The 51,109-nt window shown below is 34.2% G+C and overlaps 7 protein-coding genes across 10 annotated transcripts; 4 read left to right on the top strand and 3 right to left on the bottom strand.

Annotated features, from left to right (window-relative positions):
- Nucleotides 1-1,148: 1,148 nt before the first annotated feature.
- Nucleotides 1,149-2,992, top strand: LOC109161578 (anthocyanidin 3-O-glucosyltransferase 2-like). The gene has a single exon (XM_019310031.1). The coding sequence runs from the start codon at nt 1,291-1,293 to the stop codon at nt 2,824-2,826; it is 1,536 nt and encodes a 511-aa protein (XP_019165576.1). The 5' UTR covers nt 1,149-1,290; the 3' UTR covers nt 2,827-2,992.
- A 15,976-nt stretch (nt 2,993-18,968) lies between these two features.
- LOC109162051 (two-component response regulator ARR8-like) lies at nt 18,969-20,946 on the top strand. Its single transcript, XM_019310697.1, has 5 exons — nt 18,969-19,430; nt 19,548-19,651; nt 19,769-19,846; nt 20,240-20,310; nt 20,420-20,946. Exons 1-5 carry the CDS (start codon nt 19,325-19,327, stop codon nt 20,847-20,849), a joined length of 789 nt encoding a protein of 262 aa, XP_019166242.1. The 5' UTR covers nt 18,969-19,324; the 3' UTR covers nt 20,850-20,946.
- Nucleotides 20,947-25,172: 4,226 nt separating this feature from the next.
- Nucleotides 25,173-29,627, top strand: LOC109162050. Of its 2 annotated transcripts, none has more exons than XM_019310695.1 (9): nt 25,173-25,484; nt 25,839-25,881; nt 25,917-25,988; nt 26,210-26,315; nt 26,532-26,714; nt 27,926-28,417; nt 28,868-28,954; nt 29,029-29,106; nt 29,270-29,627. In XM_019310695.1, the coding sequence occupies exons 3-8, from the start codon at nt 25,941-25,943 to the stop codon at nt 29,088-29,090; spliced, it is 978 nt and encodes a 325-aa protein (XP_019166240.1). In that variant the 5' UTR covers nt 25,173-25,484; nt 25,839-25,881; nt 25,917-25,940; the 3' UTR covers nt 29,091-29,106; nt 29,270-29,627. The 2 variants fall into 2 exon arrangements, with proteins under 2 accessions (XP_019166240.1, XP_019166241.1); XM_019310696.1 differs by having other exon boundaries at nt 25,173-25,486; nt 25,844-25,879; nt 25,915-25,988.
- Nucleotides 29,628-29,635: 8 nt separating this feature from the next.
- Nucleotides 29,636-32,666, bottom strand: LOC109162049 (putative disease resistance protein RGA3). The gene is made up of 2 exons (XM_019310694.1): nt 32,437-32,666; nt 29,636-32,305 (listed from the first exon to the last, which is right to left on the bottom strand). Exons 1-2 carry the CDS (start codon nt 32,501-32,503, stop codon nt 29,880-29,882), a joined length of 2,493 nt encoding a protein of 830 aa, XP_019166239.1. The 5' UTR covers nt 32,504-32,666; the 3' UTR covers nt 29,636-29,879.
- Nucleotides 32,667-33,304: 638 nt separating this feature from the next.
- Nucleotides 33,305-37,131, top strand: LOC109162119 (pyrroline-5-carboxylate reductase). Of its 3 annotated transcripts, none has more exons than XM_019310816.1 (8): nt 33,305-33,467; nt 33,545-33,815; nt 34,104-34,152; nt 34,676-34,767; nt 35,569-35,641; nt 36,233-36,353; nt 36,530-36,635; nt 36,806-37,131. In XM_019310816.1, the coding sequence occupies exons 2-8, from the start codon at nt 33,615-33,617 to the stop codon at nt 36,992-36,994; spliced, it is 831 nt and encodes a 276-aa protein (XP_019166361.1). In that variant the 5' UTR covers nt 33,305-33,467; nt 33,545-33,614; the 3' UTR covers nt 36,995-37,131. The 3 variants fall into 3 exon arrangements, with proteins under 3 accessions (XP_019166361.1, XP_019166360.1, XP_019166359.1); XM_019310815.1 differs by having other exon boundaries at nt 33,539-33,815; XM_019310814.1 differs by lacking the exon at nt 33,305-33,467 and having other exon boundaries at nt 33,474-33,815.
- A 49-nt stretch (nt 37,132-37,180) lies between these two features.
- LOC109162118 (lycopene beta cyclase, chloroplastic/chromoplastic) lies at nt 37,181-39,161 on the bottom strand. Its single transcript, XM_019310813.1, has one exon. The coding sequence runs from the start codon at nt 38,796-38,798 to the stop codon at nt 37,293-37,295; it is 1,506 nt and encodes a 501-aa protein (XP_019166358.1). The 5' UTR covers nt 38,799-39,161; the 3' UTR covers nt 37,181-37,292.
- A 5,537-nt stretch (nt 39,162-44,698) lies between these two features.
- On the bottom strand, nt 44,699-47,355 carry LOC109161686 (regulatory protein NPR5-like). The gene is made up of 4 exons (XM_019310177.1): nt 47,064-47,355; nt 46,545-47,033; nt 45,254-45,974; nt 44,699-44,970 (listed from the first exon to the last, which is right to left on the bottom strand). Exons 2-4 carry the CDS (start codon nt 47,028-47,030, stop codon nt 44,699-44,701), a joined length of 1,479 nt encoding a protein of 492 aa, XP_019165722.1. The 5' UTR covers nt 47,031-47,033; nt 47,064-47,355.
- Nucleotides 47,356-51,109: the final 3,754 nt, after the last annotated feature.

The following is a 51,109-nucleotide window of genomic DNA, read 5'->3' as shown; positions in this document are numbered from 1 at the left end:
CGGAGAATGAGAATACCTTGACGGTAGTCGGGAATGACGTACACCTTGATATCTTATTTAAATGTTTAGGTTTCCAATTGTCCGGTGGTTAGACAAATTTGACGAAGCCCATGTGATGGTGGATTGCTAATTTGCTTTTCTCTTTTGAGCTTTCTAGACACTTTTTTTTTGTAAAAGCTTTCTAAACTTTTATTGACTCCATTTATAGTGTGGAGAAGCTCTGGGTGGTTGTTGGCTACCGGGGCTGATGCACGGCTCTTGGGTTTCTGGTTGGGCAATGTGGGTGGCATGTGAGACTCCAATTGTATTCTCAACTCTTCGTCTCCGATTTCAGAAAACCAAAAACGGATAACTCAATTTTTTAATATATAAATAAATATAATAATTAAAATATATGTATCTTTTGGGTAATTGGGCCCTTTCTATAGATGGCCGATGGGGGCTTTGGGCAGGTGCCCAACTGATCTTTGCACAAGAGCCTGGTTTGGGGGCAAATTATATCGTGCATCAGGACGCACGGATCAAAATGACGGCATTTTCATTTTCTGCCGTTAACTTTTTAAAAAAAAAAAAACAAAAATTATGTTTTAAATGTATAAAATTGTATAGTAGAATACACATACACTCCTAACATAATATATAATACACATAAACTTTTAACATAATACATATAAACTCTTAATATAATACACAAGAACTCTTAATAGAATACAGGAACTCTTAACAGTATAAACATAAATGTAAGTGTTTAAAAAAAAAACTATAACGGAATTGGACGGACGGAATGGTGACACGACCGTCGTGTCAACTCCCCACACAACTTATAAAAATGACGTCGTTTTGGGCCAGGATACACAATGCATTGTGCGCCTTGGTGCACGATATAACGATTGGGGGTTGGGTAAGAAGGTAACCATTTAAAAAATAAATAAACAGAATAATCTCCTTAATGCTTTATATTTTTTATCCAAAATTTAGATTGTGGAGAAAAAAATTAAAAATATAGACCAAGTTCAAGAACTCAAGGAAACAAAGAAGCACCCGTCTTTTAGGACATTATTATGTTAACAAAAATTGAAAACCTAAGACCAAATCATCTAAACATAATCACTACAGAATTGATAATATAATGGACATATATGCATGTTTCACTATTCTGCTCCGCCATTCACATTATGCCCTTCTAATATAATACGTACTTTAATATATTAACAGTATATTTTACATTACAAAAGATTATTTTATATATTATATATGTGATATGTGATTTGTTGCACGTGGAGATTAATCATGAATGGTTTGCCCTCTATCTCAGATCTGATCTCTACACCTGATAGTATGGCAAGAGCGACGGCGGAGCTGATCCTAATCCCTTCTCCGGCGATGGGCCATGTTGCCGGGATGCTGGAGTTCGCTAAGCTCCTCATAAAACGATCTGAAAACCTCTATATAACCGTCGTTATCATCAAGCTCCCTGATTATATCGATTCCGTCAGCGGCACTTTCGTCGACGCCGTCATCGGTTCCGCCCAAGAAAGTCGCCTCCGGTTTTTCCACCTCCCACCCACTGATCCAGCTAGCGAGTGGAGCTCCAAAACTCGAGGCCACTTCGTCTATAGGCTTGTACAGAGCCAGAGAAATCACCTTAGAGATTTCTTCCAGCAGCGCCGCCGCCGCTGCGGCTTTGACTCCGACTCTCCGGGGATCGTCGGGGTGGTGGTTGATATGTTAGCTACGCCGTTAATGGAGGTGGCGGAGGATTTTGGGATTCCCAGCTACGTGTTCTTCACCTCGGGAGTTGCGTTTCTAGGGCTCATGCTTCACTTCCAGGTTCTTCAGGACGAGAAGGGGGAAGACGTCTCTGAGTTAGTGAACTCGTTGACTGAGTTGTCCTTTCCGAGTTATGATAACTCAGTTCCAGCTTCAGTGTTGCCGATGGTACTTGTCGACAAGGAGACCTGGCTGGGCAGATTTGTCTGCTTCGCACGTGACTACAGAAAAGCAAAGGGCATTATAGTCAATACCTTCGCCAGCTTGGAATCCCACGCCATAACGGCCTACAAGAGCACCACCGAACAACAACCCCCGCTTCCTCCGCTCCACACTGTGGGACCCATCGTGAACCAGACACGCACAATCTCCGGCGAGTCGGCATCCGTGTCAAACTGGGATTGGCTGATGAGCTGGCTGGACGAGCAGCCTCCGGAATCCGTCGTGTTCGTATGCTTCGGGAGCCAGGGGAGCCTACCGGAGAATCAAGTGAGAGAGATCGCCGCCGGGCTCGAACGCAGCGGCTGTCGCTTCCTCTGGTCCCTCCGGCGGCCACCGCAACGCGATAGCGACAACAACAAGGCGCAGTTTCCGGGAGAATACGCGGATTACAACGACATCCTACCGGACGGATTTCTCCACCGGACCGCGGGAACAGGGAAGGTGGTAGGGTGGGTGCCGCAGCTGGAAATACTGTCACACAGAGCCGTCGGCGGCTTCGTATCACACTGCGGATGGAACTCGATTCTAGAAAGCATATGGTGCGGAGTGCCGATCGCAACTTGGCCGGTGCACTCGGAGCAGCAGGTGAACGCTTTCCAGCTGGTGAGAGAGTTGGGGATGGCCGTGGAAATAAGCTTGGACTACTGCGAGAGAAGCGTTAATGGCGGAGGCGGCGAAATGGTGACGGCGGCGAAGATAGAGAGAGGGATAAAGGGAGTGATGGAGAAGGAGAGTGAGGTGAGGAAGAAGGTGAAGATGATGCAAGAAGAAAGCCGGAGGGCCTGGGAAGATGGATCTTCCATCTCCACACTCATAGCTCAATTCACCAACTAACACACTTCACAATGGCTGAAACCCTGATTGATGATCACCACTTCAGTTCCATTCTTTCTCAACATATGGAAAATGCTTCTTTTTTCCTATAATTTAATTTACACTATCAATTGCTCCATATAAGTTTTATATTTGACCATATACATGCACACCATATTGTATAAAAGTATTTGCCAACTAGTAGTTGCAATTCATAGCTCAAATTAAAATGATGCGTGGCCTTGGCCAAAAATGTGATTTGAGAACTTGTTCTCCAAAGCTAACGGGATAAGCAACCTCAAAAGGTTAGTGTACTTAACTTTATAGCAACAGTTATATATACCATGGACCCGATCCACCTTGCAAGGTAGATTTGGAATCAAATACACAATTTATCTATTGAATGTTCATAATTTGAATTGTGAACATTTAATATATAAATTGCGAACATTCAGTATGTAAATTGTTTATTTTAGATCAAAACAAGGTAGATCCGGATCTACGGAATAATTTGACTTTTATAATTACATTAACGGTTTACTTATCAATTATTGAATTTTTTTGGAGTGCTCCAGACGAAATTAAACCTCAACCGGAGCTTCAGTAAGAAACTATTTGCATGGCGACTCCGAACTTGTCAACTCGAAGAAGATTTGTGAGTTCACCCCGTGGAGATTTCATAAAAGAAGTATTATCCCAATCACCCGATTTGGTCAAATCTTAATTATGCAAAATTTTTGTTTGACACATTATTAAGTTTTTTTAGTTTATGTTAGATTAATCCTAAACCTTTAGAGCATTGCCCAAGAGTTAGTGAAAGGGATAAATCTCTAAGTCGCTCAAACAATCTCTCAGTCAGTCTCTATTGTTGACTCTAATTATACAGATTTTTTACTGCGAAACGAGAGATTGAAAGCCATGGTTTAAGGAGTAAAAAGATCCGGAGCGGGGATTTCGCGGTATTAGAACACCGAAGCCCATATTGGGCTTTGGGGCAATTTATATCCTACACCACGGCGCGCGTTGCACTATGCGCCCAGATGCAAAACGACGTCGTTTTAATTTTTTTTTTTTTTTGCAATTTCCCGCCCCAGTGAATGGCAGTAGTTTTTTCTTTTAAAAAAAAAACCCGCTATTCAAGAATGTACATAATGTTATACTAGAATACACATAATGTTATACATGAATGTACATAATTATATAACAAAATATACATACTCTTTTTAAAAGATAATACACATAATCTAACATAATACATAATAAACATAAACTTTTAACATAATACACATCAGCTCTTAACATAATACACACAAATTTTCTGATTCGGATGTACATAGTTGTATAAAAAGAATGTACATAATTGTATAAAAAACACACATAACTGTATGAACCAATACACATAACGTTGTGAACAAATACACATAACGTTGTGAACAAATACACATAATCTCAGCAACTTCCTACCGCGCCTCCCAACACTACCCAAAACGACGTCGTTTTGGGAGGCGCGCGGCGCACAGTGCTATGTGCGCCGTGGTGTAGGATATAACGATTGGGGCTTTGGACAGATGCGTGATATAATATTGGGCCTGTTGAAATAATAGCCCCTCAAGGTGATCAAATGATAAGAAAATACTATAAGCAGAAGATCCAAGGACATTTTATGATGACCACCCTCATTTACTAAGCATTTGGATCTTTAGCGATATATTATGCGGATTGTCAAGATGAAACTCAACTCTAAAAATATGCTTAATAATGGAGTTTTCATTGTGATTTTTGAACAATTTTTGTAAGTGCGATTAGAAAATAGAAGTTGGGAGGGAAGAGGAAAAAAAAACAATAAAAGCTGATTAAAAAAAAAGTGGACCCCGCATTTCTGCAACACGAGAGAGAGAGAGAGAGAGAGAGAGAGAGAGAGAGAGAGAGAGAGAGAAGCGGAGACATTACTGGCAAAGTGAACCCCACATTTCCGCAAAAATCTCATATTTGCAGGAGACATTTTATCTTCTCTCTTTCATGTTGGCAAAAATTTTCTCAAAAATCGTAAGAAACCTTCTCATGGGGGAATGACCTAAGAAGGGAAACCTTACCAAAAATAGGGGACTTGACACGTGGCACTTGGCCGAGAACTGACATTAGAATCCTCTAACACTATCTAGTCCCCCACGTCCATATGCAACAAGTACAGTTATTGTGGCAATATCACTTTTTATCTCTCTATTAAAAATATCGTCCATGATCAATAAGAGTTAATTTCACCAGAGGTCCCTTGTCTTTAATGACATCCAAATTTAGTCACATACTATCATTTTTACTAGGGATGGCAATTCGACCCGCCCTCGACGGGGAAAACCGATCCCCGCCTCGACGGAGGCGGGTTCGGGGATTTATTTCGGGGAACGGGGGCGGGGATGGGGGGAATTTCCCAATCCCCGCCGGGGACGGGGACGGGGACGGGGAGGGCATTCCCCGCCCCGTCCCCGTCCCCGATCCCCGAATCCCCGTTTAATTATATAATATATAATATGTATAATATTACTAATAAAATTTTAAAAGTAAAATACTATTATATTTAGCATGTTGTTACTAGTATTCTACATCATATTTGGTTGTTTTTCCCACTATTTAAACTGCCCTATTTTTTTACTGTTAAAACTATCCAACTTAAACAGTGAACTACCCCATTTTTTTTCCATTGCAATATGTCTAACTGTTATTATATTTTGCATGCTGTTAATATCATATTGTAACATAATAATATGTTGATAAAATTATATAATGTGATTTGTTGATTAATTTTATATTTGATTAAGTAAATTATTTTGGATTTGGACATTATTTAAGGATTCGCTTAAAAATATGAATTTTTGTTAAAATATTAGTCTATTTTTTTCATAGGTATAAATCAAAAAACGGGACGGGGATTCCCCGTCCCCAAAAATTCCCCGCGGGGACGGGGATGGGAAATAATTCACCATCCCCGCCGGGGAACGGGACGGGGATGGGAATGGGGATATATTTCGGGGACGAGGACGGGGACCCCATTCCCCGCCCCCGCCCCGCCCCGTTTCCATCCCTAATTTTTACCATTTAATATCCCAGACTATTATATTTTAGATACTTTTAGTCATTCTCATGACTTTTCCTATTTTTAGTAGGGGCATTTTTGTCTCTTCATATTTTTCTTTTGTTATTTTTTCAGTTTCAATCAGTTTAATTGGTTTAAGACTTTACTAAAAATTGGTTGAAAATATTGTTACTAAAAATCAGAGGTTACCTATAAAGTTCTAAACGGATTAAACCGGTTGAAACCGAAAAAAATAACAAAAGAAAAATATAAAAAGACTAAAATGCCCTTACTAAAGTTGTAATAGGCAAGAAAAGGACTAAAAGTGTATATTAAAAAATAATTTGAAATGTTAAATGACAAAAACAATAATCTGGAAGTAAATTTGGAATTGTCAAAAAAGACAATGGAGCTCCAGTGAAATTAACTCAAAAAATAATTTGCAATTTCCTTATCGAACATGATTTGTCCATATCTAATGTGCAAGAATATATGAAGTGGTTTTAGCTGGTTAAATTAAAGTTCCAAGTATTAAAGTGCATAGCCTCAAAGAGTCATTTTGTGTGGTAGCAAATTCCAATTTATTAATAAGTGTTCTCATATAAAACAACAATATAATGGATAATGCCAACATGAACATGCTATGCAACATGTCTCATAGTTTTTATTAAGTGTTTTTTAGTCAATTTATTGTTGGGATTGAACTTAATTGGATGTTCTGACTTAACTTTAGGCTTTGGATTTTAGAGATAAGTGTTGTGATTTGGAACAGTTCATCCCATGTGTTTAGTCGGTTCATTATAGATTATCTTATTCATAATATATTCAATTAAATCTTCATAACAAATTTTAACTGAATAGAATATTAATTAATTAATATTATTCACGCCAAGTAAGATTTCTAGGATGACAAAACATTTTTTCATGAATTTTTTTAAGGTAACAAGGAAAACTTGAAGCCACTAATACTCAATAGCGTGCACTAGATAAATTCCGTTTTTGTATAATAGCCCACAAACCATACAAGAAAGACATTGTTTGACGGGTTCCAGGCCCGGCCCTGGGCAAGGGCAGGCTGGGCCCTTGCCCAGGGCCCATGCTTGGAAGGGGCCCACCAGACTGTACATACACATACCGTTTTATATATACTATAGATATAGTATAATAATTTTGTATGGCTTCATGTTAATAACATTGAAGTTAGTTTAGCCGGTAGGATATGTGGTTTTTTTGGTATAGATCTAGGGATCGAATCCTCTCCTATTATATTACGTGTATATATACTGTTACACGCATCTCTATTTCCATACATTAATGTAATAAAAATAAATAGTTCTATACATTAAACTTTTCCTCTCTTACTCTTTAGGATATTATTATATAGTATTAAAATTACTCTTTAGGATATTATTATATAGTATTAAAATTGTAACTTAAGAAATTTCTTTATATTTTTAATTTATATTATTTAAAATTTAATTTGTAATTTTTTTTTACCTTTTTATAATTATAGTGAGATTTATAATATAGATTGATTTGTGATTCGTATCAAATTTTGAATCTATTTCTATTTGAGTAATTTACTACTTATATTTAAAATATGTGCTATTTTGTGAATTTTATAATGAGTTATGTATCTATAATATATTTTGTGATTTAGTTATGAAAAATATTTTAAAAAATAGTTTAATTTTATTACTATTATTATTATTATTATTAATTATCTAGGCAATGTAGTTTAGAAGTCCTATTGTGCATCATCGTATTCAAATTAATTTAGAAAAACTTGAAATTGATTTAACTAAAAGGAAAAATATTTATAAATATGATAGCAATATAGAAGATGTGTTATTTATTATGTGTTTTTTATTTGAACTATTTTATCCAATTAATTATGTATTATATTTTATTATGAATATCTTTTATCACGTTTAGCCTATTTTGATTTATTTATTGCTTCCAATAATTAAGATTTTATGCTATGCTCTTATTGTTAAGTTTTTTTTTTTATATAATTTTTTATTAAAAATTACTTATTATTTATAATAATAATAATAATAATAATAATGTGATTCTCTATAAGCTCATTTTATTTTAAATTATTTATTCATTTTTATAAAGTGAGTATGACCAACACTTAGGACGAAATTTACAATTATCCTAAAATTTAGGGACGAAAAGTACAAATTTTTCAATTCTTTATATATGAAAGCACTAATGCGGTTAATGCTTATTTCGAATTTAGGAATGCATCTAGAATTGTTTTCATGTGTATTTATAATTGTTAAAAACTTGTAAATCTTCAAGTTATTATTATTATTTTCCCTTACTTAATTTAAATTTTAATTATAAAAATATATATTAATTTAATACAGGGCCCATTTTTGTTGCTACGCCCTGGGCCTATAAAATGATAGGACCGGGCCTGATGGGTTCAAATGAGATAATGTTGAAAATAATCAAACTTGTGATTTTCAAGTACGAGAATTATGATTCACTCATTCGAACACCATTTTAAGGTTGTTATCAATTTTTTTTTTTTTTATATAGTTATACGATGTGACATTGTACTTGTAAAGTAGGAGAATGGATTTAGCATGAATTGTCCATGATGTTAATATTAAACCTACTGCTAATTAAGGTTAGCAACGGAAGCAACATTATTATAAAGAGTTAATGCATTTATTAATTGTGGACATCAAAGCAGATCTAAAAAAGTACAACCGTATCTCTTAAAACTAATGCCCATATCGGATGGTTCAATGTATCAGATTTTAATAATTAATGAAATACGATGTAGCAGTTTACTTTAATAAATTTTGTTTTGCTTTTGCATCATTTTGAATTCTCAAGTTTTGTTTTTTCTTTCTTTTATTTTTCTCATAAATATTTTATCTGTGCATGTGCAATTTTATTTTATTTTTTAATTCACAATTTCATGTATCAAGATTTTGAGTTGCTTGTGATCTGTATAAAATATTTTTTATTTATTTTTAGTTTTAATGGAGTAATCAATTATATGGCATCGTGTATTGACCTATCATGAATTTTTTTTTTTTTTAAAGATAAGTAGGAATTTGACTTTGTTATGTATAGTGGTGTGCACATATTTTAAAAATTCTATATTATTATTTCCAAAATGTTGAATTCACAACCCTAAGAACCCCATGGTCCGCCCTGACAAAGCATCTAAAATATTCTATAGAAATTTTATATCAAGTAATATACATATTACAATTTAAATTATCTATTAATTAGTCTTCAAGGCAAAATTAAAGTTGTAACTACCCTCAAATTTGTGTATTGTGAAGAGGTATGACCACCATCTATGAACTAATTAATGGCATCTTTATTGAAACATAAGAATATTAGGCACCTCAATTATGTCAATTCATTGACATTGACCTTAAAGTTAGGTCAAATTAAAGAGTAATATTTTATAAGAAAGATATTGTTACTTTGATCAAAGTTTTAACATCAAATCTTTTACTACAAGTATTTTAGATATTTTAAATTGTAAAATTAGGTTTCCCAACAATAAATTTAGTGCACCAGGACTATGTGGTCTAATGGTACCCGGGTTGGACTTTTATTTAGAAAATTGTGAGTTCGAGCCTCAGTGGAGGCATTATTGGTTCTTTGTGTTTCAGTAGGTTGAGAAAGTATATGAACAGATATTCCAATGTAATAGAGCCACTAGTTTTTAAAAAAAAAAAAAACAATAAATTTAGTGCGAAAAATGATACAGTCTTAAGCAATTTATATATTATGAATTAGTTTTAAAAAATTATATAAATAATTAACTAAAAAGAAATTTAAATATGGGCATAAACTAGTTGCGAACTTGTGAGTTGTGAGGAATGGTCTGACAAAATATCTTAACATTTGAATAAAGGCTGACTTTTTTCTCTTTCAATTTTCCATCATTTTTTAGGGGGGAAGGGGTGATTTTTTTGCATATTGCATTCATACTTGAATTTGAAAATTAGTTAAATGTTGCTTAATTAGTTTTAACAAATGACTAACGAAATTATAACGAAATAATGTCAATTTTATTACGCTAAAATATAATGTACAATATTTAAAATTTGATGTATAACTCTATTAGTACTCCATACTATTTAAGGCCTTATTTGAGTTACAATAACAATTATGAAGATAGTCAAAATCTTTTTGTGATGAATTTAAAACCTTAAAATAGGAGTAACTTTAGCCCGTCAAAATTTGTTGTTAAAGTTTTTTTTTTTTTCTTTACATGATTGGCCATAAAAAATTAAAAAAAAGTTAACCCCCACAATAATAAATCTAATAGGTATCTTTATTAACCATTTAAAATTTAAATAGATGGGACGCAGTGATAATTATATAATAAGAAAAATTCACAAAACATAACATTAAATTTGAAAGCTAGAGTGAAATTTAATTTGTTTGGTCCCCATGTTGATAATCTTGAACAAACATGGCAAGAGGCAATCTAGAGGGGACCATATTCATATAAGCAATGGCCTGCCCACCAATATTATCATTGCCAAACCACATTATAATTAGATTCCTTACCCCTCTCCACCTGCTTCACGTTTCATCATTTTTACTCCATTCCCCTTTTGAAGTTAAACGCCTAATTACGCAACTAATCATTGCATAACCCAAAACACCAATTAATTAAAATATTTAACGTAACCAACATTTCACACACCTATCTAGCATGTCAAAAAATTTTCACCCGGCTAATATTGAAAAGGTTAGTTCCAACCCGAGGGCCTCTAGTTTCCTGTCTTAAGACTGACTAATCCTAAAGAAGTAAATCATGGAATTTGCGGTAACAGAGTATGATCCAAATGTTAGTTGCACGTAACTGTTGCTTACAAATGAGCCTACTATTATCCTGAGGTTCGAACTCTTTCTCCCTGCCCTGGAAGTTAATTAGGCATTACTTATATTCATTCTTTCAACTACTAGCCTATATTATCCCGGGATATAGGAGATGATGGAGAGAAGGGGGGGGAGATTTGGGAGGTCCATGAAAGATGAGAATGTCGAGCTTAGATTGGAACAATGGTAGGGTCAAAGTGATGATGAAAATGTGAAAAGGAAACATGTAAAGTTCCTCTAAGGGAAGACAGCAATAATCCGCAGGAATCTAAAGCTGTGAATAATTGATACTTGTCCTAAAGGTGAAGGGTATGGTCGCCCTTAGAAGATCTATGGTCCATCCCCGCCCTCAGCTCGATGGACGACATACATTATACCAAACCGTGACCTTCGCTTGTCTCATCTCTCCTCAAACAACATCAGATCACTCTCCTTATCTTTCTTTGCTAAACTCATCAGATTTAACCAATAAATAGTAAATAAGATATATAAACTGAGACAAAGAGAGTATTACATATCATCATATATAGTCTATACAAACTAATTAATTCAGTTATTATTGACAACTTCAACCAATTAAAGCGGTTCAATACTTGAAAGCTCATTAATTTAAGCAACACACATCTTCTAACAATTTAAATGTGAACAGCTAGTAGTTATTCTGTTTATACCGGAACCACCATTCGCTTTTCTAATCTATTTTTTGAATTAATAAATGTTGGTGTTACGTTGCTTGCACAATAAATTTGATTATCTGTAGGAAAGAAATTGAATGAAATATAGGTAAGATCTCAATTCGTAGTCTGGTTAAAAATTAAGGAAAAGATTTGAGGCAACTCATCACCAACCAATTCAACGACTAACGGCTAGGTAAATGACCGTGCGATACATTTGTTTACAATTTCATTAGTAAGTATAACTTAACTTTCTAGAAATAGTAGGTCTCTAAGACAATATCTTATAGGTAAATTAATAGATAGGATATTTGATTGACTTGAAATCAAATATTTATCTTGTGAGAATGAAGCAATTTGGTAGACGCAAGTTGCAGGTTTGGATTGATAATTGGTCCACAAAATGGAAAAATATATGCCTCGACCCTACCTAATCTCCTTGATCACAGGCTGATCCATGAGATAAATGGGACCTCTTATTATAAGAAGAAGAAAACAGGTCCGAACTCTGTCGGGTCGGATGTAGGGGCCTTAGAAATGAGAGAAGAAAACGGGTTTGAAAGCTGGAATTGTCATAAAATATGATTCTTGTACTGTGATTATTGTTAATATTAATTGAGTTTATTGTTTATAAAATTGATCTATTGTAATTTATGGACTATTATATAAAATAGAATTTACTTATGTAAATCTTTAGACAATGATAAAAAAAAAAAAAAAAAAATGGTGGTTCTATTCAAATTTCTTCCCTGTCCCACCACTATATACTAGCTAGTGAGTCAGTGACACCACATTTTGTATCCAAAATTATTTTAATTTTAAGTATTTAATTCCGACTCTTATTTCAATAGTTAAGTCAAACGTTTACTAAAAATTGAGCAAATACGGTAAAGGTCTCGTGGTCGAGCAGTATAATTGTGACCTCTCAAATGAGAGGTTTCAGGTTTGAATTTCAGTGTGATAGAGTCAATAGTGTTCAAAGTAAAAATGAGCAAATACCAATCTTGGTTTCACGAGTATTAACAAAATGACAGTTTTAGTCCACATGTTTAATTTACTAATTTTCATCCAACATATTATTTTAGTACCATTTTTCTTCCACGGACTAGACTATTGTTTTAGTGTCAAATTTCATGCACCGGTTACTCCTCCGTTTAAGCCATGCCGAAATCTAAACTTTGTAAGGGTATTTTCGTCATTTTGAACTTAAAATCCCAATTTGAGCATGAATAAAAAGATTTAAGTCCTAAGATTGATCCCAATTTGCAATTCTCCTCCTCATCCTACCTTAATTTAAGGAGTAGAACTGCGAATTTAGATCGATCTTAGGGCTTAATTCCATTTATTCATGCTCAAATTATGATCTTAATTTGAAAAAGACAAAAATACACTTCATAATTTCATATTTCGACATGTCTTAAATGAAGGGGTGACCAGCGTAATGAATTTTAGCTCTAAAACAATTGTCGTGAATGAAAATTGGTAGTAAAACAATATTCGTGGATGAAAATTGATAAGAATTAAACATGTGGATTACAACTGCCATTTTACTAATATTCGTAGGACCAAAATTGGTATTTACTCTTTAAAATTAATCAAACGAAATCTAATTAGATATGATAATACTATGCATCAAATTTAATATAAGTAACATTGTTTTTATAATTTCACATAAGGTTCAAACTCTTAATATTATTTATTTTAAGTTTTAGTACTATATTTTCATAATTACCAATTCACTATATAATATATATATTTTTAAAAATAATACAAATATATACATGATGGGTTGAATTCACATGAGGTTCGGACCACAATATATAGAGGACTGTGCGGATTGATTACGGGCACACAACAAATTAAATTAGTGTCATGCACACAATTTAATACATGTAAACATCAGGATTCGAACCCAGGCTCTATTAATTAATTAATAAATCTATGCACACAACATACAAACTGTGACGCACAACTACATTAGGGCAGACACACAACATACAGACTAATGACACACGACTACACTAGTCCGCACAATCATCTATAATATAGTGGTCCTCATTTGAACTCAACTCTATACATGATACGCAATTACTATCATAGAATTAATTACAAGACAATATTACGTTCACTCTTTACGTTTATATCATGACGTGCGTTTTCTGTATACAACATTCGTTATATATTCTCACTATTGTGAGGCAAGCTGTCCAGTATATATTCTCACCATTGTGAGATGAGTTTGGCCCAAGTCACACACGAGCAGAATGTGAAAAAAAATATATATAACACATAATTCTTTAACATGATGTATATTCTTACAAGAGCCAGTCCTCCAATACTGCAATTACATTAGCAATCCGTTCATCAATTGTCCCAAATGGTAGGGCTTGAAGACACAAACAAGAAGGTCTGGTAGTCCGTTACTAAAACCCCATATTGGCCCCTACATAATACATACAGTGTACAGTATTGGCGTAGAGGGAGGGCAGGAGAACTGTTTAGTAGTGAGGATAAAGTGTAACAAGTTGTACCATATATTATGGTCTGTCTGGGAATCTTTTTTGGCTAAGAACCCAACAAATTAAAACCAGGAACAACACCCCGCTCCAACCGCCGCACTCCCTTCTGCCTTATCCTAGCCTAGGCAAACGTGATGACCTACATAGTACATGCAACTTGCCCGCCCAATACTTCCTACTTCCATCTCACATTAATTCTATGATGGAATTATTGGTTATTGCTGTCATAATTTCAATGCATTTGGTTTCATTTTTCACAATTTCCAATCTATTCTTATTCATGAAATTATGATTTGTAGAGACTTAATTAAATGTAATAAATCAAGCTAAAAATGAATGCAATGCAAGAATTTCAAGCAAACGGAGTACGCTTCTCCCTTCAAGTCAATAGATATATTGGAATAAGATACAAATTATGGATACAAGACTCCTATTTATAGGTTAGTTCAATTATAACAAAATTTATAAAGGAAAATAATTTATACCCATACAATTACTATTCCTAATTAGCTACTTCAATTTTTTTTTTAATTTATTTTCATGAATTATTGGAGAATTGGCTTATTTTATCCAGAGTTAATAAAGAATCTAAGTTTTTCACCCAGGGCGCCGGATCCCGTGGCTGCTGCGGCGAGTGGCAGGGGCACACCGAGGTGCTACATTGATGCCGACTACAGACCAGACACCGGAGAAGCTACGTATGGGGTGGTGCTCCTCTCCCATCACGGCACCTTCGTGGCTGCGACAAGTGTAAAATTATCGGGTGCTTTCTCGGTCGTTATGGCGGAGGCGCTTGCTTGCAAAGAGGCGTTGTCCTGGCTTAAGGATCGGGATATCATGGAGGTGGATATTCTAACAGATTGCTTGGAGTTACAGAATGCTTTACATTCAAGCCCAACAGCTAACTTCTCCTATATTGGGATCATTGTGGACCAATGTAGGACAACCATATCGTTATTTACACATTGTTTTTAAGTTATATTTCTAGAACTCTTAATTTTCATGCTCATACTTTAGCTTCGTTAGCTTTCGATCAGGAACAACCTATGTACTAGGACTCTGTCTCTCTTGACTCTATTGTTCAGTTTATCCATTAATATATCACTATTATACCTTTCAAAAAAAAAGTATTTAATAAAAATATGACACGTTCAGAAGTAGCTAATAGGAAGTGGCAATTGTAATGGTTTATAGCATGATTCTTTTTAAAAAAAAAATGTAAGTAGTTGGCTTAGATTCTAACTAAAGTTTGAAGGTTTCTCATTTTATCTCTTTCCTTATTTCCTATTTGGATAATACATTTTCTCGATCGGCTAGACAACTCCTTTTTCATGGACCTCTTCCATCCTAAGCTAAGCCCAGTGGCAGAGCTATGTATATATGAATGGTGTCAATTGACACCACTCAAATTTTTTTACTTGTCAAGTATGATTAGGTGTACATATACATATATATATATATATATATATATATATATATATATATTAAAAAGAATTTAAATTGACACCACTAAAATTAACATACTAAAAATTTATAATTTCTAAATATAATTATTAAAAAATCAATATCCAAAATAAAAAGCTTCTAATTTTTACATAATTTTTTCTCCCTCTTGCGTGATTGCAATGAAAATAAATCACCAATTAAACATTTTCCCTCCAAGTAATCCTATTTTGTTGATAATCTCCACAACTTTATAGATGCCTAATTGCCTAAAATTACTTATTCTTAATGAATTGCAAGTTTTAAATATTTTATAGTTTTTTTTTTTTTTTCTGATTTTCATTTTCAAGTTGAATTTGTATTAAGTGAAGAAAAAAACGTATTTTTTGAATTATAATAGGATTACAAGCCACAAAGCTATGTACGAATCAACATTTGGAATTGAAAATTTTAAAATCTTGAATCTATTTTTTGAAAAGGCATGAATATACGTATATCTTATTTGTAAATTCTTATGAGTTGTATAATTAGTTGATATGCATCACTTTTTATTTTAAAGATACACTATTTTTACAAAGCATTATTTAATTTTATCAAATCTTGGATTGCATATATAAGAAAATTAAGAGTAAAAGAAAATATTACATTAATATAATATTGACACCATTGAATTTAGCAGATGGCTCCGCTGTTACCTATTAACTTATTATTGTTCGTAAAATTTTCATATTTTGTTATCATCCTACCTACAGTTTGAATCTGAGACTTATATTCTAACACTTATAATTATTATAAATGAAATATATCTGAGGACAAATGGTCCAACAATTGTTATTTAATCACTATTTTAGATACGATGATCAAAATATAAACAGCACAAGTTTTTGAAATTGTACCGCTAAGTGTAGTAGGAAAATAGCGCATAAGAAAAATTAGGTAAATTTGAAAGAAGATTCGCAGTAGAAAGGGCGAAGAGAGAAGTCAAAACAAAATCTAGAGGGGAGAAAAGTAAGAGATTTTCCTTCAAAACCAAATGAAAAAAGGTGGAAAAGGTCTAAGGTCAAGGTCGTGTGGTCTACGTTTATGATCTTTCTTAGAGTTTGCAATCGTTGATTTAAGGATGCTTAATCTGGGCAGCAAAGGTGGTTGTGTAATTGAAGGAGGGGTGGGGGGAGAATCTTTGGTGGGGCCAGAGGGTTTATGTTTTTCTTTGGTGAAATCTTTTGGTGTGAGACATCTTTTGTATGAATGGGTCAACAACTTTGTCCTCTGCCTCCCTCTCTTTAATTTGCTGTCATATTAATACAAGTTGGAAGTCGAACGCAAATGTGAAAATGAAGCTTAGTATTCAGTATTCACCACCCAATCTTAATTATGTTCATATGGACTTATTACAAGATTATGGTTCTAGAAACACCAAATCCTCCCTCACTACTTCATTTCTTTTGTTTAAGTCAAAGATTTTTTGTTGTATGATGTGTACGGGACAAGTATTATACTCTTTACATATAAACTCTTTGTATTATATAACGGTGCTAAGTTCATGATTGGAAATTATGAAATTTTCGACCATCTGAAAATGATTTTAAATCAAGTCAAAAGTAAAAAGTGGCCGGAAATAGCAACAAAGTTTTTTTCGGATATCAAAAGTGGTCGGAACAAGGCTTTCAACTTGATTTAAGATCAATTTCAGGTGATCAGAAATTTCATAATTTCCAGTAGTGATTACACGTCGATGATTGGATAGATAAATTGATTTATGTAAGTTTATTATTTACTTCTTATTTTATGTATTTACAATATAAGATGATTGAAATATATGTTCTATCTCAACTAAAGAGTTTATAATATGTATGGAATGAAATAATTAATTGATGGTTTAATTAGTGATGTAATGATATGCGTAAAATGAAATAAACAATTAGTGATTTAATTAGTGGAAAGTCTGAAATGAAAAAATCAATTAGGGTGCTAATTAGAGAAAAATTGATTACAGGAGGAAATTATGTATATTATAATAAATTATTACTTGGTCTAGTTAGTATATACTCCGTATAAATTTAGTAGCTTAATAATTATTATAAGTGTTAATAATTTAGTATAAATAGCTTTCAAAAAAAGTATATAAGTATTGCCAATTAGGCAAAAGTATTATTCTTGTTTATGTTCATTATTTGTTATCCTTATTTTTCTTGGAGCTCTCACATGCTTGAAGTGTGAAATTAGGACTTTGTCGTGACTTGAAAGGTTTCATATCCATTGTGGTCGTATCTAGGGTCATAACAATGTATCCAATCAAAACATCTATAGATGTACTTTTAAAACTTTAAAAGAATCTATAAAATTTTGTTGGTAATCTTGGTATTCGATATCATGAACATTTATAAACTTTATCAAATTATGATCTATGTAATTTTTCTTTTTCTCTAATATAAATACGTACTAAAATCCAATCTCCAACCTTAAACTTATAAACTTTCTCTATAGATTTTTTCTCCTAGTTTGAACTAGACAAACTGATATGAAATATACCCACGGTGTATAATTGTATATACATGCTCGGTATGTACTAACTGGGGCGCAAGGAACGATTCATAGCCTGGTCTGACCCCAATATGTGATCCATACCGATCTGAGTCGGAAGCAATATGTCTTTTAGCTCGGTCCCGACCTCGAAGCTCATATTATGAACTAAACGACCCGTCAATCATCATCTTAACTTAAAAGGCAAAATCGCTAACTAAAGTCTATATATTACATATTCAATGGGTCACAGCTATTTTGGTGAATATGTTACTTTAAAAAAAATGTTTACATAGATATCACATGTATTATTATTTTTTTTTTTTTGAAATTACCCCGCGATTAGACGATTGTGCTTATTTTCAATCTTGGGCAACTATGGTTGTCAACAAAGCCAATGAAAACAACCATGAATATCACTTTAAAACAAGATTTGAAATTGGTTGCCTTCATCCAATATTGAAAATAGTCGCCACAAGTTGAGAGTCTAGTCAATTGCTATTTGTAAAAAAAGGATGTGCACATAAAACTTCACGTGGCAACTCATTATAAATGTGTACTATTTTTTAAAAGTTGATTAAAGAGTTAGATGAAAAATACTTAAATTAGAGACTTAATTATATTATTATTGGGTAGACTTAGATAAGTTATTTTCTAAATTTTATTTAAATAAAAAAAAATAGTAGAGAAATGAAGGAGAAGGTAAGATGGGATGGGATGGGATGCATCATGCATGAGGGATGGGATGCATCATGCATGAGGGATGGGGGCATGACTCATAAGAAGCAAATCTTAAAAGGAATCAAGAGAAATTGCACCTGCTCAAGATATGGAAGTGCACATGATTTCACACCAGGTAAAAAGGCACCTCTGCTGACATCACCTGTATCTCTTGGAGGATTTTGGTAGGCCCCACTTGTACCCCCACCCCCACCCCCAACCCCCAACCCCCATCACCCCCTTTTGTTTTCAATCCCCAAAAACTTTCCTTTTCATATATATAAAGAAAAAAAAAAAAGAAAATTTCCCCTGTTAAAATAAATGCTCTAACATATATAATAAGCCTACACTCCAAAGAATCATTTTTCAATAGAGAAAAAACAATGCTTGTAAGCACTCCCATGTTCTTTCTGGATATGCAATCTTTTTAATTAGTGAAATATATATGGTGTGGTTGGCTTTTGCCATTGCTTGCCTTGTGGAGTAATTCAGAATCCAGATTGGAAAATTCTGGGAGATCTTTGGTTGAGATCTGGTCAGACCTTGCCCTTTCTGTGTTTGTGGATTTTATTTTGGTGGGTCTTCTTAGTTCTTTCCATACAAACTTCCTTCATATACACAACCCCACAAAGGAGCCACCTTTTTCTCCCCATATTCTCTGTGTTGTGTTCTTCTTTCAAGATTGAGGAATTGGAGCAATGGGCATGGCAGCTGCAGAGTCACAGTTTCATGTTCTGGCTGTTGATGATAGCATCATAGATAGGAAGCTCATAGAGAGGCTCTTCAAAACCTCCTCTTGTCAAGGTAGGTGCTTTCTTGGTTAAATTAACACATTACACTTTGATTTTGATTAGATCAAGGATGTTTTTTTTTTTTTTTTTGTTTGATACTGATTTCAGAGATTTCTTTGTAATTTTGCAGTTACTACAGTGGATTCTGGTAGCAAGGCTTTAGAATTTCTGGGTTTACATGAACATGATGAGAACAACACAAACCATCCATCTGTTCTATCCAACCATCCCCAGGTAATTTTACATATCCCTTTGATTTTCTGGGATTTTCTGGGGTTTTCCCCCCTTTAATTGATTGTTCTCTGGATTTTCTGAAATGGGTTTGTTTGTTATTTTTGTGGGATTTGGCAGGAAGTAGAAGTGAACCTTGTAATTACAGACTACTGCATGCCTGGGATGACAGGCTATGATCTACTCAAGAAAATTAAGGTATGTGTATTCCTTTTGTCTTGTTCCTCTTCTTCCCAATATTTCCTTTTTCTTACTTTCCTGCCAGCTCTGCATCACTTCCCTCTCCAGGAAATATTAATTACTCCATGACAAAAACTTCCCAACCAAACTAAAGTTACCCACATGAGAGTCAGTCCTTTCATTGGCATTCAATTTTGAGATCAATTAGAATCTGTACCCAAAATCTTGCCCACCTGTCTTCCACAAATTACATGTTGTACTTACTTGGCTAGTTGGCTTGTTGTCTTTATTTATTAGGAGCCCTTTCTTTAGTAAGCTTCCCTAAATTTTAGACATTGCAGCCTAGATTTTTACCCAGAAATAGTTTTGGTGTTAATTAATTCATATATATACTTTGTTGTCCTCTGACAGGAATCTTCATATCTGAGAAACATACCTGTAGTCATTATGTCATCTGAGAATGTTCCTTCAAGAATCAGTAGGTAAGATTGTTGTAAGAACAATGAACAATTTCTGGGCATATGTGAACCCTCCTTTTCTTGAACAATTTTTGGCAGGATATATAGGATTAATGGGCTTAAAAATTTGCAGATGTTTAGAAGAAGGAGCTGAGGAATTCTTCCTCAAGCCTGTGAGGTTATCAGATGTAAATAAGCTTAGACCTCATATGATGAAAACCAAATCTAAGAAGCCCGAAAACAATGCCCCGGACAGCCAAGAACCATCACCAGAACAAGAATGTGCTGTAGAAGATGTGAAATTGCAGCCACAAAACCCGAAACCACAGGCACAGACAGAAGAGCTACAACCAGTGATGAATAGCGATGAAGACACGAGGAAGGGCATGGAAGAAAGCCTTTCACCGGGAAGAACAAGAACGAGACAAGAACCGCAAGGGCGGGGAGAAGAGCAACAGCCAGTGGCGAATAGTAATGAAAACAAGAGGAAGGCCATGGAAGAAAGGGTTTCACCAGATAGAACAAGACCAAGATACAATGGTCTCACTCACTGCTGTCTCTAACCTATGATCATCTTCAATTCTCTGGGCACTTCACTTACAAGTTTTAATTACAACCCTTTTTTCCTTTTTCTCCCTTGTTTTAGTTAATAGATGGGAAAAAAAATACAAATGTAGAGAGGAATTCGTGATTATATGTTGAGAGTTCTGCAGGACATCTAATGTGGAAACTTTTATCCAATTTTGATTTGCTGATATAATAGGTAGAAAACTTGTTATTATGGATGCCAAATAGCCAATGATCAAATCTTACTTTTTCAAAGCTTTGGTAGATTATGTATGTCCAACTGTGAACTGCCCATACATGATACATACACCTAAAAACAGGAATTATTAGACATGGTGTCATAGTTTTAAAACATAATTATACATTTAAAATTATTTTTAAAAATAGAATTTGTAAGGGGAGGAAAATATTTTCCATCCATTGAAAATATGTTGGAAATATTTTCATCCAAAAAGTAGAGGAAAATGGTGTTTTATGTTACTTCGTATTTGGTTGGATGAAAAATATTTTTATTCAAGAATGAAGAAAACTTTTTCCTAGCTCATCCTAGGTATTTTGTTTTCCACTGAAAAAGTTTTCAATGGAAAACTAGTGATAGGGATATACCCACATGGAGGTAGCAATCCGACTGGTGCCGGTCGGTACACGAGTTGTGGATCTTTGGGACCCCGGGCCGATCGGTTGTGAACATGTGATAGAGTTATATGTTTATAATTTTCGATATTCTCAATTGTTGAACTCTGTATTCACAAATCACAGAACTATATATCATAATTTTGATAACTATACAGTTTAGAAATTATGATCTATAGTACAGATATTATGAATCTGCAATATAGAAATTATGAATCTACTGTATTTAAATTATGAATTTACGATATAGAAATTATGAATTTACGGTTTAAAAATTATGAATCTACAATTTAAAAACCCAACCAAACAATGGAATACATATTCATAGTAATTTCATTTCCACCAATCAAACAATTGAATCAATTTTTTTAGAATTTATTTTTCATGAAATTTTAATTCCATTTCCCTTCAAATAGTTTCCGGCGAATTTTACTCTTTTCCTAAATTTGAAAACAGAACCGATCCTGGGCTTTTGGGCCTATTCAAATTTGGTCGGGCTTTAGTCCATTTAAGAAAAAACAAGCATATTTCTTCTGGGTTTATATTGTCGCTAATTTGGACGTGCTGGCTTCTTACGCTGGACTTTATTAGAGTTCGGGTTATATTAAGGGGGTGTTTGGTTGGATGGAAAATATTTTTCATGGAAAATGTTTTTTTAAAAGTGAAGGAAAAAGATGTTTTATGTTGTTTGGTTGGATGGAAAATATTTTTCATTGGAAAAAGTTTTCTTTGAGAATGAGGAAAATAAATTCCTAGCTCTTGTTAGGTATTTTGTTTTCCATAGAAAACTAATATGCCAATTTTACTCTCATCATTCTTTATTAATTATTCTTATTATTATTATATTATTATTGTTGTGTAGGGATATATTTGTCATTATACACATTATTCCTTACCATTCCAAACTCAACCAAACAATGGAATTCATATTCCCAGTAATTTATTTTCCACCAACCAAACAATGGAATCTATTTTCTTGGAATTTATTTTCCATGAAATTTCAATTCCATTTCCCTTCAAATATTTTCCAGCGAACCAAACGAGCCCTTAATAGAAATCTTGATTATTAGTCATTGATACAGAAACTTTCAATTAGGGACTTAGGGGGCAAAATATGTTGTGCATCTGTATGCACCATGCAAAAAACGACGTCGTTTTATTAAAAACGCGCGTCTCCCCTTAAAAAAAAAAATCATGTTCGATTCCCAGCAATAACATATGAATTAAAATTCCAGAACCGATGAACTATAACTCCATAATCGATGAACTATAATTCCAGAATCTAATCTATGAACTAAAATCCCAAAATCTATGAACTAAAATTTCAAAATCGATGAACTACAATTCCAGAATCGATGAACTATAATTCCATAATCGATGAACTATAATTCCAGAATCTAATCTATGAACTAAAAATTCTAGAATGAATGAACTAAAATTCCAGAATCTATGAACTAAAATTTCAAATTCGATGAACTACAATTCCAGATTCGATGAACTATAATTCCAGAATCAATGAACTAAAATTTCATTATCTATGAACTAAAATTCCAGAATGAATGAACAACATAATGCTGTTGCTGGGAATCGAACCTGATTTTTTTTTTTTTAAGGGGAGACGCGCGTTTTTAATAAAACGACGTCGTTTTTGAATCCATATGCACCATGCATGGTGCATACGGATGCACAACATAACTACTCGACTTAGGGCTTATCATTTAAACAAATTAATTTTGGTTAATCATTAACCAAATTAATTTAGTCAATACGGTTAATAATTTTAAATTCTTTTGAAAAAATCAGTTATCAGTTAATTCAGTTTAAAAAATTAGAATTAGTCAAATTGACAATGAATAAAAACATTATAGCCATGTTTGGTAAAACACTTAACATTATAACTATGTTTGGAAGAATTTTAACTTATTTGACTACTATTAATTGTTCGACTTGGTTAAAAAATCAATATAATTATTTGATTAATTAGTTTTTTTGTAACTTCAAAATGTTAAAATAAAAAAAAAATGCTCAAAGTAACTTTTTCAATTAACTTTTTTAAAAAATAAATTATTCCAAACAGTTATCAGCTAACAGTTAATTTACTAAACACATTTCTACAATCAACTAATGTTATCAATTAGTTATACCATCAAATTAAAATTGTGTGCAGTCAAATTCTGTTGAAGGTTCGATGGTAAATACACGTCAAAAACCATGCAATAAGGCATGCGAGTGATGTAATTATTATCCATGTTGATGCAGCTGTTTTTTCAGATAAAGAGGAAGGATTTGTGTCCGCGGTGGTGCATGATGGTAGTGGAAATTTTATAGCGGCTAAAAACGGTGCTGTTAGGTGTTTGCATGATTCAATACACGCTGAGCCTATGCTATCAAAGATGCTCTCTCTGGGACTAAAGATTGTGGTTGGCAGAAATTGGTTCTTTTTTCAGACTGTCAGTTAGTTTGCACGATGTTGGAGAATTTTTTCTCGAATTATTCTTATGTTGGTTGTGTTCTTTGTGATTGTCTGGTTCTTAAACGACATTTTGTGGAGGTGTCGTTTCGTTTTATTTCTCGATCAGCGTATTGGCTCACGCTTTGACTAGAGCTACAACGCCTCAGTCTGGTCCTCGTTCTTTGGTTTTTTTCTATTCCTACCTGTATTGAACATTTGATTATTCGCAATTAATATATTCGCTTCTTTTGGCCCTAAAAAAAATTAATTAATTAACTCAATCAGCTAAGAGCTAACAACTTACAACCATTTACTGAACATGGCCTATATATTATTGCGAAAGTGAAAGTAGAGTTTATGAATAAGTTGTATATTTTATGGTTTTCAAAAACAAAAATTCTATATTTTATATTAGAAAAAATAATACACATCCCTATAAATACATGTTATAATACTTCTAAGGAAACAAGTTTCCATATGATTATCTATCAAAAATCCTAAATCTCCCGGTTGCCTAATGTATAGATTCCATATTACTTGTACATTCCAATATTCCATAACAAACAAGCTTCGGATTGGACTCTCCTTTGAACTGATGCTTGGGTACAATCTTTGACTTATGAAAGTTCAAGTGATATAAATGAAAGTATTCCCACATAAGATGGTAAGATTTTTTAGTGGGAATCTAACAAATTTGTTCAAATACATATTTATCTTTTTCGATATAAGTTAAAAATCTATAATCAATATAATAAATTTGTTTCTTCCACCAAATTGTTTATCAAAGAAATGTACATCCGGGTACGTCGTAGTTAATATTCTTGTTGCATATTATAAGTTTTTTGACATATGATTTATTAATTTACAAGTGATTTATTAAACTCTCAGTTATTCGTTTTTAAATTTGTTAATGTTTGTATATAGTAATGAAATATTATAGATTTAAATAATGTTAGAAATGAGAATAATTCATGTTTTGCATTGATTAGTGGCTCGAAGTGAATGAGAGGTTATGAGTTTGATCTTTATTCTTAGTGTGTTTCAGTAGGTTGAGAATGTAGTTATAAACAGGTGCTTACATTGTAACAGAGTAAAAAAAATAGTAAAGAAAAGAAAAGAAAAAGAAGAAACAAGAATAGCAACAACAGAGAGTGTGTAATAAAAAAAGACCTCCTATGAAAATGGAAAATATAGTTTACTCCAATGTTTTTGGCAGAGATGAGGGGAGGGGCACTTGATAATAGCGTCCGGTTAGGCATTTTTCACTGTATTTTTAAAGCATTAGCACCTTACTGTAGCAGACATTTTATGGTAAGTGGTAAGCGCTGAAAAGTTGGGCTCCCAGAAACAAAACGTGATCGAGTTTCTGGATTTTTTTAATTAGCTTTCGAAGAATCTGATCTTCCCAATCTCTTGTGGAAAACTCTCTCCTGCACAAAAAGTCTGGTGCAGGGAGAGAACCCAATCGGACGGACGGACGGTTGTCGCCGCCGGCCGCCGGCGTCATCAATTGATTCCCCAAACTTACACTCTGATTTTGCTTTAGGTTAGCTTACTTTCATACTTTTTCAGCTCAACTTTACTTTAGTTTATTGTGTTTTTTACGGAAGAAGTTTTTTTTTTTTTTTCGAGGATTAGAAAAATATTTCTGCTCTGAATTAATCATAGATATGTTATTTATTTAATTATTGTATATGTGTGCGTGTTTAACTGTTTATGTATGTTTATGATGCTGCTTTTATGTTATCTGAATGAGGATCAAAAGGAGCTGCTTAAATTTATGATCTTGTTGTTTATATCATTCTGTTTGTACGAGGTTAGCCTTGACAAGTGTATTCCTTAATCCTTATTCCAGACACTCTGGTGTTTAACTGTCTGTGTATACATTTTTTGCTATCAGGTGTGAAGATTTTGCACTACCATTGACAAGTGTTTGAGCAAGAGTTACTTGTGCTGTGTGTGTTGAAGTTTTAGCCGAAGTTCTTATTGGAGCATTGAAAAAATGTCTAGTGAAGAGATTAAGAAAGTTTCTCGTCAAGATATTCAATTGGTGAGGTTTCGGTTATAGCTATGGCAACATGTATTTGCTTTCTTTTTTGATTAGAAAATTAAATTTTGTGGAGAAAATGAAAACTAGTGATTGGAAAGCCTGGGTTGTGTGAAGGTATAATAGTATTCTTGTCCAGGGAGCGGCTGCACTTCATTTTCTGTAGTTACTCTTAAGAATGACATATTAATAACGATGGCGCCATTTACATCTATTGGTTTCAGGTGCAAAATCTTATAGAAAGATGTTTACAACTTTACATGACCCAGAAAGAAGTTGTGCGTACCCTCTTAGATCAAGCCAAGATTGAGCCTGGCTTTACTGAACTTGGTAAAATGTCTTACTCCTCGCCAATTGGGGCCTTCTATGCTGAAACTAATAAATCTGTTGCACGTTGATGTTGATGTGTGTGTGTTTCCTTAATTTGTTTTGTTGGGTAGAAATATGGCATCTAGATTGTTATCTCTCGCTCTCTATTTGAGCATATAAAAAATTGTTTCGTTAGCCACTTTGAACCTTTCCCTAAAAATCTTTTAATTTCCCCAGTGTGGCAAAAGCTTGAAGAAGAAAATCAGGAATTCTTCAGAGCATATCATTTGAGGTTGATAGTGAAGGACCAAATACAGAGATTCAACAAGTTACTTGAGAGGCATGTTGAGCTAATTCGTCAGATTTGTCCAACTGGAGTGAGTTCCATTACCTTGCATAATGGATCAGAGATGCGGCCATGTAAGAAGCTTCTTTCTGAATTTGATGTGTCATAGTTAGGGATATCAATCCGTCCAGCCATGGCTGTTTCGGGTCAACCTTGTTGAGTTGCTTATCGAGCTGAACTTTTATCGGTTTAAAATTTTTTTGGCTCTAACCCTAAATTGCCAGGTCGTCGGGCTTATTAGGTAGACTCAACTAAAATTTTTGACATTTTAAAATTAGTATTCTAAATTTTCAATTTTAGTAAACTAAACGCATTTTATTTTATACTAATAAATATGACCATATACATCATTTAATCAATCCAAACCTCCATTACCAAATTTCAACTAAAAATAATTAATATATTTATACTTATAATAATATAATAATAATAATAATAATAATAATAATAATAATAATAGTTTTTTTAGTTTTTCATTACTTATTTTAATAAAAAAAAAATTATTTTGTTATAAATTTATTAATTTTATTTAAATTGAATTAAAAAAAAAAAAAAAAAAAAAAAAAAAAAACTAAAGATGCCCTTACATACTAACTACCTTGTATATTTTGTTCCACATCTCTTGTGAAACAAAGAGTAGCATTAAGCGGGCTTGGGCTATCACCCGGGCCATCGAGTTTATTAGTTTCGGGCTAATTGGGCCACAACTTTTTGGCCTTAACCTTTTCTCGGTCTTATTGGATCAGCATCAACCCATTGGTTTCAGACTAAGATTGACATCCCTATGTCTAGTGCATTGACATGGTCTTCTACTATTCTACTCCTCCCCCCCCCCCCCCCCCCCCCCCCCATCTCTATTTTTTTTTTGTTCAGTTTACATTTTATCTTCTGTTCGCCTAACAAATGATCTGATGGAATTTTGAAAATATATTTATAGTCTTTTTTTCTGCACAAATTATTTTGTGATAATTGAAGTTCAAATAGTACTGTGTTTGGGGCTCTCCATCTAAATAATTCATAAAGTTATTGTGCTATTATAGTTTTATCAAAGAGTATAAGGATGTGACTGCTGTGAATATCCTTAAGGCATCTTAGCCGTCTATATGATAGAGTGACTATTTCATAAATAGATCATAGCGTTGATTTTGTTTTCAATGTTTAATAATACTGGTGCATCCTGAACTGTATTTGCATAATTGTGAAGTGGTGTGCATTCCTTCTCTATCGTTCCATCCCATGACAATGATAATTTGAAAGAGTTCTAACTGGTATTATATATTGGCAGTGCACGAGAATTCAACATGCACAACAACTGAAAATACTGGATCCATTGTGAAGACCGAGAACATGCACCAGAATATGAATACCAGTTTGCCTAATGTGTATGGCAACGGTGCTTCCACACTACAGCAATGCATGCCAAACGCTGTTGATATGTCTGCTCATTCAAGAAGTATTAGTGTATCGCAAAACATGCCATTGGCTCAGACCTCAAGTATGGAAATGCTACAAGGACTGAATGGTGGGGGCATGATTAAGTCGGAAGCTGATTATGTTGGCAATTCTCATTTCATGTTTGGTAGCAGCAATAATGTCCTTGAAGCTCGTTCTGTAATTGCGGATCCATCTATTTCATCCTTCAGTAGTATTGAATCCAATCCCCCACTTCAGAGTGAAACTATCTTGGATGCTGATGCATCATCGTTTGGATTCTTGGGGCAGATACCTCGAAACTTTAGCTTGTCTGATTTGACAGCTGACTTTGGTAACAGTACAGGTACGAATCTCTCTCTCTCTTTCACTCACATACTTGCATATACATACATACACACAAGCATGACCCAACATTTTGTCATGCCTCCACTCTTTTCCTTTGTTTTCCCAAAAAACAAAGAGGAACTTGGTAACCCCAGCTAATTTGGTCAGACTGTTGATTTGGTAACCACAAGGTTACAAGTTTGACTCCCAATAAGAGCAGCCTATTGGCTTTTTTGGTTTGAGCCAGTCTGCTATAGGCAACCTAGGCTGGTTTACGTCCTTGTGGTCTGTTGTTGGCTAGGGTCAGGAGGCGGGTTTACCTAGTGCACACCCTCGGGTAGTGGCTATGGGTTTCCCTAGTCACTCGAAAACAATGAGGAATTCCCTGTTCAGCAGTGTGGAGGCATTATATTGATAATTTTGCCGTACCCAACAGCAAATTCTTATCTTGAAATTTTATACTTTCTAGATATTTTAGAAAGCTATTCAAAATCACCCTTCCTAGCAACAGATGCAGATTACTTCCTGGATCCTCACAGCAGGGGAGAACACCAAGGTTAGTTCAATGGCAAGTGATTTCGGTTTTCATAACGGTAGAAGAGTTGACATTTGTGCCTAACATCTTAACAGATATTAAGAGTTTGGAAACCATATCAGAAGGTTTGAGTTATGAAGACTTTGGCAGTGATTAAATGAATTATTGCAATGGTACGTATTCTCTTGCCTATTTGATGTTATGAGATTCAAGTAAATGTTCCAATCATGGTTTTTACACACTATATTCATTGTTCAGCTTCGCCTTACTACTATATCTGTGTTCATATTGTATTTAATTTGATTTTTCACCTGACATTTGTTTCCAATGTTTCAGGTTGATCCTTTAAGTAATGGGTTTTGTAAATATGGACTTTTGAAGGCATTGGTGTTTTATTGGTCTGAGGAAGATGTAAGCAATGTTTTCGTAGTGATAACAGGGTGTTTGTATGTTAGATTGTTAGACGAGGAAATCAGAAATATGCTCATTTGTTTCATATGCAAAAATGAGTTTGCTTTTGGCTTTTAAACCAGTATATGTAACCTAATTGGGTCCATCTTATAGCTAATTGTACCAGATAGGTATTATAGAATAGGAAAATACATTGGGATCGTAGTGATGCTTTGTGGCTCTAAATTTCTGATGGGATCATACATTGATCAAGCTGTGCATAAGAATTGATGATTGTATAAAATCTTTTGCTTCCTCATAAACCCAGTCACATAGTTGTTTAAGAAATAGGTTTCAGTGTCTACACGAACAGCTCAGTTGATTTTTGGGTAATAGATTTTGGATAAACAAACTACGCCGTGTAAGAATCAACCTCTTTCAGTAATAACATAGACACAAAAATAAATGGAAGTTTTAGAGACAAGCAATCCTCCCTAGGTTGGTACAAGAAAATGTTTCAACTGGACCAAGACAACCTTGTACCTGTATCTCCACATCATCCATTTAGAAGGGGACAATCGATAATACGAACCTTGGCATTACTGCTGCTGCGTATCTGTTCTGGTAGATATGACAGTTCTGGGCAATCCTCTATATACAACCTCTGCAGCAAGGTGCAATTTTGCAGCCAATCCGGCAATGCAGTCAATTCGGGACAACCTGCGACTCTCAGGTACTTGAGCTTCATTGCATCTATGTCTTTAAGTCCAGCCGGCAGTGACACCAGTTTAGGTAGTCCCATTAGAAGCAGTGACTGTAGGCTTTCAAGCCCTTCCATCCCCTCCCCCACTGACAAATCCAGTTCTTCGCAGTTCCAAATCCACAGCTTCTCTAGTTTAGCCAGATGCCTGATACCGGCTGGAAGACAAGTCAGTGACGAGCATTCATAGATTCGCAAGACTCTGAGTTTCTTCATGTGCTGCCATATTTCTGCTGGGAATTTCCTGCAAGAGCATTTGTAAAGCAGCAGGAACTGCAGAAAACCAAGGGAAACGCTGCTGCGTTTCTGCAGAGATACCTCTTGGGAAGTTAAGTACAGAGTTTTCAAGCTCATCAGTTGTTGCCCGAAGTTCCTAGGAAGCTCTTTAAGTTGCTCACAGTTTATGAGGTTCAGCGTCTGCAAATTCACTAGCTTGCTTATACACTCGGGAAGAGACTTGATGTTGCAGTTGTTGCTAAGGTTAAGATACCTCAACTGTTTCAAGAAGCCTATCGAGCTTGGCAATTCCTTGAGCTCAAGGTTTTGCAGCATTAGGACACGCAAACGCCTGAAGTTCAACAAGGTCTTCTTGACAAAGGTCTTGCTGACAGTCCCAACTCGAAATGAGTAAGCAAAATACCTCAGGTTCTTCAGATTAAGCAAGGGTTGGGGAAATTCTTCTCGAGATAGATTGTCTGCATGGAAAACGAGGTGGTGTACACTTTCGGGAATCTCTGGATCACCAGACTTCACGTTTAAGCATTCTGCACCAGCCACTGACTGTGCAAGATCATGTACAAGATTATGGATTTTACAAGCCAAAATTTCTCCATCGAAAGCTTCTACTACATCTTGAAAGCAGAATCTCGAGAGTAACTCGTTGAAGTACTGATTACCAAGATTTTCCAGCTCCTGGTCCCCGTCTGGTGACTGTATAAATCCCTGCGCAACCCAGAGGTTGATGAAAACTTCCCTGGGAATTTCTTCGCCTTTTGGGAACATACAGCAATACGCAAAGCACTGCCTTAAATGGTATGGCATCTGATCATAACTTAACTTCAGTATCGGTAAAATGTCAGTTTCTTTCTGTTCAATTTTCCATATCTCGTTCTCCCTGATATGGAGCCACTCTTGTTCATCTGTCTTACAATACAACATACTCCCCAAGGTCTTCACAGCTAAAGGAACCCCCCCACATTTCTGGACAATTTCTTTCCCGATTTCTACCAAGTTACGAGGCCTATATTCCTGCTCTCTAAATGCACACTTCAAGAATAAATCGAAGCAATCATGATCAGAAAGACCACTCAAATTGTATGCAGTGGTTGTGCCAGTTATTGTGGCTACCTTTATGCTTCGGGTAGTAACAATCACTCTACTTCCATCACAGCCGCTCATCAATAACTCCCTTAAATTCTTCCATTTGTGCTGATCTTCATTCCACACATCATCAAGAACAAGTAAATACCTTCCAGAGCACAAAACGCCATTTAAGTGCTCCTGCAATTGGTCCATATCTAAGTGCCCAAAACTCTTTCCGGTTGCTGACCTTAGAATCTTCTCAATCACCTTGCTGAGACTAAAATCCTCAGAAACACTAACCCACAACCTTGTATCGAAATTCTGAACTACTCGATCATCGTTGTACACCAATTTAACCAGTGTGGTTTTACCAAGACCTCCAAGTCCAACAATGGGAAGAAATGAAACACTTTCTGTGTCTTCTTCATCACAAGACTTCATAAGCATTCCCACAATGGATTCCTTATCACTGTCTCTACCGATTATGTCAGAGGGCCTCACAAAAGAGTGAGTTTGTTCTCTCAACTTTCCATTCTCAACCGGGTTAACATAATAGTTTTCCTTGAAGTGAAAGTTTCTCCTATCCTCAGCAATCTGATTTAACCTCCCTCTAATCTCTCTAATCTTATGGGTAATCTTGAATCGATATATAAGTCCATCTGGGCGTGTAAACAATTTGCGTACCTTTGTGAGGATACCGCTGCAAGAACGCAACTTTCGCAGTAAACTCAGTGTCCCAAAGTCGTCTAACAAGTCATCAGCATCATAAACAACATCTCTGAGCTTTTGTAGCCAATCTTTCACCTCATGATTCTTTGCCTGCTGTTCATCAGCATCGCGCAGCACAGCTTTAATGGTGGATAAAGTGTTCTGCAGTTTCTTCAGCTCTGGCTTTAAGTTCCAGGCTGAACTGATCTCATCTGCACCAAATGGGTCACAATTTCAGTAGCTTTTATATATCCAAACAAAAGCAAATTAAATACTGATGATGGAAACTAAGAAAGTAGATAGATTTGGCAACGAAAATGAATATGGGTCCGTCCAGCTTCACCTTGAGCAAGAGAAACGATCTTTGATAAGACGTTTTCAGTGATGTCGGCCAAGAATGTTTCCGCCATTGATGCTCTCGGCGATTGCTAAGAAATCATGATCCAGCTGGGGATTGGGGACTGCAGACTAGTCTGCAAGTAAGACTGTAATTGCTGACAAGAATGTTGAGACACAGAGAAAAGTCAAGCTTTAAAACGCACAATGTGCTTCCAAGAAACATCATTGTTACTGTCGTTTCAACCAAAATTTTTTCACTAAAAGCATTGTCTTTTCTATGTTAATTTGTTACGACATACCCCAATGTTTCTCTCCTCTTTGATTCACAGAATGTTAAATTATCTAAAGAAATATTAAGTTACTGAAGAAATCAAACACTAAAAATAATTTTATGACATTCAGTTAAATACTAAAAAAAATTATTTTTTTTAAAAAAAATAAATTAATTTTAAAAAGGTTATTTTCTAAATTTTCAATCGGACTCTTAAATCCAATCATGAGTATATTTACTCAAGAATGAAAATGAAAAACAAGAAATGAGAAATGACAATTTTGAATATATATATATATATATATATATATATATATATGAATGAATATTAATTATCTATAATTAAAAAAATACACTAATAAATTCAAATAATTAAAATACAATGTCTAAGTTGTGAAGAAGTACTACAAATTGTCTACAATATTGTCCACAATAACATTGAAAAATGTTGAATCTAAAATTAGCATCTACACTTTTTACCTACTTAAATTTAGAATAATTGAAAATTTTAATCATAAAATTTCACATAGTTTTAAAAGAAAAATATTAGTTAGTCATACTTTTATCGCTCTCAAACTAACTAATGTGATAAAATTAAGGGGTATCAGTATGATGTTCCATTTCAAAATCAGTTTTTGCCACTTTCATTGGAGCTATCAAAAATCTTCCAATTTTAGTAAATTTCGGAGAAAATTGGCATTTGGTCAACGGCAGACGTCTGAGCTCTGCCGTCTCCTTCTACTCGCGTCGTCTGTTAGTGTTAGGTATGTGTATACACTATACCTTTGCCCCCTTCGTCTACGTTTATCATCTGTTTGATAAAATTCCCCTCCAGTTTCAGGGCCACTTTCGCCTCTGTTTGAGAATTACCCCACTGGTTTAAGCCGTCCGTGTCCATACATCCATTGGCGATGGCGAATGCTCTTCCCATTCCCACCGATACCTACAAGTTAGGCTTCATCGGAGCAGGCAAGTTGGCTGAGAGCATTGCGAGAGGCGCTGTCAAGTCGGGCTTATTGCCGCCTTCTCGTATTCGAACTGCCCACACCGGCCCCGCTCGCCGCACTGCCTTCGAGTCATTTGGTGCCACTGTGTACGACCATAACAAGCAGGTACCATTTCTTTCTTCTCATTTTGCTCTTTTTTTCCCCTCTCAGAATACTATTTCTTGATTCTCCTCTCTTGATAAAGTTACAATCTTTAGGCTACTTCTTTGCTCCTCCCCGTTTGAGATGTTTTGGTTGCTTTAATGGGCTCATATTATTTGTGTTTCTAATGAAGAACTACTAGGGTAGGTGATGACAGTATTGCGGTTTTGCTTCTCACCTCCAATTAAAAATGAAACTAATTTATAGCTCCATTCCCATTGATGCTGCATGTGCATTTCCTATGGAGAACAGGTTGTTGAAGATAGTGATGTGATCATATTCTCTGTGAAGCCTCAAATAGGTACACCCAGCATTCTTGGTGTTTCCTTTATCCTTTGTTATATCTCAATACAGTGATACTAATTTATTGTCAGTAACAAAGAAACTGCTATTAGCAAATGATGTTGTGTAGTGCCACTATTGCTTGCCCGGTTACACCATAAATAGATCCAACCTCCTGAAACCACCCTTCTTACTAACAGATGGGTTTGTGCTGAATTATATACTAGTAAAATAATTAAAATGAATGTTATAAGTTTAAGGACAAAAATAAAAAAAACATTCGAAGAAGTATTGGTTACTACCACCTGCCATATGCACACAAGAATATATATTTGATCATGTAGCACTTCTTTTGCTTTTGATGATACAGGAAAGGCTAAATATTTCCATGTTTTCCTCTCTTGGAAGAGGGAGATGGCAATGTACTGTCATATTTGGCATTCCTTCATTCCCTAGTTCCATTTAATGTTACAAAAAGAAGTTATTTAATAATCATTCTCTCTCTGAGATTATCTTATTCTTATCATGATGTCTTGTGACAGTTAAAGAGGTGTTATCACAAGCTAAACCCATTCTGACTAAGAAGCAACTTCTGGTGTCTGTTGCTGCAGGTGTCAAATTAAAAGATTTGCAGGTTTGTATAGTTTTTTTTTTTTCTGTATGGAATCGGTTTTAAAAGTTCATCTGTAAATCAAGATGTGAAACCCTATGCTTTGTTTATTCCAGATGGGATGATTTCCAATGCATCCCATATGTGACTTCAATGTTTTTTATGTAGTTGATTATGGCATAATAGCTTCTTCATGTTTTTAGTGTCTACTTAACAAGTTTTCTTAAGCCAATTTGTTTTTTTTTTTCTTTCTTTCTTTTCATCTAGCATAGGAAAATTAAATAAAACACTCAGAGCATAGCCTCTATTGAGTTTATTCACTTCAAAACATGCTGTCACTCAGAGACAGTTAAGAATGGCAGTATCTTCATATTACTGGGAAATTTATGCTGTTATATATATATATATATATATATATATATATATATATATATATATATATATATATATATATATATATATATATATATATATATATATATATATATATATATATATATATAATCTTCCTAAAATTATTTGGTTTAACAATTGAATTTGCCATTGTGTTTCCATGGTGTAAGAAAGTTAGGTTTGCTGTAGCAATTTCAATAGTGATGCTTAAATTGAGGCTATCCTATGATTTTTTTTTTTTAATTTTTTTTAATTTTTTGCCTTTATAATGTCTTTTGGATGTGAAAAATTATTGCAAGGGTAAGGGCTCTTAAATCTTATGCAATAATTTCCTTTTGTGGACATTCTAAGATGCTTCCTTAATTCACTATGCTGATCTTTCGCTGCTGATTCATATAATCATTTATTGAAGCGATTGGTTTGTTTTGCAAGGAATGGGCAGGTAGTAATAAATTTATTAGGGTGATGCCAAACACTCCTGCAGCAGTTGGCGAGGCAGCTTCTGGTATATATTACTTTTGTTGAACCCTATTATGTTGATCCATAAAAGTGCACTTGGCAAAATATCTTATGTATATAATTTGTAGAAAGTGAGGAAGAGAACTTTGAGTTCCAACCTTTATATTTGATGTTTTTGCACCAATGCGCACCTGCTAATTGTCGTCCGAATCACAATCCACCCAATCTAGTTGCCAACAATGGCAATCTGTCGATTGGATTCAGTTCATTCCGTGAAGGGAGTATGTATCACAGTAGTTTAGGAACCTATTGATAGTAGTATACAGGAATCAGGAATGTGATTCTGTACCATAGGAAGTCCAGGAAATGTTAGTGGCATTAAGATGCTTGAAGTGACATGCATATGATCCTTGATGTGTTTGACCAGGAAGTTAATAAGACTTACCTAAGAGAAATTGTGACCACAAAATCATTTTTATTTTCTTCTTTGATCAGTTTGGAGTGGTATACTAATACTTAAAATCTAACTTTATCATGATTCATGAATGCTTTTCATTTTCTTGCATTCTTTTAGTTTTGTATATGTTCAGCATAGTGTTGAAAGTGCATTATTTCTAATTTAGACGTATTAACATAGTGATTACCTTGGGGAGTGGTGCAACAAAAGAAGATGCAGAACTGATTTCATCGTTGTTTGGAGCTATTGGTAAAGTGTGGAAAGCTGATGAGAAACTGTTTGATGCAGTGACAGGTCTGAGGTATGTTACTCCTTTGATTTTTCAAGAAACCGGCTAGCTGACTGATTAAATGAGCCTTACCATGGGCACAGCTAGTGTTAACACTTCCTAGCATTTCCCATGTTGTGTCTGTCAAATGTGAAATTCAAATCTCATTTAGCTTTATGAGTTACATTGTGGAGTTATATTTTTATCAGCGGAAGTGGACCAGCTTATATATATTTAGCTATAGAGGCATTGGCTGATGGAGGAGTGGCTGCTGGTCTTCCTCGAGACCTTGCACTCGGTCTAGCTTCTCAAACTGTAGGTTTATTGCCATTGACTGTACTTTCTGGATTCGGTTTTTCTCTATATACATATGTTTCAGCTTCAATGTAATAGACTCTGTAACCATTTCTCTCTGCCCTCTTTCATTAGACTTATGTCAATATCTTGTGCCATTTAATTTAGGCCAAAATTTGTTAATGTTGCAGGTACTAGGGGCAGCATCCATGGCAACCAATGCAGGGAAGCACCCTGGTCAACTTAAAGATGATGTTACATCACCAGGTGGGACTACCATAGCTGGAGTTCATGAGCTCGAGAAGGCTGGATTTCGCGGGACATTAATGAATGCTGTTGTAGCTGCAACAAAGCGCAGTCGAGAACTTTCTCAGAACTAATTCAACTTTTTTTCTGCATGCTCACATACTATCTGGCTTAGAAACTTAAAATTCTGCAATTAGTTCTCTATTTTACTGATAAATTGAGGCTCCAGGACCATCTGTTTTGAGTATCAATCTCATATTTGTTTTGTGCTTCTTCAGAAATCATTACCAATGCAAAAAGAAAATTCTATATGCAAAGTATTATGACAAACATTTGACTGTATTACCAATCTTGGAAATTCTTGAGAGCTAAAAAAGGGACAGAGGAAATGCTACATACATAATTTGAAACCAAAGTGCAACTCAAAATTACTTAATCTATATCCTGTAACAAATTGTTGATCATGTTTACCAGAGGCAAAGTGCCCTTGGTCATTATCTCTAACCTAGAAGTATTACTGGCATGAGAGAAAAGCGAGAGACCAAAAAATATGAGCTCACGAAGAAACAGCCGGGATGACAGAAATCCATGCCAATAACGGGGTTCTAGATCAAAAAACGCATCAAAAAATCTTCTTGTGGCTGGCAAATCGAGCTTCAGTAGAATATCCATACCAAAACAGAAGAATTCCCTTTGCCGCCTCCTCTCTATTGGCCACAGGTCTTTCCAAACAGATGCTGATAATTCGTTGCCCAGAAGGCTTCTCTCGGAGCCTAGATACTGAATGATTGCATTGGCAACAACTGGAGCTGCAGCCAGAGTCCTCGCCACCATATATCCAGTCGAGGGATGAACCATACCTGCAGTACCGCCAATTCCAACAACTCTTTGGGGTATCACGGGTAGGGGACCTCCCATTGGGATAACACAACGCTCATCTTCTTCAATGCTCTTGACGTTGATACCTAAGTGCCTTAAACGAGCCACCATTCTTTCCTGAATATCCTTCATATCTAAGCCAGGACGAGCCACTAGTGAGGTTTCTTCGAGGAATATCCTCGTTGAGGAAAATGGCATGGCATAAAGAAAGGTCGGGATTCTTTTATTTCTCTCCTTTAGCTCCAAGTTACTGTTTAGGTGAGAGTCTCGCCAATCCATGAAGACCATCTTATTCAAATCATAAGGGTGTTCCTCCACTTCTGCCAGAATGCCATAAGCAACTTGATAGCCCGGATTATAAGGCTTATCGTACTGAACCAGGCATCTAGAAAAGCCAGTTGCATCAAGAACCACAGTCGCTTGAATAGTTACACCATCACTGCAAATCAACATGGATTTCGATTCTTCATGGATCACCTTTATAACCTTGGCTTGATGAAATTTAACACCATTCGTAATGCATTTCTGCATCATTTTCGATTTGAGTTTCTTCCTGTTAACCCGCCCATAAGGCCTGTCAAGATCTTTAGTCGTCCGGTCATCAATATACACCATAGCTCCAGACCAGGTGGTATCGAGGCAATCCAACAAATCCATGGCCTCAAATTCATCCACCCAAACTCCATAATTATTGGGCCAAATCAATTTGGGAGAGGGGTCAATTGAACAAACTGATAACCCAGCTTGTGAAACCTGCTGTGCCACTGCAAGTCCAGCAGGGCCACCACCAACCACAGCTAAATCCACAACAATCCCTTTAGAGGGTTCAAACATAGGAAGCTCAAAGTCAAGATTTTCTTTCTTGGTCACAGGCACAAGTTCTAATAGGGCACTACTGCTGGCCTTAACACGACCAACATTCCTGCAAGCTTTCCATGAACCAATCCTAATTTCCTGTTTTTGAGGCTTCAGGGAGGTAAAGGCACTAGCTTTAACTGCAAACCCATGATGTGGGTGCAGAAATTCAAGCTCATTAGGGGTCTTTAGCAAAGTATCCATGACCCTTCCTTCCACAGTTATTGAAAACACAATCTGGGGTTTCAAGATTTACAGTATGTACAAAGAACAAGGAATACAGGAGGGAAATAGGGATATACTGAAATGGGGGGTTGGACTAAAATTTCAAGAAATCCATCCCACATAAACTAGAGAAAATTAGAAAATTCAAGGACAGCATAGGTAGACAGTTGTAGGCTTACCATGTCGCAGGAGGTGAGTGAACAAAAAGAAATCTCATTGTTTTGGTTCGTGGGAGGAGAAGCTTGTGGTGAGCAGTAGCCAGTAGAGCTTTGTGGTGGGAACAAGATCACATGCTCCAAAGATTTGGGTTCCATTTTAGCCCCTCAAAATGCACAAATATTTCACTGCACCATCAACTTATGTGCTCTCTTCCCTATACATAATACATCCATCAAATGACGGTGGATTTAGAGTTCTATTACATGTAATCTTTATTTTTATTTCTTGATATAGTAATAAATAATTTTAGGTGTGTTTGGTTTGTATTTGGGAATCAAATATTTGTAATGGTAATGAATTTTGGTAAAAGTATTTTGCATGTTTGATAATACAGTGGAATTAGAATGATTACCAATATTGTCGTTTGGTTATGTATGATCTTATAATAGGAATAAGTCGATAAAGGTTTTAAAAATACAAGAACAAAACATCAAGATAATTTATTCTAATATAAAGATAGCTAAAACACCAATATGAACAAAAAATAAAAAATAAAAACAAAAATTTAAAAACACTAATCTGAATTTAAAAATCAAATTATCAATTAGGAGGGAATGGGCCCTTATTTTATTAGGGAATGAGATTTCCAATTAAAGAGTAATCAAATTTCATAGTAGTATTCTAGAAACTTGTCAACCAAATAATAACATTGACTTTGATTCTCATTCCTAATAGCTAAACTCATGAACCAAACACACCCTTAGTATCTTTATCTTGTGGGTCCTAAAGAAAATATCAACATCAACATTTTTGAGAGGAAGTAAAAATTGGAAGTAGAAATAGTATTTTTCGTCAATTCATGAGAATTATGTATGATGTAATAAAATTTATTCAGTATTATATTTTTATTTAATTATGTACATAATCTAATAACTAAATATACATAATATGTTAAATATAGGTATATTATACCAGCATTCACAGTGAGCATGATAGACCTAGTTCACATTATAATTTGCGAAAGAACAAAAAATCGTGAACTTGATTAGCATTTTCATCGATCCATACAGCCCAAGAATGCCCGCTATGCAGTCCATAAAGATGGGCATCCCGGCCCAATAATAATCCAGAAGACTAGACAAACCTATTCGGCCATTGACCAAATATACAGCCCAATCATCACCAAATTTGTATTATTGTTAACCTTTACTCACCAAATTTGTATCTCAATGGATATTACTGCGAGCTTTTAAGAACTTTTACTTGAATTCTAATGAAAAGTGATGGAAGATAATGAATGTTTCACTTGTTAATTATGGTTTTAGGCATATAATAAAGTAGAGTCGTCAAAACAGGCTTAGTCCCTTTTACCCCGTGAAAAGGATGGGCCGAGTTTTGATATCTTGGGCCTGTATTTTGCTAGGTTGTTTAGCCCGCCCCCTAACCTGCGGGCTTAGTGGGGGCCTGCAAAGCCATATCTTAATTATAATAGGAATAAGGTTTAAATAGGTCACTGAACGAAAAAAAAAAAGTGCAATTAGGCCACTGAACACTCCAAAAATGTGCAATTTCACTTGATAGCAGGTTACCCTAAATTTTAGCAGGTTATCTGCTTACGTGGCAGCTGAGTTAGCATTTTTAATAAATTTTAATTAATTTTTAATAAATTTTAATAATAACTTTTTATTAAAATTTTTTTTTAAAAAAAATAAAAACGACTTTATTTTATTTTTATTTAATTTTTTCTAATTTTTTATAAAATTTATTATTAAAATTTATTATTAAAATTTATTTAAAAATTATCCGGTAAAATTGCATACGTTTGGAGAGTTCAGTGGCCTAATTGCACATTTTTTGAGTGTTCAATGGCCTAATTGCACCTTTTTTTTTCGTTCAGTGGCCTAATTGCATTTTCAGGTTACGTTCAGTGGCCAATTTGAACCTTATTCCATTATAATAAAGTCATATGGTCTTGTGAAAATTAAATGTTGATATTAATGGCGAAATGTTGGTATTAACAACATTTAATTTTCACAAGACTATATGGTGTGTGTGTGTGTGTGTGTGTGTGTATATATATATATATATATATATATATATATATATATATATATATATATATATATATATATATATATATATATATATATATATGTATGTATTTTTTAATAAATAATATTATTATAATGTTGTCCAATATTCATTCCGTGCATCGCATGGGTAGCATACTAGGAGTAGACAAACTCAAGATCAAATATGTATACCGCTAGCTGCGATTAATAATAGTAACTTTTTGTATCATACTATTTTCAATTATTAAATTAAATATTGTAAATACAATATCATAATTATTTTGTCATATACTTAATAAAAATGTAATTTTAAACAATTAAATTGTGGTTCATGTTTTCTTCTTTTGTACTTCAAATACCATTATTAAAAACATTTTTTTTACCTATTCTAACATTACAAACAAATCTTTAATATTTAGTCCGTGCATCGCACGGGACAATACTAATATATATATATATATATATATATATATATATATATATATATATATATATATATATATATATATATATATAGTACACTATATAAATGATTTGTTATTGACTTATGAATTAACATATTATGTATTTGAATATTTATTAGTTATTATTGTGTTTAAAAATTTACAAATGCATTAATATATGTCTAAACTATCAACATTATTTTAGTATACACTTATTATCTTTTTTTATATTAATTTTTAATTAAATTTAAAATTTTTAAAATTTAGCAAGCCCCCACCAAGGCCACGGGCTTAAGGCGGGGCAGGGTGACTTCCCTTAGACCCGTATTTTGATGGGCTTTTTAGCCTGCCCCGCCTTCATGTTTCGACAGCTCTACGAGAAACGCATAAAAGTAGTAGAAAATAATGGAACAACATATGTGTAGTTTGGGAACAACAACAAAAGAAGGGAGGTTTGAGTTAATCTAGAAAAAAAATCTACGATCACTATTTGATGCCACATCTTTTAAGGAGGTCTCACATTCCCATGGACAAAATATGTGTAGATCGCTCGAAAATAAGTAGAGCATGATTCTAATACTTTTCTTCTCTGATCCCAATGACTTTAATACTTTGATTTTTGGAAAAAGTCTACAACTACTACTCGAATGTGTGCTCTTCGGCTTGTAACCCTAGATAACATATGATTACAAATAAGTAAATCAATCTAAAATTGTCCATAATCGACTGACTCAAACCAAGAAAACCAATCGACAATTGTCATGCAGATAAAGAATCGAACTTTGAACCTTAGCTTGTGATTACAAAACCAACTATTTGACCAATTTAACTGAAATTACCCTAGCATTCTAATACCAGAATTACCCCGATTTGCACGGGTCTTCCTTGCAAGCTACTATGAATCAAATGTTTATGCACATACATGTGTATATATATATATATATATATATATATATATATATATATATATATAGAGCAAATTACACTTTTGGTCCTGTGACTATTAGGGGTGTGTCAATTTGGGTACGTGACTTTTAAAATTAATAATTTAGTCCTTTAACTATCATTTTTTTAGCAGATTTGGTCCTCCTGGCCAAATTGCCGGTGGAATTTGGCCGGAAAGACATTCGAATTTTTAAATCAAATATTAGTGGGGGTAATTCGGTCTTTTTAATTGTAAAAAAAAATAGCGTTTAATTTAAAAATTCGAACGTCTTTCCGGCCAAATTCCACCGGCAATTTAGCCTGGAGGACCAAATCTGCTAAAAAAATGATAGTTAAAGGACTAAATTGTTAGTTTTAAAAATCACGTACTCAAATTAACACACCCCCAATAGTCACAGGACCAAAAGTGTAATTTGCTCTATATATATATATATATATATATATATATATATATATATATATATATATATATATATATATATATATATATGGGGTTGTTTTCATAGTTAAGATGAGGGATATATAGTGGGGGAACAGGCACCAGAAAGATAACAGCCACATAATACTATGTATGTTACTATGCCATATTAGGTTTGCGGTCGCACTCATTGTTGCATCCATGCAATTTTCCTAAACCCAACATCATCATCACACCATTCCTCTATTATACGGACTATATGTTTAATTTCTTTTGCACTAATAATTACTTACCAACTACCAAATGCTATATCTCATTAGTCACCACATCAATCATAATTGTGTGAACCATACAATCTAATAATATACATTCAATACACAAATAATGTATTTTTAATATATTAAAAATGTATATTATATTCAGAAAAAATATATTATTTAAAAAGTGTAAGTACTTTATTTTGTATATTGTACCTTCAATACACGACTAATATACTTTTAATATGTTAAAAATGTACTTTTTGTTATGATTCACACACAATAATTTGTCTCACCACACGGCTACATATATATTACAAAACAAAACATACTCAAAATAAATAAGAAATAAAAATTAAGAAAATAAAGGAGATGAAGCCAGCTCATTTCCCTTATTATATAATTATATTAAAACCAGCACTTACATATACACAAACACAATGGCGTTCTTGTCATTTTATTCATGAAACCCAACTATTCAAATTTAATTTGAGTCTTAATTGTGTTAGTAACATATATTATTAAATTTTTGTATGTAAAATAGTATAGAAATTAATTGTGTATTTTAAATGTTGATAGAAAAAAAAAAAAAATATATATATATATATATATATATATATATATATATATATATATATATATATATTAAAAGGTGTTATGCCCCAAACAAGATCGAAGGGTCTCAAAACGGAACCAAAGAGAGCGCCCACTAGCGCAACAAACCAAAAACATCCATTCCATATATTAAATATTCTGGTTCCATGAATCATCAACTAATCATCGCATTAAAAAAATATTTATATTTATGAAAATAAATATGTTTTTCATTATTATTTAATTAACTAACAACTGTATTTCAAATATATACATGTGCTGTAATATATATTGTCATGTCTGTATACATACGCACGTAAAAATAAGTTAATTATTGTAAATTTTAATCTTGTATTAATTAATAAAAATATTTTTTTTTAAAATTACAGTAAATGCTATAAACGTTGAATTTAATTTACCGGATAAATATTGAAGTAAAATGTAATATATTTTTTTTGTAAAAAAAACAAACAAAAAAAAAGTAGCTGACAAGGTTATTAAATAATAAATTAAACTGTAATTTAAAAAAAAAAAAAAAAAAAAAAAAAAAAAAAAAAAAGATTGAGGTGCATGCATTATTCCCAAAGATCAGAGCAAGACTCGGATTCTGCTTACCTTGTCCCATCTATCCCATGTTGATGTTGGACTAACATCATTCCAACTTCCACCGCCACTATCTTCTTATTAATTATTGCCCACTGCCTTCCCTTCCGCAGCATTATCACTCCAATTTTTATTTTTATATTTAAATAAATAAATAAATATAACCCACCCAAGAATAAAAAATATTATATATAATGATTATTATATGAAAATTTTGGATCTCCAGTTTTAATTTAATGCTAATTATATATATGTACTTGAATTGATTTTGTTCCCTGCGGCGTTGCTATATATATATTTGTAGGCAGGCAAAAAGATTTTGAATTATGGCTGCCGGAGAATAAATTAAACGTAGTGATATATGGATGGAGAAAGTAAGGTAATTTAGTTAATACTCATGAGAATGGTGGTACATTGATGGAGGGTCGCCGCTATTTTGTCGAGTAGTCATGGCTTCTCTCTGGTTGTGATGCCCGCCGCCGCCGCTATTTTCGACTGCTCCCAGGTTTAGGTACACCAGTCTTGAATCCAGGTTAAGGTTGACGATGTTTCCACTGCCCCCGGAGCTGGGAATATTGCGGTGGTGATGCTCTTCGCTCATTGCCAATGCCGCCGGGTATATCACGGCGGAGGATGAGTTGTTGTTCGCCGCTGCATTGCCTGTTCAATATAATTAATATGAATATCAAATAGTAAATTTGTGTTTCTTTAGTGACCAGAGAAATGGCAATTACTGTGCACTGAATAAACTCTGTCCTATGATCTAGTCATAAAACAAACTAGCCTAAATTACTCATAGTACTCAAATCTCAGTCTTTTGAGAGTCTAACTTATAACATTTAATTACCAAATTAATAGTGCGATCAACCTATGTTGTCCTAATTTGTGTGTTTTTTTGGTTAAAGTGGTAACCGTTTTTTTATTTTATTAAGGTTTGTGTTACCTTCTTCGCGGGAGATGACCATGGCGGCGGATTGGACGAGCTCGAGGCACAGGCGGAGCTTGTTTGGCTCGATGTGGGCTAACCCGGGGATAGCACCTTTGAAGAGAAAATCTGAAGTTAGGGTTCGGAGAATGTCCAACGGAGTGATGCCGTCGGCGGTCCTAACGTTGGGGTCGGCGTGGTGATCTAAGAGAACCGAAACCATGTCCGGCGACACCATTTCAGCGGCAATGTGAAGCGGGGTCCTCCCGGCAGCCCCGGCCGGGTAATTAACATCGGCGGCGCCGAGCTCAAGAAGCGCCTTCACAACTTCACGGCTACAATTCTCCACCGCGTAATGCAAAGCCAACGCTTCGTCAAGATTCAGCCCTTCTCCCATCACCATCAGCTTCACTAGCTCCACGTCCGACGAGTCCAGCGCCCGCCGCATCCGCCGGATCTTCTGGTCCTCTAGATCGGCGGCGGCGCCGAGGTCATGGCGGTGATGGTGGTGCGCCAACAGGGAGCTCCGAGCAAGGGAGGACTTGTGGCGGAGCTCCTCAATTTTGGCGACGACGTCGATGGGAAGATGCTTGGCTAGAACTTCCGGCGGGAGCCCTGATTTGGCTACCAAATGTGAACACGTCGTCCATAGCTGCTGCATTTCTTGCTTCCCAGAAGCTATCAACACTCTCATCACATCCTCAATTGAAGCCTTCTCCACCATGCTTGCAAGTTGCTTCTGCAACAATATATATAATACAATTAATGTATATATATAATTTGATCTGACAGTTTTCGAAAGTTTTTGCATTGAGTTAATGGGTGATTGTGATCACTGTGGAAAGACAAGACTGGAGACTACTGAATAGAGAGAGAGAGAGAGAGATCATATATATCATTCTCCCAATTTGGAAAAGTTTTGAGTTTGGAAGGTGAATCCAAATCAAGAAACTGAGGATGTTACATAAAATCAAACATATACTGTCATGAGTGAGGGACACTATATATATACAGATTATTGTCATCAAGAAAATAGAAACAAGGAAAGTGGGGGTGTCTGTAGCTAAATTATGTAAACAAAATCTTGAATAATAATAGATGAAATTTAGTCAAAAAAAAAAATGAATTTACCCAGATTTCTCTGAGATCATATCATGTTTAACCTTAACAAATAACAAGTTAACAACCCTCCGATGAAAAAAAAAAATTCCAAAATCCAACACCGACAACCTTGTACAGTTGAGAAGGGCGGCTAGGGAGAAATATTGATGAACGATAATAAAGGAGAAAATAAAAATAAAAATAAAACCTGGGTGAGTAAAGCGAGCTGTTCAACACCAAAGGATCTAGCGGCGGAGAGAGTGTCGAGAGCGAGATCAACGGCGGAGGTGCAATGCGTATGCCAACACCCTCTCTCCCGACAATTAGGCCTGGGTTCATGTTTCTGCGGGACAATCGAGACCTGTCCACTGTACAAGAACTGCATCATGAGCAAGAACACCTCGTACCCCACCGAGTTCACCGGAATCACCTGCGGAATCGACCCCCTCGGCGACGCCGCTCCCGCTCCCGCTCCAACCAACCCCATCCGAGACCCCGGCGAGTCAGACCCCGGCGAATCCGGGCCACAGAAGAATTTCCTGAAGAACAGGCTCCTAGCCGCCAAGATACACCTGTGGGCATGAACCAACCGCCCCTCCACACTGAAGGTTACGTCGCTGAAAGCCTGGCCGTTGATCAGCAGATTCAGGTAGTCCAACGACAGAGATCTCAGAGAGTCTTCAACAGTACTCATACTCCCAACACACAAACCAAACGTACAGTGATCGAGTATATATCCCTGTAGGTGAAAGATATGTTTCTTGATGATGAGTACTTGAAGAAGAAGAAGAAGAAGAAGAAGATGATGATATCTTAGCTTTTGATGAATGATGATAGCTAGCCTTGAACCAATCAGATTTCTTTCTTTCTTTCTTTCTTTTTTCCTGTAATTTCCTCTCAGTTCTTACTGTTTGTTTCTTGGTTAAATACTCCGGTTTCTTGTGTGAGAGATTCTCTGGATGGTGTTTGCAGTGTGTGGTTAGTATTTTCTTCCTTTTCTTTTTAATGCTTCTTAAAAATTCTTTCCACTTTAACAGTTAACTAGCAATAAAAATACTCAATTTATAAATATTTAATAAACTCAGCATGCTAGAAAATCAGGGTAAATAATGGTTTTTTATTTATTTAAGGGAGAGGAGCAATATGGGTGGCTATTCTGGGCGGCCGAGGTATATAAGAAAATGAGGAATATAGATAATAAAAAAATAATTTGTTTAAACATTGATGAAGTCATACATGCTGGGAGAAAATGATGGGCTATAATAAAATACAAATTTCGTTTTTAATATTGTTACATCTGCTACTAATTTAAACTCATCCATTATTAACATGAGGTATGGTTGAGTGGAAGAGAATTATCTATCCTTAATCAAACGTTAAGTTAGGGTTCAATCATTGGCTTTGTCTCACTCAAAATAGATGCCTACCATTAATCACCGATTTAAAAATTTTGGGTACACTAAAAAAAAAGACTCATGCATTATTTTGAATGTAATTTAGTGCAATCACCAATAAGTTTATTATAGGTAAAGTATTATATATATAACCTTTTTCCCTATATCCTATCTTTGTTAATTATATATTATTATATATTCATTAAATACAATATGAAATATTTTTGTTCAATTCAGGTCAGGAATATTGGAGGTATCTTTTTATAAATCTGATTCAAGTTTATGAGATTTAAGATATAGTTTGACAATGTGAAAATATGAGTTATAAAACGAAGGAAATAATTATTTTGTAGCTAAATTAAATGCAATATTGAAGTTGGTTAGGTACAAGTATGTAGATTGCAGTTGTGAGTTGATGGATGGTGCTTTAAAAAGAAAGTGAGGAATCAAATTTTACTAGGGTTTCCCCTAAGGCATATATAGGGTCATAATATTATTTGCATCTTTCTTTTTAGGCACATCAAAGAAGATGAGAGTATATATTCTTGGGCTAATGTGATCTCATACTAAATGGATAATGTTACCTACCTTATAAATTTTTTACTTGTATTTGATAGGTAATGTAATTCTACGTTCCAATTAGAATGAAACGGTGAAAAATAAAATTTTAAAATTTCTTTTTATTAAATCTATAATTAATCACCAAAATAGACAAGGTATTTAATTTGTAACATACCATAATATTCATAAAATGATCAAGTAATATATAAAATCATAACTAATGTGAATATAAACGAATTCTTAATGGATTATTATGCAAGTTTATTCGTTAATACACAAATTTTAATGAGTTAATGGTTAACTTGTTAATGATCCAAGACATATTAAAACTTAAAAATAAACATGAACTTATTATTTTCGTAATTCATGACATATTAATGGATTGTATCGCAAATTGCTACTTTTACCTTCCGGAATAGGACTCAAGAGTAACCTACCTTGTCAATCAACTTACAAACTAAGTGTAGATGATTATCTCGAAATAGTGCTTATTTGCAATTCCTAATAAGAGCAACCTTATCAGTTGGGGTTATTTATGAGTTATTTGTGGGCCCTAGCATCCACCTCATCCTCCATTATCTCACTCAATCACAAAAAACTCTTCTCCACATCAGTTTTAAGTTTTTTGTGAGTTATTTGTGGACCCACCATTTAACCCACTATATTTTAATTATTTCTTTATCTATTTTATTTATATTTTAATTTTAATAAGAAATAGTGAAACATGCATACTGTATATGCGTAAAAATGAGAATTCAAAATGGAATGGTAAAACAAAATAAAAAGAAAATAATAAAAAGTTAATTAAATAATCATTTTAAAATTTAAAATTCACAAACATTTAAATTAATTTCCGTTGTTATTATTTTAATCATTTTAAATTTTAAAATTAATTAAATAATCATTCAAAATTTAATTCAAAAATATTAAATTTGGTATTTTATAAAATAAAGGGAAAATGGCACTTTTTCCCCCTGAGTTATATACCTATAGCATTTTTTCCCCCTAAATTATTAAAGTGGTTGTTTTTCCCCCTGAAATGTTAAATGGACATATTTACCCTTAAACTAAATATTTAATTTATTTTTTTCTCCAACAAATTATGACCATAATTTGGTTCAAACTAAACAAACACTATAGCAACCAAACCGAAATATTCCAATTACAATTTAGAATCGAAATTCGATATTTAGAGTTTATTAAATTTGTGAACCAGAACGGACGGTTCATGTTCCGAACTGTAAAAATAAAATACATTTATTGTTGAATTTAGACTATTTTAAAATTAAAAAATAAAATTTTAAAATAAAGACGGTTTAAAACCGCGAATCAGATCCGGAACCACCGGTTCACGGTTCAAGATTCAATTTTTTTGATACATAATTTTAATAAAAATTGATATTTAAATATTGGATTCTAGATCTGAATTATAACCGTAAACTATTAATTCGATTGCTTTAGTATCCGGTTCAATTCAAATCGAACCGTGGTCATCCCTACGTATACGCAATAATTTGTTGGAGTAGTAAAATAAATAAAATGTTTACTTTAAGGGTATAAATGTCAATTTAATATATCAGGGGGAAAAAGCACCACTTTTAGAATAATTGAGGGGGCTAATGTGCTTACCTAAATAATTGAGGGGGAAAAAGTGCTATAAGTATATAACTCTGGGGTAAAAAGTGCCATTTTCCCTAAAATAAATTAAAACAATAAAAAACAAATTAAATGTTAAAAACAAAAAACGAAGCTGAATGTGAAATTGTGAATAAACAAACAGAAACGAAAAGCTTTCCAAAAAAAAAAAAAAAAAAAAAAAAAACGGAAAGAAAAAGTAATTAGGTGATGAAGGACGTACACTTGGTGGCCCTTACTCTGCAGGAGTAATCTTTTTGAATTAACCCATTCCCATATCAGCTATGCTCCTTGGCTTAAGAGAATTCATCTGACAATAATTCTAAAATAACTACTATAGTGAATGCTCTAAGTATCCTTCTAAAAGCTATCACCAATCAACCTACCAAACAATGCAAATTGGCCCTATTGGAATTCGGTATGTCTTCCAATGAAAAAACATTAGTAATTAATACTTTGAACATTCAATGTTGTTCAATTAGGTTTCAGTGTTTGATGAAATAGTATAATTATGCTCCACTCTGAACATAACGATAATAATATATTAAAAAGTCATCTCTTTCAAGTCAACCATGATCTTGCTTGCGAAAAGCAAGTCGATTGGAGGATTGTGGTCCACTGGTATCGGATGGCTCCCTTATGTGGGAGGTCTAGGTTTTTAGCCTCGGTGTAGGCATAGATTGAATGGGTATCCCCCTTCCTTTGTAAAAAAAAAAAAAAAAAAAAAATTAAAATTTAATTGTGCATAATTTACAAGGATTGAAAATTAATTTCACTTTTGCCAACATATTAAATTTATCCCTTTTTGTCATGGTGTTAAGTCACGATTGTTCTTTTTTTTTTTCCTTAGTTACAAAGTAATCCATATAGAGATGTCAATTCTATCCGTATTCAATGAGTTACTCGTATCTCCATCTCAATAATTAAATAGATAAATTGATAATAAAATACTCGCACGATTTGAGTAATCAGCAAGGGAATGTGGGTGAAATTTTTTATATCCACGCAAGTGCGGGTGAGGTATCCCTGCCATGCACCCACACTTATATACATGTAATTGTGTTATTAGTATCATTTATTATATAAGTATATGTATCTTGTATTATTAAAAAAAATACATAATAGATCCTTTCAAAAAAAATTACATAATAGATTGAACTTGTTTATGAGATAGTGCCTCGAA

Source organism: Ipomoea nil, unplaced genomic scaffold, assembly GCF_001879475.1.
Source record: "Ipomoea nil cultivar Tokyo-kokei standard unplaced genomic scaffold, Asagao_1.1 scaffold2926, whole genome shotgun sequence".
NCBI lineage: Eukaryota > Viridiplantae > Streptophyta > Magnoliopsida > Solanales > Convolvulaceae > Ipomoea > Ipomoea nil.
Note: the sequence above shows the minus strand (reverse complement) of the source record. Positions and strands in the feature narration are given on the sequence as shown.

What these genes read in the sequence shown, in the direction of transcription:
- LOC109161578 (XM_019310031.1), top strand. Translation starts at nt 1,291, where the DNA reads ATGAATGGTTTGCCCTCTATCTCAGATCTGATCTCTACACCTGATAGT.
- LOC109162051 (XM_019310697.1), top strand. Translation starts at nt 19,325, where the DNA reads ATGGGCATGGCAGCTGCAGAGTCACAGTTTCATGTTCTGGCTGTTGAT. An exon ending in CAAAACCTCCTCTTGTCAAG is followed by an intron (nt 19,431 to 19,547) that starts GTAGGTGCTTTC and finishes GTAATTTTGCAG; the next exon opens with TTACTACAGTGGATTCTGGT. An exon ending in TTCTATCCAACCATCCCCAG is followed by an intron (nt 19,652 to 19,768) that starts GTAATTTTACAT and finishes GGGATTTGGCAG; the next exon opens with GAAGTAGAAGTGAACCTTGT.
- LOC109162050 (XM_019310695.1), top strand. Translation starts at nt 25,941, where the DNA reads ATGTCTAGTGAAGAGATTAAGAAAGTTTCTCGTCAAGATATTCAATTG. An exon ending in TGACTTTGGTAACAGTACAG is followed by an intron (nt 28,418 to 28,867) that starts GTACGAATCTCT and finishes TATACTTTCTAG; the next exon opens with ATATTTTAGAAAGCTATTCA. An exon ending in CAGCAGGGGAGAACACCAAG is followed by an intron (nt 28,955 to 29,028) that starts GTTAGTTCAATG and finishes ACATCTTAACAG; the next exon opens with ATATTAAGAGTTTGGAAACC.
- LOC109162049 (XM_019310694.1), bottom strand. Translation starts at nt 32,503, where the DNA reads ATGGCGGAAACATTCTTGGCCGACATCACTGAAAACGTCTTATCAAAG. An exon ending in GATCGTTTCTCTTGCTCAAG is followed by an intron (nt 32,306 to 32,436) that starts GTGAAGCTGGAC and finishes CATTTGGTGCAG; the next exon opens with ATGAGATCAGTTCAGCCTGG.
- LOC109162119 (XM_019310816.1), top strand. Translation starts at nt 33,615, where the DNA reads ATGGCGAATGCTCTTCCCATTCCCACCGATACCTACAAGTTAGGCTTC. An exon ending in CTCTGTGAAGCCTCAAATAG is followed by an intron (nt 34,153 to 34,675) that starts GTACACCCAGCA and finishes GTCTTGTGACAG; the next exon opens with TTAAAGAGGTGTTATCACAA. An exon ending in TCGGTCTAGCTTCTCAAACT is followed by an intron (nt 36,636 to 36,805) that starts GTAGGTTTATTG and finishes TTAATGTTGCAG; the next exon opens with GTACTAGGGGCAGCATCCAT.
- LOC109162118 (XM_019310813.1), bottom strand. Translation starts at nt 38,798, where the DNA reads ATGGATACTTTGCTAAAGACCCCTAATGAGCTTGAATTTCTGCACCCA.
- LOC109161686 (XM_019310177.1), bottom strand. Translation starts at nt 47,030, where the DNA reads ATGAGTACTGTTGAAGACTCTCTGAGATCTCTGTCGTTGGACTACCTG. An exon ending in AGCTCGCTTTACTCACCCAG is followed by an intron (nt 45,975 to 46,544) that starts GTTTTATTTTTA and finishes ATATTGTTGCAG; the next exon opens with AAGCAACTTGCAAGCATGGT. An exon ending in GGTCATCTCCCGCGAAGAAG is followed by an intron (nt 44,971 to 45,253) that starts GTAACACAAACC and finishes TATATTGAACAG; the next exon opens with GCAATGCAGCGGCGAACAAC.